This window comes from Pangasianodon hypophthalmus, chromosome 18 (genome assembly GCF_027358585.1).
Source record: "Pangasianodon hypophthalmus isolate fPanHyp1 chromosome 18, fPanHyp1.pri, whole genome shotgun sequence".
NCBI classification, from domain to species: domain Eukaryota; kingdom Metazoa; phylum Chordata; class Actinopteri; order Siluriformes; family Pangasiidae; genus Pangasianodon; species Pangasianodon hypophthalmus.
In genome coordinates, this window is record NC_069727.1 from 16,634,761 (window position 1) to 16,706,849 (window position 72,089).

The following is a 72,089-nucleotide window of genomic DNA, read 5'->3' on the forward strand; positions in this document are numbered from 1 at the left end:
TTCCCCCACAAAGGATGGGCAAATATGTCTATTATATATTTATCCATGGCTTGGGATTCAGATAGAGATTGTGGGCAGTCTTACCGAGGCATTGTGCCAGGCTGTAAATCCATGCTGCAATCCCAGGGTGAATGAAGGGTAGACAGGTGGCACTGGTTTTATTAAACACCTTCGTGACATTTTGGGTTTCTGTGGGAATTATTCCTGCAAGCCAGCTCTAAAGCTTTTGCAAGAGAGACTCTTACATTTCGTTACTAAACACCATCAAGAGCAACCTACGTTCACAGGAAGACATCATTTGACTGGCACTGCAACTGACCAGTGAAGATATCATTTGGGTGCGCAGTAACTTCTTCAAACAAAACTCTTGAATAAATTTCAAAGATGTGATGCCGTAAGTTTTTTTTTTTTTTTTAATTCAGTGACTTTGAATAGTGGCTCTGAAAAAGTTGGTCATTAATGGATATTATTGTGAGGTTGTACAAAATTGTAGACTGAAATTTGCAGATAGTTGATCAGACCTTTATATATGAAATTTCCTGCCAAGCTGGAGGAGTCTTTTAGAGAAGTACATGTGAAAACCGCATGACAATTTCACCATAAAATTAGGCGTTGAGCAAAAAAATATGAAGGGCAGAGCACTAAAGCAATATTACTGTTATTTGCTCAGGGGGGTCACACTGGGAAGGTTATTCTGAAGTGCCTGCACTTTCTTTCCTACAGACAGAGCCGAAGTTCTACACCTTCATATATCTGTAGATTATAGCCTAGTGTGCCTCAATTTCATGGGTATACAATATCAGATGGAACTGTTTACTTGTGTTCTGTAGTCACACAGCTCTTGAAGGGATTGAAAGTTGTCTGGATTGTGCATCTTCAAGACCTGAGGGGGTTATCTATGTGAACAGGAAGACTAATTATTATTCCGTACATGCTAGTTTGGATTAGAGTAAAAAGGTGAGCACTTGATGAAACACTTTAACAAGGGGATAGTTGGCTCCAGAAAGTGTAAGTATACTGCTGATTTATATCCTTGTGTTAAATTTCTCCTTAATGCTTTTACCATCACAAAGATGACTAAACAAGCCTGAGAAATGTTCCGTGAATTGGTCTAACAATCAAGTAATCAGATCTTGTTGGTTCTAAATTGCTGAGGCCAATTTTGAGTTAAGTTTATTTGTCAGGAACCTTGTACAAAAACATCAATCTCAAATGTTTATCTGGTCAGAAAGGATATTAGGATGGTGATTTTTGAGGTGTTATTAACAAATGTAACCAGGTGGCCAACAAAACAGCTTTTGGAAAGAAAGCCTTACCAGTTTTCAGGTGGTCCATTAATCTTAACTTTTCAGGCCATTTTAATGATTTCCTTGCTTGTCTTCACTTCCTCTTAGGTTGGCACTTGGGGAAAGACAGGCAGATTCAACTGAGCTAGAATGGAGTCATCAGGAAAATGAATGAAAGCGTGAATAAAAATGATGCCAAACCTGCTTCTAGATGGACCAACCCCAAATTCACACCACTCCAACTATCCGTTAGGTCCACAAACACATTAGCAGCATGACAGCATACTTTATTTTTTATTGAGACACCCAAATATACAATAATGTCACTGTAAGTCAGGGGATAGGGTCAGCAGTAGTTACAACACAGCTCAATAAAATGTGACATGTAACAGTGGGGCAGTGGATAAACAGCGTATATATCTTTTTTCTGGTTATCCATGAGTGTCAGTGTATTATACAAACACTTTTCTGTGAAACTACAGGCTGTGCAATCATGGCATGTTTCTAGATTATGGTTTAATTAAAGTTAGTGAGCAGAAAGTGTGATTGTGTGATTTCAGTGGATTTTTATGGAGTTTACACTTCACATAGATGTGCAGGTGAAAAAAATAGAGATTGTGCATAAAACAAAGTTAGCACAACATGCGAGCTCAAGTTTTACACGCATGTAACATGCTTCGGATGCAACTGGTACGAATCAAAGCGCTTGCTCAGATGGAAACGTAATTGCCGCATGTATTGTTGCCTGTCACCTGCATCTAAATAAAATCTTTATCTGGTATGAACTGCCCTTACTCTGCTGGCTCTTCTTGTATCATGGTGAAGTTTCCTACAATGCATGAACACACAGAGTACAACCCACATCAGAGTTTACAGGGAAGACACAAAAACACAAGACAAAGGTCAAAAACAATGTAATCCAAAGATTATGATACTGAGTAATATGATGTCAAAACACCAGGCAAGCATATAAAAGGAAAAGCAAGGCAATAGCAAGAATTCCCAAATTGTGATTTTAATTATACTTACGAGCAACAGGTGTGTGTGTGTGTGTGTGTGTGTGTGTGTGCGGTATTGAAAGCCAAGATGGTCAAAAAGAAGAATCAGGGGAGTTGGAAACAAGCAGAGTTTTTTGTTGTTGTTGTTGTTGTCCATTTGTTGAATTAGCACAGGCTTAACTGAGGTCACAGAAAAAAAAAAGCTTTTCCAGAACATGAAAGGGTCCTTGGTAAAAATTATTACTCAGAACAATGGTAAAACAAATCACAATTCTTTTCAGACAATAATATCACAATAGTGCAATGATAAAGGGTTTTGTAATTCTCCTGCTAAACATTGTAGGATGCTTTAATGACATTCTCAACACTCACAGCAGTTATTCGGTCATCACGGTAGCTTCACTGTAGGGGAATTTAGCCATTTGATCCCACTTATATTGATGGTAGGAGGTGATGAACAAATTGTGATCATTTAGTTTGATATTATCAGCAGGATGAGATCTGTAATAGAGTAGGTGTTGTTTGTGTGTCATCATCAGAGCGGTGAGTGCTGACTGACCAGAACGTCAGTGGAAGTTCATTATCAGGCCAGTATGCTCTGACTAAATTATATCAATTAAAAATATATCATTCTTCAATTTTAAGTCAGTGTTTCAGTGTAAAATAATAACAGCGTAACTTCGTCATATATACATATATATATATATATATATATATATATATATATATATATATATATATATATATATATATATATATATATATGTATATACGGATGCAACAGTCTTTATGTGTTGTGAAACATAATATTATTGTAAAAAAAAGCATCTTGCAACAAGATTCTAGATAATATGAAGATACACAGCATCATCTGTAAAGTAAAGCCGCATTAATAAGACTATCAGAATATATATTAGGGTAAATCTGTTGACTAGCCACACGGGAAGTAGAGCCCTGTTTATATTATATTTGATTTGGAGGTGTGTAAGTGAAAATTGTCTGAGCCACTGCCGGCCAAAACCTTTCCAAATTGCTATGACCTTAAATGCCTCATTACACTGGCTCATCAGTTACTCCCACCAGTAAACATGGCTTGCGTAGTTGTGGCGCAAACAGCAAATGCTGTATTAATGCTTTTGTTCAAATACACATCAACATGTTTGCCTAAATTACAGCTCACAGGGATCTGGAGGGATCAGACAATGCTTTTACTTTGCATTTATTTACTCTCCCACAGCTGAACACTGCATGCAGCTTTTTTTTGCCATTAGCACTGGTACAAGGGCCTGCCCATGGGGTGCAATTGCAGGTGCATCATTTAGTTAAAATGTTTTCATTTCTCATTGGAAAATATTACAACGCCAGCAGTGCTTCGTTAGTGACAGTGATAGAACTTTAACAGAGCTTATATTTTTATGGATCATATCTTTATTTGTGGAAGGACAGTTCTGTATTAAACCTGCTTGTCCTCCTGTTTTCTTTAAGAACATATAGGCTTAACTGTCTTTATGCCCTGTTAGCTATCAATAAATCGATTATCTATTTTATATTCTAGAATCTCCAAGAAGTAGATAAGCCTATGAATATACTGATATAAGACTGACTGTCTTTCTCCTATGATGAAACAATTCTATCCTGATGGGAGTGGTCTCTTCCAGGATGACCCCGCCCTATCCACAGAGCAAAGGGCTCAGTGAATGTTTTGATGAGAATGAAATGAATGTAAACCATATGTTAAATCATATGTCCTTCATGGTTTATACTTCCGTGTATTTGTGAACACGTGACTGCATTGTTGTTGCAAACTGAGTCGGATGCAGTAGCAAGTATAATCCTTTTCAATAACAAGTATAATGGCATCCCATAATGGCAGCGGTGCAGCTGGACATGGCAGTGCCCCTCCATGATGATCAGCTCTGGGGTGTTGGAACCTGAGGGCAAGGCAAAAGGAGGTCCTGGACCCATTGGCAGAATGTCCCTCGATGTCCTCTGCCAAGCTAAGAGGTGAAGCGATGTCCACTGCAGAGCCAGGAGGCGGAGCAACATCCTCCGCATGGACAAAGGGTGGAGCGATGTCCTCAGCGGAGTCAGGAGGCAGAACGTCATCCTCAGCGGAGCCAGGAGACTAAGCAAAGTCCTCAAAGGGTCAACAGCACATCTGCACTTTCCAGAGGCTTTGTGCTCATTATAGCACTGCATTATAGAGCAGTGTCTGGTTTGCAGTCATATTAAAGAATTAAATTGTCACTGGCGGTGGCCTATCTTTCCAATGTGGTGCCTTCTGTCTACTGTCATAATGTAAATCCTGCATTAATTCTGGTTTATACTTGTCTGTTGAAGCCTTTTTGCATATTTGCATCATAACACGGAGAAGAGGTTAATGGGTAAGAATAGCAAGCAGAGACACACACTGACGTTCATAACTCTACATGGTGCATTAACGAGCCTTCAGGGGAATGCTGATCGCTTGATGCAAGGAGGTGTGTCCAGTTGCATACTCCAGAAACATTGCAATGAGACGTTGTGCCTTGCCTTCTGTCAGTTTTATGTTTCATCAAGGGTTTCACAGTAATATTGACAATGGCAGTGTACCACAACAGAACATCTCATCATGAGTTCAGTTTTCTCAAAATATGCCATAAAGTGATGGAATAACACAAATATTTCGGACTGTGACACACAGGTGATTTTTCTACAGTAAAAAATGAAAACAACGTCTATTGAAATAAGGTGAAATAACATCAAATTACATTGAACATGAAGAGGACTACAGTATCTTCTTTTACGGTAGCCTACTCCGTAAGAGCATTACTCCATAGCCATCATTAACAGTGAGTACCTGAGGAAGCGAAGGCTTTGGGATACAGAGTGTTATTTCATCAGCCTGGCGTGATCAGTTCGAACACCCACTTCACACCCACTGCCTCTCATTCATATAGACTCAGCTCTCTCATGCACTCAGCTACCTGCTTCTTGCACAGATTAAAGCAGATCCATGCATTCATACAGGGCAAGAGAGGCAAGTCTTGCTGTTTAATACATGCTGATACATGCTAATGAAGCAGGGCTCAGAAATCTGAACTCACAGTGGCTCTGGTCTTTTGGATACTTGTATATAAGAAATGTTTTTTTTTTTTGTAATTTCAGTTTTAAAAAAAAAAAACAGAAAAATCTCTCAAGAATGTATTATGCGTCAGTATGAAGGCACTCTTTCAAGAATACATTGCGTAAAGCTGCTGAATACAGGATATGTCGATGCCAGGGTTTGAAGCCCTCTCTTATAGCAAGCTACTTGTGGAAGAACATTTAGTAATTTGAGTTGTGCTGTCCAAAATGCACTAAGGCCTTTATTTACTAAAGGTTTGTGTGTGCAAAAAACCTGAAAATGTGATGACACTAGCAAAAAAAAAAAAAAGAAGAAAAAAAAAAGCTGATTTACTGACTGGGTCTTTGGAAGATTTTGTGAGCAAAATGAACAATATAGCACTTTTTGTACGTTTGCCTTAATAAATATGCAGTTTAGGGCATTTCTATCTAAATGTGTGAAATGATGAGATGATTGCACTCAATAAGATTTACCACCACTTGAAAATCACTTCAGGAACAACGTTTGTGTGTGCAAATTAGTATGGATTCATTAATCAGAGATATACTTGAGTTTAAATTTTAGTTTACTCTCCTGTGATTGCCACTGAAATCCAAATTTGCCACAACTATCGAAAATCAGCACACTCGAAAGCCTCATTTTAAATATTGTTTCTTCCCCTCTGCTTTAAACGTGTTTTCATTTGCGCAATTCTTCTTTGTCACCCGTAACACCCCTACCAGCCCTTGCGTGCGAAAAATTAGCCTCTTTATTTGGCATCTTAGTAAATCAAAGCCTAAGTAAAACATAACCATTTGCTATAATAACTACCAGTCGCTTCTCTAGGAGAGTAAATATGTAGCTGTCCTTTTCAGGGAGCCAAATACAGAGAACACTGTCAAATACTTGGTTTTTGTGAATGCATAATAGCAGTCATGATGATGAGAAGCAGTGCATAAAAAGTAGTGCTGTAGTGAAGTCTAAGGTAATCTACTCTCGAGCAGAGGAGACTTGTAAATGCACTACTCTCCCCACATTAGCCCTGAGGCACTGGACAGAGGAGTGTCAAATTCTCTCTCCCTGCTGCTATCTTCTGTCTTTTTCTCCTGGCTATCTCCTCCACATGACTGCATCCTTCACTTGCAATAAGTATAATGGCTGCTCCTGGCTATGTATATTTTTTTCCTCTGCATAAGAAAAACAATTGCTGTTCTTATCCACAACAATGTTAGCATAAATGTCTGCAGTGTACTCTAGTCACTCTATCCACGCCTTCATTGTGTTGCTTCATTCATTCTATATTTTTTTATACAGGGACAAAAAGCTTTTATCATTTATATTGCAGCCCTATAATAAAAAATAATCAAACATACACTCACTGGCAAGTTTAATAGGAAATTCTTCCTCTTCACCTGCTCATTCATGCAATTATCCAATCTGCCAATCATGTGGAAGCATCCAGGTTTGATGTGCTGTGCATTTTGAGATGCTTTTCTGCTCATCACGGTTGTAAAAAGTGTTTATTTGAGTTACCTTAGGCCTCCTGTTGTTTTAAACCAGTCTGGCCATTCTCCTGTGACCTGTCTAATCAATATTGTGCTTCTGCCCACAGAACTGCTGCTCACTGGATGGTTTTTGTTTTCTCGCACCATCTGTGTAATCTCCAGTGACTGTTGTGCATGAAAATCCTCAGAGATCAGCACTTTCTCAAATACTCAAACCAACCTATCTGGCGCAAACAACCATGCCACAGTCAACTGTGAAAAAAAGTGGACTGAGATCACATTTTTCCCCAGTTTGAAGCTCTTGACTTGTATCTGCGTGATTTTACGCATTGTGCTGCTGCCACGTGATTGGCCGATTGAATAATTGCTTGAAGATGTAGGTGTACAGGTGTTCCTAATAAAGTGGACTGTGAGTGTATGTCCTAAGAACTGACCTATAAAATCTTTAAATATTTCCAAAGTGCAAATTGATTAAAAGCCATTTAAAAACTTGGGCAGATGAAAGCAATGCTCTGAAGGGACCAAGCCATATATCTAAATTCCTAGAAACATTCAATGCTTCAAAGCTATTGAAGTGAAAATAAAAGAAACTGACAACACCCAGGCGTGCAGAAGCCTTTAGCAGGGCACAACAGCAAGGATTCAAACACAATAAGAACATGATTTTTTCTTTTTCCAGGAATGCCTGTAATGTCTCTAAGATTTTCAATGCCAAACCCTATAAGTAATATGATGAAGCTAAATCACCATGTTCTGCTTAACTCTAAAGGGCATCATTAATATCACGTGTATGAACTGCAGTTTCAGGGGCTTGTTCTCAAACAGCATCATTTGCATACACAGTCTTTGACCAAACCTGGCCATGAGGCAGAGATTAACCTCAGCAGGGAGCAAACAGTTCCCATGAAAATGGCAGTTTAGCTCTGATTTCACTGCATTCAGCATGCAGACTGATAGTGCTGCATAAACTATGCCTGTAATTATGTGCTTACATAAGACACTGCAATGTTTTTCTCCCAGCTACAGTAGGAGCAGGTCAGCAGCAGAGATAAAGCGTGACTGCATGCGTGTTATCACGTTCATATGCTTCTCTATTAGCAGGGCTCATGAGAGATGCCAGCTACCACGTTTCCTAAAGAATGAATGGTCACGATTAGTCAAAAATGGCCTCTCCAGAAGAGAGAGTGTGTGAGTGATGGATGCAGTGAGACTCTCTCTGGCTGAAGGTAGCTGCTGGTGAACACAGCACACATATGGATACTGTGCTATTTACAGCGTACTGGGACAAGCCAAAGGAAGCTCTGTGCCACTGTATGTAGGTTAAACTGTGATTAAGTGAGCTTGAAAACAGAGAGGCCTCACACTGTGGACATATGTGTTTATATCATACAGAAATATATAGCATATGTCTAAGTGAGAGCAGGAATTGTGTTGCTTTGCTCTAAAGGGAAGAATATTTTACTGTAGTCCATGCAGCGTCCAACAGCAGCATTTCAAACAGCTTTAAGAAGAGCTTTTAGGAGACAGGAAGTGATGTAATTGTGAACTTTATTTGCTATTTTGTATGGCTTTAACAGGCATAAATGTTCTAGCAGTGTATAGAATATAGTTAGTTCAGAGAATGGAGTACACACAAATGTATTTTTATTTAATTTTGTTCTAAAAATGTTCAACTTTGTCAGAGATATTTTACATCAACTACAGACCAGTGCCGAACAACAAACATAAATCCTTTCAGAAATGGACAGGGTGTACCAAAAGTCTCCATACATGGGGGAAATTAACACATTTTAGCAAAATATCGTCCAAACATTTTCATAGTTAATTTATATTGTATATATTTTTTTCAGACAGCCTTTAAGAATGCCTTTGACAAAAGAAGAACGTATTGAAATCATTCTCACGGCTGGATCGGGAAGCTGTCACAAGGTTGCGATGGACTTTAACAGGAAACATGGCAAGCACATCACACACAACACTGTTGCCAAACTTATTAACATTATTATTATACCATTATTATCAATTCAAAAAGACTGAAAGTGTTATGGACCAACCTGAGAAGTGGACGTCCACAAACATCCACTGACGAAGACACAACCGACGTGATGCTGGCGAACACAATCCCCTATGTATGGAGAGTTTTGGGACACCCTGTAGTTTATTATCTTCATTTATTCTGCAGTCTAGTCTTCCATATCAGGTTAAACTCAGTCATGCAGAAGAAAGCATGGAGCATTTATTTCTGTGCTTTCTCGCCATGCGTAACTATATCATGTGAATAATATAAATAAAATAAACTTGCCTTGCTGCTGTATACTACCATATTTTGTAATGTTTGTGGCTAAAGACTGCTAATGCATGAAAAACATTCGGATATGTTAATGTGACTGTACTGCAAGAAGCAGTCATTTTTTTGCACCTGGTGTAAAATGGCCTTAATTCTACTACTAGAACAGCAAGCCATCACCTGTCATTTAAACACGTTGAAAACAAAGACGCAGTAGACTCATAATGTCTTTTCCTCATATAGTATCTGCTGAAATGATCAAAATGCACATCCCGTATACTGTATATAGCCATTTCTTTTGACTGTATTTCAGTAAGGTTTAAAATAGTCCAGTGACTGTCAACTGCATGGAAAATAAGAGCACATCGCTGACACTGTGTATTTGCACACATCAGGGTACCTGTGTTGCCAGCCTCTCATACTTCTCATAGGGCCTCATGGGGCCTCTTCTTAAAATATTTTTCAGTACTCACAACTTGGAATTCTTTCTAAATAAGAGAAAACAAATTCTAGTCAGGACACGTTTGCTAGTTACGTGTAGTATCTAGCTAACATTATGCAAGCCTGGTATTACTCCAAGTACAGCACCTAACAAAGATAACCTTTAACTTTTACTTATAGGGTATAGGGTCCTTTTTTGTCTTACCATTTTTTAAATATGTACTGTACATGATAAAATAATGAGGAAGGGAAGAGGAAAAGTAATAATAGTAATAGTTGCCTAATTATGTCACGTGATCTGAATGCTAATATCAGTGTGGAGTGATTTGGGCCACAGTCCTTCATCAATATAGCAGCCATGTAAACTTGCATGTGGTCTCTCCAAAACTATATTCATCTCCATCACTTTCCCTCAGTCAGTCATCGTATGGAGGGATATATCACATTTGGCACAGAGTCAAAAGTAAGCCTGTGAAAGCTCCTGCTAAGCATTCAGTGTTGCATGGCAGTTGATTAGATGGAATAGTAAAAATTTTCATTTTATATGGTGAAAAATAAAGCATAATAGGCAGCATGTAACCTTTTGTTTTAAGTGCTATTGTACAGTGCATGGTCTTGGTAAGTAACCATGTTACCAATGTTGCAGATCACATTTCCTGCACAAAGCGAGCAGTACAGGACTATCTCCTCATGCACCATCAGACTGAGAAACAGCATTTTCATTAAAAGCCATCACCTTAATCAATCAGACCGACCCAGTGGAACTGCATCTGCTGTAACTGGCTCAAACCTTTAATTACACCGACTCACTGCACTGATAAACACCAGCAACTGTAAACATGATGGTACTCTGTCATGATAAGCTGCTCTTGTCATATGATATTCACAACTGTTGTTATTATTAGTACTAGTATATTATTAGTACTAGTATATTACTACTGTATTGGTACCAAGACATTTATTTATTTTGGAATATAATTACTTTGACCATTAATACCCCTCCACTGAATTCTGTTTCCTCCCTGTAATAGTACCACATACAACAGTCTTAATTTGTGCATCTATTTACAGCTGTGACTTTGCACATTGACATACCCTGCTACTTTAAATGGCAGCAACAGTCTATTGCACTATTATACCATTAACTATAATGTCACTACAGTATTTACAACATCACTACAGTGTTTCAAATGGCACAGCAGTGTTTGAAATGTCATTACAGTGTTTGAAACATCCCTACAGTATTTGTAAAGTTGCTACAAATTTGTGGTGTTGCTACAGTATTTGAAATCACTACAATAACATTACTGTCACTACAAATGTCACTACGATAACATTACAATAACATTACTGTAACATTACTATAATACTTGTAATGTCACTGCACTGTTTGTAAAGTCGCTACAGATTGTCTACTGTATTTGTCTACTGTATTTGTAATGACAAAACAACATTTGTAACATCATTACAATATTTGAAACAGTATTTGTAATGCCACTACAGTGTTTCTAATGCCGCTGCAGTGTTTGTACCTCCACTACACTATTTGTAACGCCACTTCAGTATTTGTACCTCCACTACAGTATTTTTAACGCCACTACAGTGGTTGTAAGGTCACAACAGTATTTGTAAGATCACTACATTATTTATAATGTCAACACTATTTATAATGTCATTACAGAGTTTGTAATGACACTAGAGTATTTGTAACATCACTACAGTAGTACACAGTGCAGTCATTATAGTAATATATTACTTATTATGTACAGTATTCTATTATTTTATTCATATAACAACAGAAGATGCAACCCTAATTTCACTGTGCTCTTACAGTGACAAAATTATTCTATTCTATTCTGTTCTTATGGATTTGAGCATAGGCATGACCTGTTTTAACTACAGTAAAGTTTTAAGAAACAGTTCACCTAGTTTTGACAATCTGTCCTTTGTGCTGTGCCTCTTAGCTTGTGCCAAAAAAGCAGCTTGTTTCAATAAAACTCTAAACTAAAGTCAGAAGCTCAGTCCCATTGCTTTAAAAGCATAAAGCATCATTACCAGGTAAGAGCATGTTCAGCAGCAGGGGGTCACAAGAGACTTGAAAAAGAGCTGTGTACTGCTCTAAGCTTTAATGCTCAGTGTGCTGTGCATTAAGCAGATGGATCAGAGCCCTGTGAGGTACCATTAAGACCCCTCTGCTGAATGCCGGGGCTTGTCTACATCATCTAATTCACTGAGACACAGGCGTATGGATTATGCCTGCGCACCAGCCTTTTCCCTGAATACAGCTTAACTGAGTTCAGCTTGTGGTGCTCAAAAACAGGTAAGTGATCATTGATGTGACGAGGGACCACTGTGTGGATGCATGTGGTGGGGGTGTTAAAGTGCCACTGTGGGCACGCAGAAAACCACATAAGGGTGAGAATAACTATTGGTCTGATCCTTGAGCCACAGGGTCAATAGGAAAATCAATTTAATCTCCAGAGGGTTTGAATAAAAGTAAGACATTTTCTTATCCAAACCATGGGTGTCATGGTCGCCTAAGCAGCAAAGCCTCTATCATGGCTGCAGCTTGACATTTATATATCCATTAGTGCTTGGTCTTTCCCTTCCCCCCCCCCCTTGTGTCCGGCTGAAGCCAGGGACACATCAAGTCTATTTTTAGCTATATCTTGAAGTGAGGCCCAACACAAATGAGGTCCTTGAGGGCTTGCTACTGCAGATAAGAGAAACACAGCTGCAGTAACCCATGTGTACGGACAGGGTGGGAGTGACATTGACTCATTCTTTGTCCAGTCTGTTCTTCTTGCTCCAGTCAGCTCATAGCCTTATGTTGGCCAAGTCCACATGCTTTTTGCTGGTGGAACAAGTCCATCCAAACATCCATCCATCTATCCTACACAGGGTCACAGGGAGCCTGGGACCTATCCCAGGGGACTCGGGGCACAAGACGGGGGGACACCCTGGGCGGGGTACCAACCCATCACAGGGCACAATCGCACACACTCACACACCCCTTCACACATTAAGGACAATTTAGAGATGCCAATCAGCCTACAACACACGTCTTTGGACTGGGGGAGGAAACCGGAGTACCCGGAGAATTAATGTGATAAAGTAGTGAATTATCAAAATAGCTGTTTCGAGGAGCATGACAGCTGAACTGTAACAAGAATAATGCAGTGAGCCCTTTTAGTATCTTGCTCTTTTTGCTCTTGTGCCTGATTGCCTCACAGCTTCAGTGTCCCTGGTCTGGTCCTGAGCTCAGGTTCCTGTCTGTACAGAGTTTCATGTGTTCCACTCAAGTCTGCATGGGTTTCCTCTGGGTTCTCTGGTTTCCTCCAAAAAACAGTGAGGTTGGTGCTTTAGCTACACTAAATTGGCCCTACATGTAAATGAGTGTGTGTAAGTGTGTGCATGGTGCCCTGCAATGGACCGGTGTCTGATCCAGGGTACATTCCTGTCTCAAACCCAGTGTTCCCAGGATAGGGTACGGATCCACCACAACCCTGACAAGGTTAAAGTGGTTCTGTAGAAGAATGAATAATCTTTTGCTTCTTATTAAGAGTGGTTTGCAATAATAATAATAAAGAAAAATCTATTTCTTATGATATACCCTGTACAAAGCATGCAAATTTTTTATTTTGTGCAATAAAGTAGCTGCCCAAGAAGCTTCAATGTAGTTAGCTTATTTCTTAGCTTATTTTTTATTTCTTAGCAGCTTGTAGCTTGGCTGTAGCTAAGCTATTTTAAATCATGAGTAGCTTGTAGTTACAACTGCAAAGTAGCTTCCCCAGCACTGAATATTAGATATGAACAACAAAGAGAACAGATTTATGATGTGCTTTTGAGGAACTACAAAGAAATTCAAGCATGAGTATCCCTGAGGCTAGTAAAACAAAAAGAAATGTAAATTTAAAGGCCACCTCACATGAATATCAGTAAAAGACAGATAACAGTGATGCACAAGCCAAGCTCTTACCTTTTCTTCATATTAAGCATAAATTCCAGACAATGTAAACAGCAGTCAATTCCCATTCAGGTGCAGCCGCTTTATGACTGAGCCATTTCCAATTTCCAGGCAGCTGTGAATTACGAAGTGAACTAGCGCAGCAAGGCATATCACTGCAACCTCCCAGGAAAAACCTGGATGAGAAATTCTCTGGGCTAGAGAGATGCGCCAAGTGTTTGTTTGTCACCTTGGTGTTTTTATGTTGTCCTCCTGTGAAATGATGTATTATACAGTAGTCTAATGCATCACCACCATCCAACACTTTATTTGTCTCTCTCGTGTTCTCCTCCATGCACTGACAGCACATTGTGGCTGCATCCGAATCTCTCTGTACTTCCCCTAAACACAAATCATGAAAGATGGGGTATTCTGCCTCAGCTAGGTTGGTCCATGATTAAACTAGACATCATCATGGCAGATATTTTGAATGTCAGAGTGGCTTTGATTGGAGAAGACATACCTAGAGCATTGTAGCAGGTGGGGGTGTGCTTTAGCAGGAGTCTGAAGTGGAAGGGTGTGTTTTTGGGGTGATGGTTGTTATCGCACATGTGTATTTGAACTCAGATGCCCTATTTATGTTTTCTCTCTCTCTTTCTGTCTGTGTGTAGCCATGAGCTGAGCAAAGCAGAACCCGAGAAGCATAACCAGTAAGCAAGCTGCAAAGTTGCACCTTTGTTTGTTTTAAGTTTTATATTACTGTCTGTTGACAGTGCCAAGGGGCATGAGAACCAATAAATAAAGGGTAAGAACATGTGTGTTCTTACCCTTGGTCTGCTGTATACTCTGAGCAACATGCTATTGAAATTGTTACAGCCATATTGACTAGACAACCTTGGGGAGATGAAATATGCATTCATGCAATAAAGTAAAGATTTTGTTGACTCTGACATATTGTACACACCATACAGTATAATAAGCTTCTCACTGAGGCCTAGTGTTAGATTAGTGTTAGAGCTAGTGCCTGTTTTTGTTCTGTAGTCAAAGGTGTGTGTCTGTATTTTCGAGCATGTGATACAATTGAAGACTCATTATTACAGAATGCAGCCCATGGTATTAAGTAGAGATGCACTAATCCAGTACTGGCCTGAAACTCTGTATTGATATCAGATCCAAATTGAAATTTTTTTAAATCCAATCCACTGATGTATTTCATGCCACAAATGTGTGATGGGCAGAATATTGGTGTAGCAGGTAACACTGTCATCTCGCATCTCCAGGATCGCTGGTTCAATCTTGACTTTGTATTCCTGTCTGTGTGGAGTTTCACATGTCTTCCCGATGTCTGCGTAGGCTTCCTCCAGGTTTTCCAGTTTCCTCCCACCTCTTAAAAACCTGTTAAAGTGAATTGACTATGCTAAATTGCCCCTAGGTGTGATTGATTGTGTGAATGTATCCATTGCAGGTCCATCACCCAGGACAGGGTCTGGGTCTACAGCAACCCTGACCAGAATAAAGCAGTTACTGACTGAATAAATGACAGAATAAATGAACGTGTGTTGTGACTTTGACGGGACACCAATCCTGCACGTGATTATAGGATGCAACTTGTGTTAAACCATTCTGCCATTATGCCTATGATGTTTTTTCACAGCTTGTATTATTAAAGGTGCAGCAAGTAAGGCGTAGAAAAGCTCATCATGTCATTGTTTGAAGGTTTACACTGGCATGCAATATTTTGAAGCTTATGACTAATCAAGTGCATAAAAGGATGTCAGTATTGGATCAGCAACAAGCAACTAACTTGAATCAGAGCATACGTAAAAAAAAAAATAGAAAAAGGGATCCAGTGTATCTATACTATTAATAACAAATGAAATGGCCAGATATGTTCTGAACCTTGTCCAAGCCCTTCACCTCAGGCATAGTGATCTGTGTAGGAGTGTAATGCACTTTATTACGTTATTTACATAAATTGATGAGGGAGGCTAAAAACAACCCTCTAGACAGGTTTTACTGCAATAATTGTAGGATAGTTGTTATCTCTTGGACTGTGGGTAGCTGTGGAGCAGAACAATGTGATTTCAGGGCCTATTAAGTTTAAGAGCTGGCAGGGTTTGTGAGTAAGAGAATGCAACAGCAGTGTGAAGCAGCTATCTGTCCAGAAGCCTGCAACATGGTAATAAACACTGACAGAATGACAGCTCCAAAACTACAAGCAGGAATACAGTGTACCTGCACAGACCCGCATTTGTTTTGCATGGCCAGGATGAGTTAAAACCCAAGGGCTTCATGTAGAAGGCAACACCACAACAAAGAAGGGCTATTTAGTTAATCTCATTCTCTTACCCTCCTACTTCTTGGTATGTGTCGCCACTGATTATGTAAACCACCTCCACTGCATGAGACAGAGTTTATTTAGGTATAGAACTTTAAGCATGGCGCTCACTCAAAAGAACTATTTATCAGCGATAGTGTATGTGACTACAAAGGCACAATGAGGTCTAAATCTAAGTCGGTACAAGATTTAAGAAAATATATCCACATGCTCATTATGTGTAAGCTATTTAATGCACTGATGTGTTGCTGATATATTTGACCCACATTTGCATGCAAGGCCTGATGGGCTGCATATGGTCACAGCTCTGCATTTATTTAGAGTAGGTCTGGTTGCTTCTTCTTCTTTAAAAACATAAATAAAGCATCACATACAAGTACTTTGTTAATCTTAAGAACGTTCTTTATTTACCAAACCTGTCCATAAACCATCCTTCTATAAGACGTGCATTAATGAACTAATTCATAATGAGTAACCTGGCCCATTTTATTCAATAAACACTTTTTTTATATTGCATGTTTTACATAATGTTAGCATAGGCTGCTAATTTCTGTACAAAAGTCCTCACTGATGCATTTATCCAAACTTATGTATGTGTGTATATATGTATGTATGTATGTTTTTAATGTATATTTTTATCTATCTATCTATCTATCTATCTATCTATCTATCTATGTGTGTTAAGTGTTTGTACATTGTTATGTTTTTTAATTCACTCTTGTCCTAACCAAAGTTTTGCCTAAAAATTTCTAACTATTAGGGCAGTCTAGTCAGCCAATTAAGCATATTCAAATAAATAAATAAATAAATAAATATGTGATGACATATAATTATGATTATGCACCAGCAAACCTTACAGACATATATTAAGAAGTACTTTACATTAATAAGAGTTCATTCATTAAATCTCTGTTAATGAAGGCTTTCAGGAAACACTCGCAAACTAGACTGATATCTAACGTTTTACGTATGTCCTTCGTTAAGCTTTTCATTCACTAAAATTTATTGTTTTTGGGAAACACACTCAGAACAAGTAATTTTCATTCTATTCAGATAATAATAATAATAATAATAATAATAATAATAATAATAGAAAATAATCTAGACCTTTTGTTTCCAACTTGAAACTTGAAGTTACTATGCCCAATTGCAAACTTGCTAACTTCTGCTAGACTTAGCCACTAGGTATGGGCAGATTGATTCTAAAGTTTCTTTAAAAAAAAAAAATAAATCGATCCTAATATAAAAAATATAGATACTGTGCACTTGTTTCTTTACTTTTTTTTTATCAAACAGAATGTGACCCTGAAAAAATAACATTTTATACAATGTAATATTGATGTGCAGGATAGAAACTACTGCTCAATCCGTCATCTCCCTCATATCCATATATATACACACACACACACACACACACACATACACAGGCACAGGCAGGCAGGCACACAGAAATGAGAGAAAGAGAGAGAGAGAGAGAGAGAATGCAGCATATTTCTGCAATGAACAGCCCAGGATTATTTATATCACATATAATTCTTTTCTTTTTTTTTTTTTTTTTTTTAATTTACCATTTTCACATACTTAGAAAGTATTATATTTAGGATACTGGTCCTGCTATTACTTGAAGTCCCACGCCTTCCATCTGTCATCCAAACCTCTTTCCAAAGTTATACATGCACACACATTATACACGTAATCCTATCAGCTTCATGATCCAGAAAGTGCCAGTGTGGGTGCAGGCACTTTTTTCTACACAGGCAGTTACACATTCCAGATACAGAAACTTAGCAATGCTCAACAATGATTGCACTGACACTCCTAGTTAATCACCCACAGCTTAATGTCACTTGTTATTTAACTTACTAAGCTCACCATGTCATGTCATGTAGTTTACCTTAAAATCTAACAGTTCTGGAGGATACATATTCATCTATATTCTCTCATATCATTCTGTTTCCCTCTCGGTCCTGTTCCTATCTGGAGGTTTTATGTTTTTTGGTTTCGCTGAATTTTTCATTTTCTTAAAAAAATAAATAATTGTTTTGAGTGGAACTGGAACTAACATTGGCCTACTTTGCCATTGCTTCCTGAAATAATCCTAGACTTATCTCTTATCATCAAGCAAATAGTTTATTTTGTCCTTTGGAAAGAGGTTTATAACCTGTGTATGGGCTGCCTATACATGAGTGAAATAACTGATAGGTGCCTTCATGCTGAGAAATTTCCTGGTTATTATAGCCAAACTGCTGTGCGCCCAGTACAGAGTAAAAAAAAAAAATATATATATATATCAAATCAAATAAAGTGTGTTCATGCATTATGTTTCTGTTTTATTTATTTCCTCTGCATTATGTAACATAACAACACATTACTGATCATTTCCAGCATTAAATTGACCATTTCAGACATAAAAATTCTCCCTGGCTCTGAATTGGCTTGAGCTAAGGGCAGATAGCAGCTTGTGCAAAATAAACACAATCAAATATGTACATATCTAAAAACATGTAAATATTTACAGTATTACAGTACATTATTAGTCATTGATTTCCACAACAAGAATGCAACACAAAAGCATAAAATACAGCTCCATTTATTTTTATTTTCTCGGTCATTGAAAATAGTAAAAAAGTCATTTTAAAAAATCTCTTCTATGAGCAGATGCATCCAGACTGGTGCTGTCACTTTTAGTCTATTAAAACTTACACTCTTTCTGATCTTTTAAGTCCTGTAAGTTGCGAGGTGGGGCCTCCAAGGATCTGACTTGTTTACTCAGCACATCCTACAGATGCTTGATCAGATTGAGATCTGGAGACGTTGGAGGACATGTCAATGCCTTGAACTCTTTGTCATGTTCCTCAAACTATTCCTGAACAATTTTTGTAGTGTGGCAGGGCGCATTATCCTGCTGAAAGACGCCACTGCGTTTAGGGAATACCGTTGCCATGAAGGGGTGTACTTGGTCTGCAACAATGTTTAGGTAGGTGGTACATGTCAAAGTAACATCCACATGAAAGCCAGGACCCAAGGTTTCCCAGCAGAACATTGCCCAAAGAATCACACTGCCTCTGTCAGCTTGCCTTCTTCCCATAGTGCATCCTGGTGCCATCTCTTCCCCAGGTAAGTGACACACACGCACCCGGCCTTCCACATGATGTAAAAGAAAATGTGATTCATCAGACCAGGCCACCTTCCTCCATTGCTCCATGGTCCAGTTCTGATGCTCATGTGCCCATTGTAGGTGCGGCGGTGTACAGAGGTCAGCATGGGCTCTCTGACCAGTCTCCAGCTACGCAGCCCCATATGCAGCAAGCTGTGATGCACTGTGTGTTCTGACACCTTTTTATCATAGCAAGCATTAACATTTTCAGCAGTTTGTGCTAGAGTAGTTCTTCTGGGGGATTGGACCAGATGGGCCTTCACTCCCCACGCACATCAGTGAGTCTTGGGTCCCCATGACCCTGTCGCTGGTTCACCGGTTGTCCTTCCTTAGACCACTTTTATTAGGTACTAACCAGTGCATACCGGGAACACCCCACAAGACCTGCCGTTTTGGAAATGCTCTGACCCAGTCGTCTAACCATCACAATTTGGCCCTTGACAAAGTCACTCAGATCCTCACGCTTGCCCATTTTTTCTGCTTCCAACACATCAACTTCGAGAACTGACTGTTCACTTTCTGCCTAATATATCTCACCCCTTGACAGGTGCCTTTTTAACCTGATAATTGATGTTATTCACTTCATCTGTCAGTGGTTTTAATGTTATGGGTGTGTGTGTGTGTGTATATATAGAGTTATATATATAAACTCTTATGCCACAGTGCTCCTGAATTCTCTAATCTGATTGGTTAGCAGGTTTTCAGCTCTGACAGTAGTCCTGGCTATAACTCAAATCACAGGTTTATTTTAATGTGCTCGTTCTAATATGTTATTTTTTCTGTACTAATAACTCATTCGTAGGGACTTGTATGATGGACGCGCCACATAATCTAAGGCTAATAATAAATGGTTTTTTAAAAGGTGATGCTATTTGATATATAAAAAAACATATATTCTTTTCTTATGGTGAAGTTTTCTGTAAGGAGGCATTTATTTCTGGACATTTATGAAAGCAGTCTCGGGTGTCAGCTCATTATAAAGGTCAATAATTTTTCCGCCACGGGCGAGTCTACTGGTTTCCTGGTGACCTGACAAGGTGGGTTTATTTTCTGTCTTATTAACTTCAAGAAAGAGAAAGAAGAGAGGTTGGTAAGGGATTGTCTCATGGATGTTCCACAGCATTAAACATAGTTATAAACAGTTAAAAGTACATTGTGTTATTAGAAATAGTAATCATTGTCAAATAAGAGGAACAAAACACTTCAGGCTGTTATTCAATAATAGGCAGCTTCGGGATCACATCATGCCAACATTGATTATTTTCTTATAACAGCATGCCATGTCATTTTTAATTCCGTACATCCTCATCATCCCCATCACTAAGAATTAGTTATTTGAAGGTATAGTGTAAAAGGCAGTAAAACATGTTCTTTTGAATAATATCTGCACTCTCTTTTAGGTATTTATACCTGCTGATGGAGCACCCATGGGGTGAACACATTACAAACTAAGGGAGTATTGCTGATGTCTCCAAAGGGACGGTGGAAAACAATGTTCCCCAAACCAAAGCTACTACCACTATCACTATTACTACTACTATTTACTGCTACTGCTAATAATAATAACAACAGGAAGAAGAAAAATGAACAGAATATTCAATGATCAGAAACAGTGTTAAGTGTTACAGTGTTTCAACTGAATTTTAAAATCACATAAAGGCCAAGTACTTTGATTTTAGTCCAAATCTGTTCTGTGGCCTTTGGCACTTTGTCTTATCAAATTACAAACATCCTCATTAAGCATGTCAGCGCTGTACAGGAGATGATTAATTTGTTATGGCAGTTTATTTGTCTTATAAGGCTGAGGACACATTTATGCACTTTAATAAAACAGAAACAATCAAGTATTTCATGTTCAAATTAATCTTGCCTGTACTGGCAATATACATGCATATATATATATATTGCCTTGCAAAAGTATTCATACCCACTGAACTTTTCCACATTTTGTCACGTTACAACCACAAACAAGAATGTATTTTATTGGGATTTTATGTAATAGACCAACACAAAGTGGCACATAATTGTGAAGTGGAAGGAAAATGATAAATGGTGTCCAAAATCTTTTGCAAATAAATATTTGAAAAGTGTGGCGTGCATTTGTGTTCAGCCCCCTGAGTCAATACTTTGTAGAACCACCTTTCACTGCAATTACAGCTGCAAGTCTTTTGGGGTATGTCTCTACCAGCTTTGCACATCTAGAGAGTGGAATGTTTGCCCATTCTTCTTTGCAAAATAGCTCAAGCTCAGTCAGATTGGATGGAGAGCGTCTGTGAACAGCAATTTTCAAGTCTCGCCACAGATTCTCAATTGGTTTTAGGTCTGGACTTTGACTGGGCCATTCTAACACATGAATATGCTTTGATCTAAACCATTCCATTGTAGCTCTGGCTGCATGTTTAGGGTCGTTGTCCTGCTGGAAGGTGAACCTCCACCCCAGTCTCAAGTCTTTTGCAGACTCTAACAGGTTTTCATCTAAGATTGCCCTGTATTTGGCTCCATCCATCTTCCCATCAACTCTGACCAGCTTCCCTGTCCCTGCTGAAGAAAAGCATCCCCACAACATGATGCTTCCACCACCATGTTTCATGGTGGGGATGGTGTGTTCAGGGTGATGTGCAGTGTTAGGTTTCCGCCACACATAGCGTTTTGCATTTAGGCCAAAAAGTTCAATTTTGGTCTCATCTGACCAGAGCACCTTCTTCCACATGTTTGCTGTGTCCCCCACATGGCTTGTCGCAAACTGCACACAGGACTTCTTATGGCTTTCTTTCAACAATGGCTTTCTTCTTGCCACTCTTCCATAAAGGCCAGATTTGTGGAGTGTATGACTAATAGTTGTCCTGTGGACAGATTCTTCCACCTGAACCAGCTCCTCCAGAGTTACCATGGGCCTCTTGGCTGCTTTATTAATTGCTGATTAATGCTCTCCTTGCCCGGCCTGTCAGTTTAGGTGGACAGCTATGTCTTGGTACGTTTGCAGTTGTGCCATACTCTTTCCATTTTTGGATGATGGATTGTACAGTGCTCCGTGAAATGTTCAAGGCTTGGGATATTGTTTTATAACCTAACCCTGCTTTAAACTTCACCACAACTTCATCCCTGACCTGTCTGGTGTGTTCCTTGGTCTTCATGATGCTGTTTGTTCACTAATGTTCTCTAACAAACCTCCGAGGGCTTCACAGAACAGCTGTATTTATACTGAGATTAAATTACACACAGGTGGACTCTAGTTACTAATTAGGTGACTTCTGAAGGCAATTGGTTCCACTGGATTTTAGTTAGGGGTATCGGAGTAAAGGGGACTGAATACAAATGCACGCCACACTTTTCAAATATTTATTTGTAAAAAATTTGGACACCATTTATCATTTTCCTTCCACTTCACAATTAAGTGCCACTTTGTGTTGGTCTATCACATCAAATCCCAATAAAATACATTTTTGTTTGTGGTTGTAACGTGACAAAATGTGGAAAAGTTCAGTGGGAATGAATACTTTTGCAAGGCAAAATATATATATTTAATATATATAAAACACGTCAGGCCTAGGCACTTTACACTAAACACTGCGTGACTTTGTGAGAATGCCTGACTTGTAATAATGAAATCATAACTATCAAAAGAATGGAAACATCTTATAATCGTCATGGGTACAATTTGATCAAAAACACAAAAGCAGATAATGAGTGTCATCTGTACAAGATGCCAGCCCTCCGTTTAGTGTTAAAATGGTGCACAATATAAACTGCTCTGTGGTAGCCTAGGAAACTGGTGACAAATCAAGCACAGGCAGCATGGCTCAGTCCCAAATGGCTCACTGCTCCCTATAGGCTATAAATGCTGTCCATTGGGTATAAAATAATGGCTTCTGCACCCTGTGCAGTGCACTATACCTCCAACATGGAGCTATTTGGGATTCAGTGAATGGTGCAGGATGAGTCTAGCCAGGCTGATGTTAAATAGGCAGTAATGGCTAAGCAAATTCCTAAACACAAGGGAATGAAAAAAAAGGGTAGTGCTCTAATTACAATAGGTTTATTAGGGGATAAGGTGATAATGGCTTAATCTGCATTTGCTGAGCTATACCGCTGCCACTGATCTACAGTGGTGTGGAAAATATTAGCATTGTCATGCTCAACTGAGCAATTTTTTTTTTTTTTTTTACATATTTAGTTAATTGGTTTTCAGTAAATATCAATGTGTGCTAGGTAGTAGTGTGTCCAAACCAGTTTTAGAGAAGAATGGGGGGCACATATTTAGGCATGAGGGGGCCATTAATGAATATTAAAATTTGATATCACATTTATAATATGACAAGGTTACATAACATTTCACTACTTATCATGATCTGCATTATAAATTGTTAGAATGTGTATGCTTGTATGGTCATGCGTTTGTATTATAATTGATTGAGATTGGACGTAAATTATTCACACATAGTTTGAACATCCAGAATCATGACTTTACTTTGGAAAGAATACAATATACATTGTTTTCTGATGTGGTGGCAATGAGGTTAGTCTAGCTGAGTATCTCGTTAGTGAAGAAATTTAATTTAATAAATAAGTTGGTTACAAATAGCGTAAATGACCATAAATATCAAGATGTATGTCAACAAAATGAAACTGAATATGCTAAAAACGCAACACAGTAAAGTACTAATGCAATATTTAACATTAGTAGAATGAATTTAGATGAAAGCAGATCATGGAACAATTGAATATTTAGGCTTGGCAAGTATTTTAGCGAGGTGTATTAATAACAGTAAATTAATCCAGCCTATTCTATTTTAACGTTATATTTCATGCATTTTCTCGTGAATAAAAATGAAACCGCTTAAAGATTACACATTAGTCACATCAGTGGCTTACCAGTTTTCATCTCTACACTCATCAAGTAGTTCAGATTTTCTCTATACTTCAATTTCACTCCCTAGTTTTATTGTTGTTGTTCTTCTTCTTCTTTCATCTGCTCCTGTTAGGGCTCGCCCCAGCGGATCATTGGTCCGCATATTTGATTTGGCACAGTTTTTACAACAGATGCCCTTCCTGATGCAACACTCCCCAATTTTATCCGGGCTTGGAACTGGCACTGCGAGTGCACGGTACTCCCTAGTTTTATTAACAGATCTTAAATATTTTATAACCAGGACATCTCCATATAAACATTTTATAACCAGGAATGTTAGTCACTCACACCACGACCCACAACAAAAGCCAGGGCCATTTCTAAACATCTGGAGGCCTGAAACGACAACTTACTCCAGGGCCTCCCACTCACAACAATCATATTATTATGTAGTAAATTATATAAACAAATAAATCAATCAATAAATCAATCAATTTGAAATAAAATGTGTTACAATTAAGTAAAAAACAGTTTTACAAACAAATTTTAAACAACTAAATTGCACCTATAGTAGTAATGCGCAACTTAACTTGTGATAGCTTAACACTTACTCTGGATACTAGCTAGCTAATTTCAATTACTTCAACAAGCAGAAACAAGAAGGTGGACAAATTGACTAAATCCAATTAATTAGCATTCATTTCTTACCTTTGTAGATACCTAATATAGTTATGTACAGTGCAGTTACTCTTAATCTCACGGTTATGCGTTTGAGCCCCATGCTGGGGTTGCAAAAGCTAGGGTTCTCTCAGTGTTGGTCCCAAGCCTGGATAAAATGGGAGGGTTGTATCAGGAAAGGCATCTGGCATAAAACCTGCGCCAAATCAAATATGCGGATCATAAACCAGATTTCCATTAATGGAGACAGGTCATCTGCAGTGGCGATCCCTAATGGGAGCAGCTGAAAGAAGAAATTGCAGTTTCTATTCTTTTCACAACAAAAGGGAGCTCTTTGTGACTGCCTGATACATAAACCTTTGTGCCAAATAGTACAGTGATAGTAAAGTGTACTTTTTGTATATCCATTTAAAAAAATCATGGGGCCTCCTGGTGATCTGGAGGCTCTAAGCGAAAGCTTATACTGCTTTTAGCAAAAAACGATCCTGACAAATACATTAGAGTCTCACAATGATTGATACTGTGGATTAATGGATACATTTATGGGGCTATTTGTTGCATAATTTGCAAATAAATTTCACAAATTCAACAAAAATAAAACAAGATCCACAAATGAATTATAAGTGCTTCACAAAATAAAATGAGATCAACAAATAAATTAAACAAGATGCACAAATATTTTGCAAGTAAAATTAGGCTACTTTTTGCACTATTGTAGCAGGCGTTTTTGATTGTCTAATTTTGATTGTCTAATTTTCTATTGTTTATGCTGTATGTTAAGAATTAAAGGTCAAAATACAACATTGCTAGCAGTGTTTAATGGACTAGTTGTTTGTTTCAATAATCCTTGTTTTAGTATCTGTATGAATATAGTGATGTTGAATGAGGCTGCTTTTTTATTATTATACAACTGATGCATATGACCAACTTTTTTTAGAAAAGGTGGAAGATTTGTTGAACCCAAGAGACCTTTTCTTAAATTAAGAACATGGAGAGACATACAGTAGATGAAAAGGCTTTCATTAATCCCTGAATTTTGTTGAATGGCAGTGATAGCAGTGGAGGTAGACTATACAGAAGATGGTAATCACAGAGAAGAGAGCGGCTTGTCAAAAAGCCTCCCACGTGAACAGGTAAGCACAGAAGAAAGTCTGCTGAAGGCATAAATATCACAGGATGACTGCAACATGAGCCGAACCTGATCTGTAGTTGGCTCAATTTCATTTCATATGCACATCGAAGGACCACCTTAAGCTTAGTTACTCAGAATAGGATACTGTTGCTGTAAGGTTCTTACCACATGTTTATAACCATTTGCACAATATAAATTTAGAACCCTTGAGGGAGCTTCGATTCGATCGTCCCTCATTGAGAGAACCTTTAACAAGGTCAACCTAAGAACCCTTTGATTTTTTTTTAAGAGTTTATTCACATGTACTTCATTCACTCTTAGAAAATGTAGAACCTAAAGGGTTCTTCAGTAGTCCCTCCATGAAGGTTCTATGTAGTACCCTACAACAGTGTTTCCCTGTCCAAAAGGGTTTTATGTGGAACCTTTAAGGAAGGACAACTGAAGAGTGTTAACTTAAAACTTATAACTTTAAGAGGGTTCTTTGGTTATCCCTCCTTAAAGGTTCTATATAGAACCTTACAACAAAGTGTTTCACTAACAGAAAGGGTTTTAAGTAGAACTTTTAAGGAAGGGTAGCCAAAAAACCCTTAAATTTTAAATTAAGTGTTTAAAAAGTATTCACAATTACTTCATACACGTCTAGAAAAGTAGAACCCTTAATGGTCCTCCTTAACAGTTCTACGTAGAGACCTACAACAGCATGTTTACCTATCTGAAAAGGTTCTAAGTAGAACTTTTAAGTAAGAAGACTGAAGAACCCTTACATTTTTGAGAGTGTATGAAGTATTAACATTTTTCTTCATACACTCTTGTAAAATTTAAAACTCTTAAAGGTTCTTCAGTTGTCCTTCCTTGAAGCTTCTCTGTACAACCCTACAACAGCCATAAATTTAAGCAGTATTTCCTATCAGAAAGAGTTCTAAGTAGAACCTTTAAGGAGGGACACCTTAAAGTTTCTATGTAGAGAACTGAAGAACCTTTAAATTTTTAAGATAATATTTATCAGAAAATGGTCTAAGTAAAACCCTTAAGGAAGAACAACCAAAGAACCCTTAGGGGTTCCAAATTTTCTAAGAGTGTATATAACCCATAATTATCCAATGAACCCTTAAAGAACCCTTGAAGAACCTTGCAACCTAACACATTCATTAATACATGTATTGTTCTTCTGTGGGACAACATCAAGGTAATATGTAGAACCTTACAACAGATTATAGGGTTACAAATTGCACTGCATTAAAAAGTTAAGAACCCTGAACTATCCAAGGAACCCTTGAGGAACCGTAACATTTATTTGAAGAGTCTACACAGTCATAGCATCACCTCCTTCAGCTAGCGCTGTATTTTTATTTATCATTAAGCTATTATTTATGTCTTAGTTCCATACCCTTCTCTGTTAGTGGAACACGTAATAGATTTGACCAAGTGCTGTTGTATCATATACCATCTTGTAAAAACCAGTCTTTACTCTGAGGCACAAGTTCCCAACCTGGGTCCTGGAGTACCCCCTGTCCTACACATATTAGTGTTGCCCTGGCTCCCAACACACCTGATCCAATTAATCAGCTAATTAACAGAGTTGAACTGGATGTGTTAGGGCAAGGAAAACACTAAAATATGAGATCTCCAGGACCAGGTATCTAAATGTCTTGTCTCAATCTTAGAGTTTCTTACGCACAGCTCTGATTTTTTTGCTAAAGAAGGAACAACCCAAATGTGTGCTCTGCCTAGCTAAATATTTCAGGCAGGGAAATGTTTGCAGTGCGTCCCATGGGCTAGTCTTCTCATGCCAGCTCCTCTAGCACTCTAGCACATTAGCTGCAAAATGAGGGCTGCCGCTTATGAGTTACAGTGCAGCTTGCAATTTGCAGCAACCTACAATCCCTGCTTCTCCATTCAATTTTCATGTGACCTGAATATTCCTTTTCATTTCTGCTAACTGCCTGACTTCCACTTGCCTCCATTTCTATCGCAGTTTGTAGACAGGGTTTCACAGTACAATCTGCATACAATATATATGTGTATATATATATATATATATATATATATATATATATATATATATATATATATAATTCTTCAACTAGGGGAAAATTGAGATGGTGTATATGGAGCGATAGCTGGTGTTAAGGGTGTGTGAAGAGATGATGTCAAGTACAGTGCGAACATTTCTTCTCCAGCATCAGAGAGATACAGTATCACCATATCACAAGACTCCCATTCATTACACATGAAATGAGTAATCCATGCTGTTAATTAAGTCATCAGCCCCACATCCTGAAATATGGCCAGAGACAATGCATACTGAAATTCTACAATGTCATTCAAAATAAAGTAGATGAAAATCATAATGTAAATTACTTACAAAACAATCACAATTACATGATACATTACCAGAGTTCAAAAGCGGTAGACAATACAGTAATAATCCCCCTTAAACATGCAGAATTTATATTACAAATCCACAGTCTTATTGGCTTAGAGATCTTTTTTAATGAAGGATTATTAGGGAAAAGAGTTCCCCATAGTTGTTTTGTCTGTATTAATTCCCTCCATATTCTGCTAGGGAGGTAAACAAAAAGAAAAAACATACAATCTCAGTTCACACACTATGACTATTACCCTTCACTATCAAATGTTTTTAAAAAAAGTGAACTGACTACAATAGTATACATGTTGCACAGTTTGACAAATTGATTATAAATAAATTTTAAAAAAATGCAAGAAATTCACTTTAATAATATTAATGAAAACACCAGACTTCTGTCACATTAGGTGATCTTTGCTCAATGATGTTTTTTTTATTCTTGGAGCTGGCATGGCTGAGGGTTTTCCTTCTAACCAATCAGGACCCACTCCTAACAGTAGTTGGAAAACTAAGATCAACTGATTAACCAGTAACCAGAACAATAAGTCTATGGGGTGGAGTCGGACCTGACCCAGCTCCTCCTACCTGGGCATCCAACAGTCCATGGGGTGAACACAACTCAGTGTGTTTCAGGCTGGATTAGTGTATTATGTGTATTGTTTTATGCTGTATAGTATTGTGTGAGTTAGTGTTAAGGGTTAGGTTTAGGGTTAGGCTTATAGGAGGAGTTAGATCAGGTCCAGCTCCACCCCCTGGACTTTTGGTTCTGCAGCAAGGAATTTCTCGATTAAACAAGTGGAATCAGGTTTAACAGGAACAAAAACACAACAGCGAATTCAGAAACACAACTCAGAAAGGGCAAGTCCTTGTTGAACACGTTCATTGCTGATTGGACACAGTGTCTGACAATCACAAGGAAACATCACAAGCACTTTATAAGCCAGTTAGCACAATAAAAGTATCAATTAATTCATTTAGGCCCATGTTTTCTCTTACTGTAAACAAAGGATGTTCAATAAGGACCTGCCCTTTCTGTTATGAGTTAATATTGATGTGTTTCTGAATTCGCTATTGTGTTTTTGGTTCTGTTGTTGTGTTTTCTGATTGGCTGTTGAGTTTTTAGTTTGTATGCGTGTTTTGCACTTATGGGCCACCATAGTGGCTTGTCATTGGTTGGAATGAAAACCCTGCTGCTACAGATAAGACTGGACACACCTGTTATGGCGGCTTTCTCTGAGCTAGTGCTGACATTTAGGACAGCTCATGCAAAATATGCAGACAGGGAAAGAACATGATGTGTATTCATGTGATGACTAGTCCCCTTGAAGCAGTGAAGGAGGCAAAAAATGGACAGAGTTGGTAGCCCTGTCTGTCTAACCAGGGGGCTGCATGTCTAATTCAGTGTGGAAGTGGACATTGGGGCAGAGAGCTGGAGTGCAGTGCAGTGATTTTTTAGCAAATGTGCACTTAAACAAGGCATTTTACCCCAGGCTGCTCAACGGGCGCAAATGCTGTCATTTAATTCCCTTCTCTTCATGGTAAGATTGAAAAAGAGAATATATACTAACTTGGTATTCCACAAAGCCAGACAAAAATTACAGGATTCTGGCATCCTACAGCATGTCTTGTACTTATCTTGTCAACAAGCATCAGCACTCAGCATGGATACTATCTGTGGTATATCCAACAGACTGTTTTTATAGTGTCTAAAAGTTAGTTTCATTGAAACAGAAAACCTTCAAGCCAACATACAAAACAAAACATTATTAAATATGCAAGAGTTAAAAGAAAAGTCCACCCTATGAAACATTAAATGTGTTTATACTGAAATATTTGTGATGTGCTTAGTGATTCTGGTTCTAATTCGTCGGTTCGTGATGTATTTTCATTATTCCCCTGAGAAGTCAGTAGCTGTGTGCCGACATCACAGGAGGACATTGCTAGTGGTGTTTAATAGGAAAAAAAAACAAAACAGCCGTCATCTCCAAAAAATAATGGATAATGGTCAGGTTTCAGTGTTAGCTCCAAAAGACCAAAATACATTGAATGTATTAATGAGAAATAAAGTGTAGAAGTAGTGAAAACAACAAACTTTGGACTCAAAGTTCCAGAATGCAATGCAGCTATACAACACGGCTGCACTGAGTTACAGTATGAGTTACACATGACTCGGTTAGTTAGCGATCTATGAGATGAAAAGTATGATGGCATTGACAGCATTATTAGCATGAAAGCATGATGCCTTTGAAGCTGATCTGTTAGAGCAGAGTGTAAGATGAGGAGGTGAGAGAGCTGGACAGACTAAAAGCCTAAAGCACTGCTGCATCAGTCTCTTCACCAGAGAGGAAGCAAGAGTTAAATCTCACTGGCACCTCTATCAGCAGGTAGTCAAAGTAGGTAGGCATTGTGGGTAATGAAACCATTAACAATAGTGATAATAAACCAAGATATAGATGAAAAGTCAGAAAAAAAATGCAGAATTTCATTACAAAATAAATTGATAAAACGATTTAAAATAAATAATCCGATCACAAGTTAATTATAAAGATTATGCGTATTAGATTTGATATGCATATGTTGTTGAGGGTGGATTTTTCCTTTTTACCCCCACCAGTTCCTAATAACCAGTAACCAATAAGTTTTAATAACTAATAGCTAATTACCTTTTAACCAGTTCCTAAAAAGCATAGAATAACACACAGAACTGCAGTAATGTGCCAGAGACAAAAATCTTCCGTCCAAATCTAAATAGTTGAAAGCGTCTGCCTGATCATTTGTATTCCAAGACCAGCTAATGAGAAATACAGCAACATTTTGTTGAGGAAGACCTCAAGGGACTACCGATCATCATCTTGCTTTTTATTGGGCTTTAACTCAAGCATCCCTGTCTTCCTTCCTCCACACTCTGGCGTGCATATCATACAGATAAAGCATATTCAAGCATAATCACACTTTTTTTTTTTAGAGAGAGGAACGGAGAGCGACAGATTGTCAACAAACACATTGGAAAGCTGTTTATGCACTGCAGGCGCAGCAACACAGCTGGACACGTGTTTTACCTTCCCCTTATTTCCTCCTCCCACTGCCTCTCATCACAACATCACAACATAATCACTAATATTTCATCACCATTAAAGCATCTGACTGTGGATTGATTACAGCTATAGCACATATTGGATCCTGCTGGTGTAGTTAGCATTGATTCTGGTTTTATATAACTGTTTTTACTGTGCATATATAAACAATGGTTAGAAAAGATTTCTGCATTACGGTTCACTTTAGGTATCGATCTGCAGCTGTGCTTCAGCGATGGCAAGGTACCCCCCTGGCTACCCACAATAACCCCCTGCTGTTCCAGTCCTGCCTTGACAACACTGTCCTGCTCCAGGAACATCGATAACTGTTAGCTGCCTCTGTGATATTTCACCTGGGAATGCTGAGGGAAGCATGGACCTTGTGGCCCCAATCCTGCTTTACTGCCCAGGCTAACATAGTAGTAATGAACACCCCCCACCATACACACAAACACACACACACACACACACACACACACACACACACCACCACCACCACCTCCATCACCACCACCTGCCTGAAGCTCGTTCTAATGCACAGACAGAGCAATAACCTGCAACATGCTGCTATATTGCATTCGCATACCAGAGACCAGACTATAAAAGGACGCCTGCCCTCTGAACAAAAGAGAAAGGCCTGCCTGTTCAAGCATTTTTTTAGCTGAGGACACTGCCATTATCAACCGGGAATCCGGACAGGAAACTTTCAATAAGAAAACTGAATTTAAGGCAACTTTGGCATGACTATAACACATGGGCGCAAACATGAAAATCCTTTTCATCTACATCTACTATACTAATATTCAGATATACTGTCAGATGTCATTTTGAGGTAAGAGTAACAAGGTAAATTGCATATTTTTGTAAACTGAAACAAAAAAAATTCCCTTCACACATGCATGCCATCAGGAGCATTGCTGAGCATGTGAGTCTCTACAAATATCTCTATGCCTGGAGTTTATATACTGTATTGCTTTGTATTTCTATGCATCAAGGCTTTACAATGGATTATATTTCTATGCATTAAGGCTATACATTGGTTTATATATCTATGTACTGAGTCTATGCATCCGTTCATATAACTATGAATAAAGTCTATGCTATTAAGTCTATGGTTTATATATGTCTATGCATTGAGTCTATGCATTGCTTTGTATCTTTATGCACTGAGTCTATACATTGGCTTATATCTCTATGCACTGAGATAATGATAACATATATTGCATTTTTAAAAAAACATTTTATAGTTGCATTTCCATAGAGAATGATCTATGTCAATAAAGCATCCAGTGCTAAACAGTGAACAGGAAATGAGAGTTAAGACGATGTACGTGCCACGTCTTTAGCAGAAGATGAAGGAAGGATCTCTGTTTCATGTTTCCACTCAAGGGACATTGGGCAAACTTATGTCTCACTTTAGAGTCTGCCATGTTATATAAAAATGGACACAAAATCAATATACTCATTTCCATTGGGAGAGAACACAGGCTGTTGAAACCAGATGTATAAGCACAAAGCAAATACCATAACCTTGAAGCAAGTAGAACACTACAACCGGCTAACTTCTTTCTATCCATTTCCCCTTGTAATATAATTGAGAAATTCGTGACCAGGTACAAATTTCACACAAAACAGCCTTCAGGCAAATGGTTCCATCACAACAGTGAAAAACAGAAATAATCAAATCATCAATAAACTGAATGTTTGCTTGTCATCGACCAACATTTTACAACTTGTGCATTATTAAAACAAAAATGAACAGTTGATTGTTAAGCTGGAAGTCTGAGGACCAGAAGGTGAACTGTTAAAAAGGTGTTTTTTCGATGGTGAAGAGTTTTATCTTTCTAAAAGAGCTCCTTTTCTGAAAAGAAAATCTTCTTTTGTTAAAGCTTTAACCCTAAAACTCCCAAATAACTGTTCAGTTATTCATCTCAATGAATATTATTCAGTGACTACAACAACCTTCTAAGTGAATATTGTATATATACAGTACTAGGCAAAAGTCTTAGTCACATGTAAAGAAATTCTGTAATGCAACAATGCTTTCAGCAATAATTAAAGGAAATGGTTCTACTTATAAAAATGGACAAGTAAGAGCAGAAAACTATATCAAGTCAATATTTGGCATTTGTTCTCTTGGGTACACTGTTTAATAAGAAATTTGGCTGGTAGATTTTTCAGGCTTTTGGAGAATTTGGCTGTTGCACTTGCTTGTCTTTCTGCCCATAATCTCTGAAAGCCCTTGCTTTTAATCTAAAAAAAAAAGTGGTCTATTAATTAATATGATACTTTATTTAATAGCATTATATTTCTCTGTAATATTTAATTTTTTTTGGACAATGACTGTTTGGAAACCGAAAATTGGCTATTTTCTGTTCATTGAGAAGACGGAAAGGTATAAAATAAACATCAAACACAAAAAATTTATAAAACAATATAGAGTGTCTAAGAGTTTTGCCAAGAACCTGGCCAAACACAGGATCATTCCATACAAAGAACTCCAGTCTTTCTCTTTATCTAGAGCTATTCTTCACGGTTTTTCCTTACTAAGGAGTAGTAGGCTTACTGATAGAATGCACACAGCAGAGTGGGCCACACTTCAGTCACATGGGAGCCTTTTAGAAAATGATATTGCATGGCATTTGTCATGTACATTAGGCAGGAATAGGAACACATACAGGATGTACAGGATGTACAACAATGCAAACCAGGATATAGGCAACGTGTAGAATAATCATACCAAAAAAAACCCAAAAAAACAGAAAGGATAGATGGACATGTGTTCAGAAAACTGCAAACATTTTCGGCAATGTTTCACTCAAAAGAAATTCAGTAGATTCGAAAATGTAACGATTATTAAAAAGATCTGCTTGTGTAAAAAACAAAGTTCAGGTCACTTTAGCTTTCGTGGAAAGAACGTGAACAAATAGGGAACTCAGTTGAACTGGCTGATTTTCAATCAGAAGAACGTTCGCATTTTGCAAAATGTAAAATTTTATTTTCAAAAATGTAAGCAACAGATTACACAGTTAACTTTCAGCAAATGCAATCCTAACTTAAACAGTACTCACATCCGGGACTCTAAAATGAAAGACTCACAAACTTACACACTATTTATCTATAATATACAAAAAAATACATAATAAATATTAAAATGGCCACAAGAGAAAAAAGTTAATCAAAACAATCAGTAAAGAGCAAATGTTGGGTATAAACAAGACGCTGTGCCTTAAATACAATGTTTTTTTGTTGTTTTCCAGTACATTTTTTACAAATTGTGCAAGATTTTATACTAAGGCTCTGGTCTTGATGTGACAGCTGTCCAGCTTACACACATACACACACGCAAGCGCTTCTCTGCTTCTTGCACTCTGTGCACTCAGTGGAGTGTAGGTGTACAGCAAAACCGCTTCAGGAGAAGAAATGGGGCGTCTGGTGCATTTCCAGTGGCGACGCTTATGAAAGTGGATATGCTTTTAAAATGAACATGCACTTTAGTTCAATGTGAAAATGCTCCTTGGAAGCCTGGAGGCATTTCAGAGGAGCACATTTGAAAATCGGACCCAAAATAACAAATATCAGAACAATTAAGGCAAGAACATCTGGAGTGGTATCAGCAATACTGTAACAATGTCAGTGGCTGGGTAACATGGATATGAAACATTGAACTGGTTCTCCATGTTCATTTTAGCACAAGGTTCTCAAAAGCAACTTTTAAAAACCAAAAATTGTTTTAAGACCGTTAGAAACCGAGATAAGAAAAAGAATACTGCCAGACGAGGACATACTGCATGGATCATAAAACTACAGGAAATAATTTAAAGTTGCAATTGGAAAACCACACATCAGTAACCCTTTTGTCCCAAAATCCTCCCCACCCATCCCCCAAAAACTGAAAAAAGATATCACTTACATTTAAACCAATTTAATCCTCCTGTGAAGGTGTATTCCAATAGAGTTTGTCACCTCACATGTTTTGTTTACTTACAGTAAATGAGTAGTCTGTTGCAAAAGAAAGCATTCGTATGTCAGTTTGGGGAAAAAATGAGACATCCTTGCAATGCAAATCAGGAAAAAAGCAACTTTATCTTTTTTTTTTTTTTTTTTAGCTTAGTGCAACTTTTAAACAAAAAAACCATTCCAGTGATTCTGTCATGTACAACGTTAGTCTTCAACTTATCCAAAGCGAAGGCATGAGTCCATTATTAAAATCGCATTTTGATTCCATCTTTCCTTTTTTTCTTTCTTTCTTTTTTATTTCCCTTTCTTTTTTTATTCTTTTTTTTTTTTGCTTATCTGCTTTAAAACGGCCTTCCGCAGCAGTTGTTTACTAGAACATAAACACAGGAGGGGTTCCTCCACTCCCTGATTATTTTATTCCCTTCAAGCTTTGCATCCGACGCTGATTCACATCGAGAGGTGTGTTTGATTGACAGTTTGACACCAGGCCTACAGGGTGAGGGCAGGGCTGTGTACAGGGGTTATACTGAAGAAGATGAAGAAAAGGAGAACTATACAACAAGGATGTACCCCTGACCACCCAGGGGGAGCCAAAAAATTTACCCAAGATCCAAAAAAATGTAGCCTTCATATAACACAGTAGGGTTCCCTGGGTAACCTGGACTTTCTGCAGTAGAGGAGCGTGGTGCTGAAGCAACGTCTGAGCTCACGGTTGGAGAAGATGCAGATGAAGGGATTGACGGCAGCCTGAGCGAAGCTCATCCATACAGCTGCTGTGAGATAGCCTCCTGGCACGGCAGGGCCACGGGCGAACACTCTCCAGTAGCACGCCACTAGGTAGGGCCCCCACAGACTAAGGAAGAAGAAAGTCATGACGTAGAACATTCTGCTTATCCTCTTCTCAGTCTTAAACTCATCCAACACCAGGAGGCGCCGTCTGCCTGCCGCATTGCCGTTCTGCCGGATGCCCAGCAAGGTTGGAGGCGTCGGGCCTCGGCCGAAACCAGCCAGCCAGTTAGCCGCTGCTTGCCCGCTGGCCCCTGGTCCGTGGAAGGTCCAGTTTTGGCTGACAGCAGGCACGAACTGGACAGGTTTCATCTTGCGCCGGTCGTGAACGAAGAATATGAGCTTGAGGTAGACAAGCTGGGTGGCCAGGAGGATCAGGGCGAGCAGCAGCATGAAGCCCAGCGAGTCATTGGCGCGGAATGAGCGGTGCTGAAACGTGCACTGGTCCTCCTCGCGGATGAACGAGTACGTGCCCACGTCCAGCACAGGCGGAAAGGCCATGGCCACTGACAGCGTCCACACCATGCACACCACAGCCAAGCACGTCCACAGGGTCAGCCGCTTGGTATAGAAGCGGTGATGTGCGATAGCTAGGTAGCGTGTCACACTGACACAGAACAGCATGAAGGCTGTGTGGAAGCAGGAGAGCACACCCAGGAAGGCGATCACTTTGCACGTGAGGGTGCCGTACGTCCACGCCGAGCCGTTCTTCACCGAGGTGAATACAAAGGGGAAGCAGATGGCTGAGCGCAGGATGTCTGAGGCGCACAGGTCCAACAAGAAGTAGTAGGGCGCACGGTGCAGGCTCTTGTCTTTGACTAGCAGGATAGAGATCAGGAGGTTTCCCACAACACCGACGCCGATGATGAAGCCCAGGGAGGTTAGTTTGAGGAATGTGGCGAGGGGAGAGACATTCTGCAAGATGTTGTGGTCCCCTGCATGGCTATAGTTCGCCATAGATGGAGGAGGGATCATAAAGATGATTAAAGCTTTAAGCCAAGTATCATGATCTGGATGCAAGGAGAAGAGATAGATCCATTTGGTGTGCTTTGAAGCAGATTCCAGCCTTGCTCTCTGCCTCTCTTCTAAGGCATCCTTTGTTCCTTTGTCTCATCACACCTAAAAAAAAAATCCCAGAGAAATACGATCCACCCATCAGGATTTGCTAACATAAAACAAACATGCTGCTTTTTATGCCATTGCTCCCTCTATGTCAGGTTTGGAGAGGTACTTAATGTCTTTTTCTTACATTTTTTCTGTCCCATATTTTTTTTCTGTCCATCACATTTCAGCTGTAATGGTATGCAGCTAGTGCAGAGCCACAGTTAGGTTGTTCAACTCGACATGATAGAGTCATTATTACTGCTAACGATAAGATTCCTTTTAAAAGGAGATGTCATATCAACAGAAAACCATCATTACGATAAGATCCCTCATTAGTCTGAAGAATATGAATATCACTGTTAGTACTGCTATGGGTTAGGAAACACGCAGAAGAGACAAAAGGCATTAAGTGCAGGTTTGGTCGCCGTTCTGGCGCAGATGGAGTGAAACATTTATAGAAATGCAGCAGAAAGCTGTTGCTCCCACCCAGGGATCCTGCAGAATAGGTGTCTGGTCTCTATTTAACAGGAACAATCCCTGCCAGCCTTCAAGTGTCGGGCAAAATTAGAGAAGGGCTGACGGAGCTAACCCAGTGCTACCATCACTGACAGTCACCTGGCACTGAAAACAAATAATAATAATAATAATAATAGTAATAATAATAATAATAACTGTGGTAATAACAATAACGCTTCTTAGGAAAGCAGTCACTGGAAAAGGATAATGGTGCACTACAGCCTCTTGTCACACAGCCTACATATGGGTTTGTGGAAAAAAAATCGAGACGATTCTGTCTTTTTGGTTGAACATGTATATAAAAAACCGTTAATAAATTGCAGGATTATTTTTTATTTATTTATTTTTTTGTCCATTGTACATTATTTTTTAATTTTAGAAGATAATTTACTTTTTTTTCAAGCCTCTATTTAGGTTAGTAATCTGGGATTATTTCATGCTGTCACATTTGGATGAATATAAACGAATGATGAAAACACCCCTAGACCAAATGATAATGTGTTTTCATTATGGAAGAAGCAGCAAGACCCATTCGACATCATCCCCCCTTTTTTCCTCTTTAGAATAAGCATTTCTCGCCATGTTCTAGGTTTTCTAGACATCCAGTGGGTTAAATGTGGGTTTTATCTCCCGAGTGTTATATTGCATGCTTGTATTATTTCTCAGTCTCAGTCACAAGCGCATCGTCCATGAAGATGAAGCAGTTTGTAACTAGAGCCGCTATATGAATCGATGCCATTCCCAGCTGCATGTGAACCGCGACTGGCACACAAACAACAACAATGATATTCATTAAAACATACCTGTTGCTATTCCGCCTTGCCTCCTGGATGTTATTTACATGTTAGATTCCACTTCGCTGTATTAAAAAAAAACAGGGCTTGGTTTTGTCGTCTGCCCCTATTCCCCCCACTGTGAATATACAGTAAACGGTGCAGACGGCGCATGCGCACTGAGGCTCTTCGTGATCCGGAGCCGCGTCTGGTCTCCGGTTGCAGCAGCAGCAGCAGCAGCAGAAGCGCCGTCTCCATTGGCAACATCTGCACAATGGGGGGCAGCATCACTGTTCCTTTCCTCCCATTCTCATATACACACAGGCGGACAAAGGATGTGCTCAGTTATAGGCCAGTTTGAGATGATGAGTGGTCTGTAAATTTCCATTTCAAGTCTAAATAGACAGTTTAGAAAATTAACTCAGACATAATTACACACACACACACACACACACACACACATATATATATATATATATATATATATATATATATATATATATATATATATATATATATCCATTGCATACCCACTGCCTCTCTCTCTATACATATATGTGTTTATATATATATGTGTGTGTGTGTATTTATACATACTTATATATATATATATATATATATATATATATATATATATATATACACATAGACCCAGCACTGCCAAGCTGTTGGGCCCTTGAGCAAGGCCCTTAACCCTCTCTTCACCAGGGGTGCCGTATCATGGCTGCTGAGTTTTACTGGCTCTGAATTTTAACTGAAAAACTGAATTTTACTGGATCTGTATCCATACGCTGCACAATGACTATATATATATATATATATATATATATATATATATATATATATATATATATATTGAAGACGAATTATATATATATATATATATATATATATATATATATATATATATATATATATATATATATATATATATATATATATACATACATACACACACACAAATATATATAAATATATATATATATATATATAAAATTCATCTTCAATAACCGATTTATCCTGGTCAGGTTGGCAATGGATCCAGAGCGAATCCCACTATATATATCAGTCCATTGCAGGGTACCATACACTCACATTCACACACTCACATTCAGACACTCACACCTCAGGACAAATTAATGTAGTAAATCCACCATGTGTTTTTGGGAGGTAGGAAGAAACCAGAGGAACTCAGAGGAAACCTACATGGACACAAGGAGAACATGCGAAACTCCACACAGACTCCACACGGCTGTGCCACTGTGCTGCCCCATTTAAAATAATGTATATTTTAAATATATATAATATATAAACTATTTAAACTGCATAAATAATATAATTAATTAAAAATAATATAATGGAATTCCTATGCTGCGTCCCAATTCGCCTACTATCTGTCCTAAATAGTATCCGAGATTAGAATTGGTGTGTCCCAAATTGTAGTGCATTGAAATGAGTTTCCCAAAGGTACCCGGATGTTCTACTATTTCTGGTAGATTTTCGAAGTGTGGATCCGTGGACACTTTTTCAGCTAATATTACCCACAACTCCTTGCACGAGGGAGGGAGAAGAAGTTTTGTGACAGTTTGCTTCGGCGAATTCAACCTACAAACATGGTACATTTTAGACAGGTGTAAATGAAATGTATAAAAATAAATCAAGGGACTGGTAAATTAAATTATATAGTATAAATTATATAAGGAATAATGAATGAAGAAAAGCTGAAAGGAAATGAGGATTTGTTTATGGTGATAGTATGCGTAACTAGGCAACAACGTTCCCATGCGTTACATGATGTGTTAGTACGTCCCGGTACTTGCACACTGTTTTGCTACACACTCAAAAGTACGTACTTTTTCTTCACAGAAGGAGTGTATAGTATACAAGAGTAGTGAATAGTATAAGTAGGTGAATTGGGACACAGCACTAATCTTCCTGCAAAGGTAAGCTACACCTCACTGCATGTGTACAAATATTAATGAATCAGTAAATTTACTCATGCCTGCTTTTGCTCTGTTAACATGTCAGGGGCTACATGTTGCCAATAGGCAATGACTCAACCATCACTAATACACCTTGAAAGAGTGGTTAAGAGTGGTGGTTAAGCAACAAAAAGCACACCAAGTTACCTCTCTGGATCATAATCTTATCTAAACATGCAGCGTTAAGAAAAGTGATAACGATATATATTTATGATTAACTTTAAAAAGGGTGGCACGGTGAATTAGGGGGGTGGCATTGCCAGGGTCACTAGTTCAATCCTGAGCTCAGGTTAATATCTGTGAGGAATTTTGCATATTCTCTCAATGTATGTTCTGAGTGTTTTCTTCCCATCTCCCAAAAATGTAGTGGATTGGTGACTCTAAACCACCCCTTGGTAGGAATGAGTCTGTGACTACACTCCTGGGAAAAAAATAAATTAATTAAAAAAATAATTTAAAAAATTGGTCCAAGCCCAAAATGGCAAATATTAATCTTTTATTGGTCGTAACAACAAATAAATGCACTCCTGAGAGCTCCTGTGCCACCATTTGCTCTGCTGCAGTGAACTGTTTGGGGAAAAGCTGGGATTTTTTTTTCTTAAAAGATTAGTGATTACTTGGTTATCTGCCACACCTGATGCAGCCCATCGAGGGCCTCAAGGCTTAAACATGTAAAGAAATCAAACAGAAAAACTTCCCATACTAACTTCCTTCATCTATTGTTTTCATTCTTGCTAATTTCCTGACCAATGATTTGTTGTTAAGACCATTAAAAGCTTAATCTTTTGCCTTTTTTTGTGTGCATGTACTCTGACAACTCTGGGAAGTGCAGGATGTATTCCTGCCTCACAAGCCGTGTTCCCAGGATTGGCTCCAAATCCATCGCCACCATGACCAGTACAAAGCAATTACTGAAGATGAAGGAACAAATCTCTCTCTCTCGCTCGCTCTGCAGATGTAAGCTATACATTACTGTATGTATTCAAGCATTAATAATTCAAAACAAATCTGAAGGTTTATCTACAGCAGGTTGTTACTGTGCTTCCACATAATTATCTATGAATCTAGTGGAAATGATAGACCACTCTGCAGCATTCATGGAGTTTATTACAGAAAATAAGCATATGCAAGAAGCAGTGACCTTTCAAGTATAGTTCACTATATTAAGAGCACAAAGTTTAAGTGCAAAACAGCAGGGGCAACATGACTTTCAGTGCATAAAAATCTGAAGAATGCCCTCAGGGCACATGTTTCAGGGAACAGTGGAATGACAGAGCTGTGTGTATAGCAAGAAGAAAAGAAGAGAGTGGAGTCGTGTAATGATGGACGTCATCGTATAACAAAGTATAGGGAAGTCCAGATGTTGTACAGAGGTGCTTGAATGCCATGATCCAGATGTGTATGTGTGTGTGTGTGTGTGTGTGTGTGTGTGTGTGTGTCCACTGGAAGTGCATGTTGGCTTTTAAACAGCATACTGTCTCTCCCTCTTTGTAACTCGGACCCTGGAGTCGAGTCTCCTTCTCCTTCTCCTTCCACTATAGTGTCAAGAGTCTGTTAGCCGCCACACGTTCAGGAAAGAGCGACCAGCTGGCGCGGCGTTTCGGGGTTTCAGGAGGCGAGAAGCGACATTTCCGGACCACAGGCCTGCATGTCGTGTCAGAACTGCCCGCTGCGTCTCCGGGAGTACCAGCCCAGGCACGCGCATAAGCCGACCACCGTGATGGCCATCCCCAAGAGCAGAGCCACGGCGTCCCCGCTGTCATAAGCCTCCACGGGCTGCAGGACACTCAGGAAGAAGAAACCCAGCACCGCCAACACGCTTGCGGGAGTCAATGAAGACGCCATGTTGTTCGTTGTTTGTTCCTGTGATCACTGTGGGTCATATGATCTTCCTGCATTTCCTCCTTCCGCTTTTTTCCGACAAACCCCGCCTCTCGTGTCCGGATTGGCTAGTTACCCCCTATCTGTGCTCCTATTGGTTAGAACTCAGCCCACGCATGAATGACCGAATACTAGTAGGAAAGAACTCCTTTCCAGTTTCCGCCATGTTTGTGAAGGAAACCTGAGTTTATTGAGAAAGTTTTATGCAACATTTAATTGCAGTACTCTGTGGAAACACTTAATGGTTCTATATAGAGCCATAAAAGCCTCCTGGAAAAGCTCCATGTAGTCTTTCAGCAAGCAAAGAAGCATTAACTGGAAAAAACTTCATTAACTGGAAAAATCCATCCATCTTCTCTAACACTTATCCTACACAGGGTCACGGGGAGCCTGGAGCTGACCCCAGGGGACACACTGGATGGGGTGCCAACCCATTGCAAGGCACAATCACACACACACACACTACAGACAATTTGGAAATGCCAATCAGCCTACAATGCATCTCTTCGGACTGTGGGAGGAAACCGGATTACACAGAGGAAACCCCTGAAGCAAGGGGGAGAACTTGCAAACTCCGCACACACAGGGTAGAGGCAGGATTCAAACCCCCAACAGTGCTAACCACTAAGACAACGTGCCCCCCAGCTTTTTTTTTTTTTAAAAAAAAAGACTTTACAGGAGGGGCAAAACAAGCATGGCCTTACAACCTTAATTCTGTTGATTTTAACGGTTTAATTAAAACTGGCTGAATATTAATAGAAAAAGGAAAGCCTTTACTGTCACATGTACAGTACAGTGAAATTCTGTTCAAACATATTCCAACTTGGTAGGAAGTTAGGGTGTTTGCCATTCATTCATTCATTCATTCATTCGTTCCTTCATTTTCCTTCTGCTTTTCCTGGTGGAGGTTACAGTGGAAACAGACTGTGAGCTCAGACTTCTCTATCCCCAGCCACTGATTCAGGCTCATCCTCGGGGATCCCCAGACGTCCCCAAGCCAACTGTGAGATATCATCTCTTCATCAGGTCCTGGGTCTGGCCCGGGGTCTCTGTCCAGTGGGATAAATTTATAAATTTAAAATATATATCTTCAATTTATATATTTCTGTAAAGCTGCTTTGAGACAATGTCCATTGTTAAAAGCGCTATACAAATAAATTGAATGGATGGACGTGCCTCACAGGAGCTGGCCATCCTAAACCACCTCAGCTGACTCCTCCCGATTCAGAGATATATAGAAAGGCTGCTTTTTTTTTTTTTTAGCTACTTAAGTTTCTAATGCATGGGGTGGAAATCCAGAGCCCTGTCAACACTATGGCACAATAAACATTATGATTACTGTATAAAATTAGAGATTTTGTTGTGTTATGATGTTCTAGAGTTAATGAAAGAACTGGAACCATAAAAAAACTTTTTGAATTTGAAGATCAGGGTAAATTTAACTTATTCTTCTGTAGCCTCTGAAGGGCAGTACTAAATGAAAAAATGTACACATCTCCATTCTGTTCAAAAGTTTTCACCCCCCAGCTCTTAATGCATGGTTTTTCCTTCTGGAGCATCAGTGAGCGTTTGAACCTTCTGTAATAGTTGCATATGAGTCCCTCAGTTGTCCTCAGTGTGAAAAGATGGATCTCAAAATCATAAAGTCATTGTTGGAAAGGGTTCAAATACACAAAAATGCTGGAAAACCAAAGAATTTGTGGGAGCTGAAGGATTTTTCTGAAGAACAGCAGGCAGTTTAACTGTTCAGGACAAACAAGGGACTCATGAACAACTATCAGTAAACAAAAAAACACAGCTGTGGATCATTCAGGTAACAACACAGTATTAAGAATCAAGTGGATGTAAACTTTTGAACGGGGTCATTTTTATAAATTCAACTATTATTTTCTCTTGTGGACTATATGTAAACATCTTTTATGTGAAATATCTTATTCAGGTCAGCACTGAATAAACAATAACATGCATTTTGTATGATCCTCTTATTTTGGTAAAATAATTAACATTTTGCAGATTCTGAAAGGGGGATGTAAACTTTTGACCTCAACTGTATATTATAATATAATATAATATAATATAATATAATATAATATATTATATTTTGAAGAAAACCACAATGTCTTATTCTGGAGTCCAGATTGCTGAAAGATTTTGGGTTCTTATTAAATATATTACCATATTAATATAAGTGCTAAGTAGAAAGCATAATGTACCACTAAGATTGCAATATAAGCTGACCAAGCCTTTTTTTTCAGCCAACACTAAAATTATATATAAATATTTAAAAGACTCACTTGTCACGTTGGTTAGTTTCATGACTTGCGGGACACTATAGATTGGTTTTGGATCTAGTAATATTTATCTCATTTTTTGGACGATAGACATATAAATGTGAGACAGTCCAAGAGTTGTTTCTCAGGAGCATTATTTAAGTATGATAATAAAAAAAAATTGTACATCACATAATGTATTCAAATGAGAATGAGATATAGAAGGGATCTTATTTAGATAATTCACTTCTCTGGGCAACTAACTCTTCTGCTCAGTGAAGTTAAATAGAGCATAGTGAACGTGCTCCAGACGGGCCATGTTTCACTGTCTGATGTGCAGAGCTACATTTCACCTTGTGCCACAAATTTAATTGGCTTATGGCAGAATAGGGGTCTCTCTGTTGGTGTTCAATGCAGGATTTCGTGATTTAATTAGAGCATACCAGCTAAACTAAAACACTGACCTTGGTATCTGCCCTGTCCGCTGCTGTCCTGCTCATTTACAGCACTCTTTGCACAGCATGCTGGTGCAGGGATTATCAGCGTGTCTAAAATGTGAGCCCACTACTAAAGAGCTGATTCTAATGCAGAACACACACCGGAGGAGATTAATGCCACTGTCCTGACCTGCTGGACAGAGGTTCTCATTTCTTTATATTCTTTGTTCAGATCGATGACCAGGGCCTTAGCAGGTAGGTCACAGAGAAATGGGTGGCACATGAGGGCTATGGAAATACTCTTTAATAATGCTTGATATCTTCATATTTGTGCGTAATGTTGCACATTTGCTCTTTATATATGAACTGAAATACCATGCAGACATATAGTGGTTCACATTAATATTGAAATTTTCCACATTTTGTAATGTCACAACCTGAAAATGAAATGGGCTTATTTGGGATTATATGACATGAAACTACTGAAAACAGCCCGTAATATTGAACCAGGAGGAAATATCTTCCTGGGAGTATCTCCAGACATTCCCAAGCCAACTTTGAGATGTGCTCTCTCTCCTGGGTTTGCTCCAGGGTCTCCATCCAGTCAGACATGCTCGATATAGCTCTACTGGGAGCTGAACAGGAGTCATCATTGAATGGTGCCTAAAACACCTCAGCTTGCTCCTCTCAATTCAGAGGAGCAGTGGCTCTACTCCTAAGCTGTACATGTACAGGATACCCATGCAGTAAAGAGCTTGCACTTCAAATAATAGTTTTCTTTATTGTTAATTGCTGGCTCTAGTGTGTTTGAAAAGGATAAATACACCATTTTCTTAAGAATAATTATGCACTGAAACATTTTTTCAGATAAGAGCAATTAAAGTGAGTTTCAGAAGCTGTTGCTGCCTTTGTACCAAACCTTTAGTACATTCATAAATTCCTGTGAATGTTTTGTAGCTTTTGTACTAATGTCCTGGATGTTATATACCTAACAGAGTGAAGTTGAAGAAGGACGCCCACAGAGTCATAAATGCTGTCTAGGGATATGAGGACTCTGAGTGTGTTTAGACATTGGCTTCAAGTTGAACCTGCATAGGCTTCATAGGCTTCAAGTTGGACCTGCAAAGAGTTTTGTGCATCTTTGTTGGCCTGCTGCTACACATAATAATTATCTGCTCAGACTCTCTGACGCCACTTGTAGCAAACAGCTATCGTTTGCTATCACGGCATAACAGTTTCATGCCAGTGAAAGAGAAATCTGTTCACTGTGAAATAGTGTGATTGCATCATTATTCAATTCATTTTCTTCTTCTTCTTCTTCTTCTTCTTCTTCTTCTTCTTCTTCTTCTTCTTTCTCCCCTCTCTCACCGTCCTTGTTGTAGGTCTCCACCTGGTATAAGACACACCACTGTCCCACTACCAATCTGGTGCAGTGTCAAAGCTTAATGGAATTTATGATCAATGGTTACGAGCCCAAACCACTTTATTTTCTTGTTTTGTTTGTGTTCTGTCTTGTGCTCTTTTTTTTTCTAACAAAGATAAATTGCACAGTAACGGCTGTGCTACTTTTCTTTGACTGCTTCCCCCCTGAGAAAGGAAGAGAGAGCAAGCCAGAGAGACGGAGAGAGAGAGAAACCCTTTGAGCAATATCTGTGTAGTAAAGAACAAAACTATTTCATGGGCCAGTGCCTGCATGGTTATTGCCGGACTTTTTCTCCACCTTGAAATAAAGTAATAAAAACAAGTGTCCGTTATTGACAACAGTATCACAGTGCATCAGCGATGTAGATGCAGATTGAGAGCAGAGCTCCAGGCACTGAGAGTATGAGATGTACTAAGCGAAAGCGTAAAAGTGCATTGGAAAAATTCACGCAGATTAAGTGCACAGCTTAAGGCCCAGATGCCTGAGTGAAGAACAGATTCTAGTGCTGACACTGCATCATATCTCCCTTTACTATTTTAAATGTCATCATGGAGTGTGAAAAGCACAATCATACACCTCATCTGTATCTCTCCTGGCCGGCATGGTTCTCTAAGACAGCCACATTCCATGCTCCCCTCTTTAGCTGGACTTATAGAAAAGCAAAAATAGTCAGCAGGAGATGTAAAGACACATCCGTGGCTCACACTGCAAAAAAAAAGTCAAACAAAATATCTTGAATATAGGGAAATCTATTATGACAAAAACAAATTATTAACATTATTAAGTCTATAGATGTCCTGAAATCAGCTTCTTGGCAGATAATTTCACCAGTTTCAATCATTTATTTGTAGAAAGAAGCAAAATTAGCTGTTAATAGAACAAATCTGGGCAGCATGGTGGTGCAGTGGGTGGTGTTGCTGCCTCACAGATCCAGGTTCCACAGAAATCCTGAGCTTGGCTTACTGTCTGTATGAAGTTTTGCATGTTCTCTCTGTGTATGTGGATTTTCCGTTTTTCTCATACCTCACAAACATGGAGGATTCCCCAGAACGGTGGATTGGCTATGCAAAACTGTCCCTAGATGCGAATGAGTGTGTAAAAGTCTGTGCGCATGGTGCCCTGCGATGAACTGGTGTATTCTCGCCTCAAGCCTCTTAACAAGCCTCTTGTTAACTGTTTCATTTAAAAGCAAGCCACTCTCCTCAGTACTCAGTTCTCAACCCTAGCGGTCTGTAAGAGGAAACAGAAAGCCTACATAAAATGCCATGCACAGATGTTTGTATCGTGTAATCATTTATAAAACAGAGTGGTCATATAGGGCATATTTCCATAAACCATTTAAAAATAGCCATTATGTTTTACATAGCCCTCCCTTTAAGGTTAATTCTCGTGTTAAATTGAGTCAAGGAGCAATATGCCATTATACTGTGACAGAGCTAATGATTGTATCATGGCTTCTGCCTGAATGCTTGGCTAGAATATTATTTGTGCTTAGAGGAATGGTGCGGGTTAGAGTGAGGGTAACATTTCAGTGGTTTCACTGTTTCCATGGCGACTCTGACTTCAGCCTCGCTTCCTATGCTTGCCCTCACTTTGAGTTCACAGCCAAGATGGAAACACGAAGGGAAGAGTCTGTTTGAGCCCTATGTCGCATGACCAGTAATCAACCTAGATCGCTGTTACTTTACTCCAAAGCCCCTTTTCTGTTATTCAGACACAGTGGGCACACTTTGGTGGCTTTCAAAGAGCACCTTATATTCCACATTCTTTTTGGCATACGGATATATCCTAATTCAAGTAAATAAATAAATGTCTGACTAAATAGAAATCACCGCCTTTGGCAGTTCTTAGGCACTGAAGGTCGATGGATGCTTGGTCATTTTAAATGAGTTCAGCCCTACAAATTGCACAGAGTACAAATGCATTTTCTGCTAGACATTATCACTCTCTGTCGGTACTGCTTTGGAGTTGAGATAGATGCCTCCACAGTATGTTCCCAGCATTCCATTTTGCTCGAGTCGGCAGGACTTTCTCTGCTCTCTCTCCCTCTCTCATGTATCATGTCCGACTGCGCAGTAAACAGCCTATTAAATGACCTATTTATCCACGGCCAATTCTGCTGGCTCACTTGCAGCAATTACTTTGGCTGGATGTCTGACGTGGAGCGGCTCAGAATGCTTTGCTCTCAAATTGATGATTCTGCAGCTTCGCCGAGCCTCAGCGCACCCCTCCTCCAGATGAGAATGGACACTCCATTGTGATAATAAGGTTGCTGAAAGGTTAGAGAGAAGGGACACTGATTGCTGTTTAGAACATCTTGAAAATTCTGTCTTTGACTCAAACATGTTACACCTTTGACCTGAATCTGCACAAAGCTTTGGCTGATGGATTCCTCCAGGAGGTCAGTTAAGAACATTAGTCCTTAAATGTCCAGTTTTGGTGGACCTGTGCCCAGTGTACCTTCAGATTCCTGTTCTTGGCTGACAGGCGTAGAACCCGATGTGGTCTACTGCTGTTGTCCACGTTATAAAGTGGATGGTGAGTGTATATTTCAATAGATGATACAAAGTTAGACCTAGTGGTTATAGTTCAGATTCAAATGCTGGATGTGATACACAAAACATTTTAAAGTAGTTTTATATATATAATTATCTAACCATTTAGCGCTGGCTTCATGTTCTCAGTGCTGAGGACTTTTTCGTGATTTCTGCTCACACTTGGAAAATGTAATATCACTGTATTTCGGACAGGTGAATAAAAATTTTACAAGGACGTTTTCAGTCATTTAAAGAAAAAAATTATAAAAACCCTTAGCTTTTTTTTTTTTGCTATTTGATTTGATTAATTATGTGCAGACCAAACTAAATAGCTAAACCAGACCAAACTAAATAGCAGACAAACCAAAAATATCAGTTTTGCTCTGATTTGGACTCCGACATTTTACAGACATATGTCTGAGCTACATTTGTGCTAATTACAAAACAGAGACATTAGCTGAGTAGAAACGTCTTAGCCAGTTGCACTAGCACTGAATAGTAATAACTGGTCAGCTGCTATCGTTCACAGTGAATGTGCATATCAGTGGGCACTATTTTTTTATATACAATACATATTTTTTTTATACAAATACTGTTCTCTGTGGCACAATCTCCTGTGTCAGCCATACTCAAAATGCCAAATGAAGTGAGCACAGGCAGTTAGTGAGATAACTGTTGCCTCATGGGTTGCTCGGTAAGTTGTGCAGAGAAATGACTCTTAAGTGTGAAATACAGAGATATTGTCAGATAATTTTTGTACACTTTTCTGGCCACAACCTTCAAACTGGTGAAGGCTGCAATCTGATTAGCTTTTCATGCATACTTCTGTGTATGTGAAATTGAAAGAAATCGAATCACATCTATCGCAAGTTATGATCTTTGAGATTTGTAAAAAGTAGTTGAAATTCTAAACGAAAATGAAAAAGTTTTGTTTTTAAGGAAGTGCTTATGTAAGAATATAAGCCAAGAATTTAATTATAACTAACCTGTGTAAAAGGACAAATTATAATAAGGAAGTACACTTACTTAAGTACTTTAGAGCTAGGCAGCACTGTTCTGGCTGAGTAGAGCTAATATCAGGGCCATAATATGCAAAAATAAGCCTAAAATTAAAAATGTCCAAAGTAATACTATGTATCAGTTGTTCTATAATGAATACGAAATTGAATTATTTTTATAGGTATAGAAGCACTATTAAAACTACAAACTGCTCCTTTAGGATGTAGCCATGCATTCCCTGCAGCCAAGCCATCTTTACTTGCCAGTCAAGGGAATTAACGGTGCTGTTGATCGCACTGTTGGTAATTGCAGAGTTTAGTTTAAATCAATGCTATGTTCAAGACATGAGCTATTTTTAGGGCTTCTGTCTTCCACCAGCGGTCCTGCCAGCTAACGCATTATAAAAAGTGGCTAGAGCTCCAAGTGGTAATTATTGTCCTGTGGAAAACCAGTGATGTCTGTGACCAGGTTTATCCACTTTAATGAGATGATAAAAGTTACTAAACTGTGGTCATAGCCTTCCCAGGCTGATTTTGTGAAAGCAGAACATTTTGCATTTGTATTTGCTTTATTTTCTTTCAAACTGCTTTTACAACCAGAGGATTCACTCAGTGTATAAACATGTATGCAAGCCGCATGCTCCAGCAGTCAGCCTGGTGGAGCATGAAAGGGCCATTTGGATTCTGCTAGTGGCTGTCCAACGTTAGCAACAAAGATCTACAGGATAAATATCAGAGGATGAAAAAGGGAAAGCAAAATTTTAAAAATCTTAATCAATCTATCAGATAACAATTTGTCATGGTTTGGAAAAAAAAAATGGCTAAGGATGAAAACTATAAAGCTATGAAGCTATGTCTTTATCAGGACACATTATGAGCAAATTAAAAAAAAAAAAAAAAAAAGCTCTCTGCAGTACTGAAAACCAGTCAATGTCTCCAACTGAAAGAGTTACTGAAAATGAATAAAGTGATGAGTCATGGGTTTAGCACCAAGGGTTTTGGGTTCTCTGATGAGTCAGCCTTCCAACTGCCTCCTTCTTTCCACTGAAATTATTCACTTCGTTGTGTGCTCTGTCTTTTATATGACAGCCCTGGCTTTATCCCTGTCACTCCTGCACTCTTTTAGCATGATAAGTGCATGTGATTGTGGAGTGAATCATCCCAAAATTGCAATGCAAAGCAGCTTTTGGTAAAACAGTGATGATCTAGGTAAGGAACACAGGAGAGGTGTTTGCTTTAAGACAGGTAAGTAAGTCACCAGTGCAGCAAAAACCAGAAATGATGAGAGATGTGTCTTGAGATGTAGAATCTTCTAAACTCTTATTTCAGTAAAATGTAGATTTGCTTGAATATTTGGCTGACATTTGTCAATGTGTCAAAACAAAAACATGACTATCAGATTATCACAGCTTGTCGCTGCCAAGAGCTGATGATATCCATGGGGCTCCGAGTTCAAAACAGAAATGAGAGATTAAACATCCAATTCCACTGGCACTCATCCTATGACTGGTTTTCTTTTAAAAATCTTATTATAATTCTGCAGAATTTCATATTAACTTCATACATTAATTTACAGTATTCATTCATTGATTGATTCATTCATTCATCTTCAGTAACCACTTTATCCTGGTCAGGGTGACAGTGAATCCGGAGCTTATCCCAGGATCACTGGACGCAATGTGGGAGAATTCACCCCGGATGGGACACCAGTCCATCTCAAGGTACCATGCACACATACCTAGGGGCAATTTAGCATAGCCAATCCTCATACTAGCGTGTTTTTGGACAGAGGTAGGAAACTGGAGAACCTGGAGGAAGCCTCCATGGACAATATGAGAACATGGTGTAATTCTGCACAGACAATAACCTGAGCTCAGGACTGAACCAGGGACCTGGAGCTGTGTGGTGTGTACTTTGACCTGTTAAGGTCAGATTAATATTGTATTTTTGTATTTTTGGAGTCATGTTGTGATTTAATGCTGTGCAAAACAGTCAGTCCAGAACAATCTTTGACCTTATGTTGCTATCAACTCAGCTATGAGGTGGCTCCTCATGTGACAAGTCTCTTAAAGTTCAGCAAACACTAAACAACTTATAAAATCCAGATTTAAACAGTAGAGCGTCTCTAACTTAACTGAGAGATTTTTACTGATATATTCCGTTTATGTTATATGAGCTTGCACACTAGACTTGCTATGCCTAGACTCTAGATACACACTTATGGACCACTTATGGACTTATGGACCATAAAATCAGTGGGGAAGAAGCACAATGCATGCAAAAAATGCAGATATAGTTTTTTGTTTGTTTGTTTGTTTGTTTTTCACACCAATCTGTGCAAAGATGCAAAGAAACCCATGGAGATCAGCCATTAGTGAAATACACAAACCAGCCCATCTGACACCAACAGCCACGCCAGAGTCAAATTCACTGAGATCACATTTTTTTTCCCCCATTCTGATGTTTGATGTGAACGATAACTAAAGCTCTTGACCTGTATCTGCAGGATTTTATACATTGTGCCGCTACTTGGATAGTTGCATGAATGTACAGGTGTACCTAATAAAGTGGTTGGTGAGTTTATAAGCAAGGAAGAAAATTAAATTCAAAGTAGGAATCAGTGCACAAATAAATAGAGTGGAGTTGGACATACACATCCTGATGGACTTGCTTGTACTTACATACACATAGACAAGAAGCATAATCATCTCTTTGTCTGTCAGATTGTGGTCATTTTCAAATGATGCATTAGAAAGGCACTCATGCTCAACCTTGTCCTCCATTTCTATGATCCATTGTGCACATGGAGAGCTTATACATCTCTTCACCAATTCGTGAGATCAAGATCAGGTGAAATATATGACATTATCTGGTGTGAGATCAGACAATTAAGATTAACTTGTTTACACCACTAGGCAGACTGCGCTGAAAATCAGTTGTGATCAAGCTCTCAACCTGGATTTTTTTTTTTATTCTGAAAAGTTGTCTGAATAAATTTACAGGTAAAATCAATATAAAAATACTGTAGTGTATACCCATTCACATCATATTCATGGGATTGCTTGAGTACCTTTAATTGTGGACACTGTTTACCTTTCTCTTCAGTATATGTTAGATGAGCTACTTGCACTCTTAATTGAGTTAAAAAGCTTTTGGCACATTCCCCATACTTTCTATAAAGATCATTTTTCTGCACTTGTCTCACCACAGCCTAATCGGCTACCCACAAGGGAGCAGTAAGTCTAACTTCTTTTTCTTCTTTTATTTGGTGTTTTGAATATGATTGACAGAGAAGATTGACAGAGAAGTACCAGAGAGAACGCAAGGCTGAAGAAAATCCAGTGTTTATGCAAGAATCTGTACGCTTTAGCAAGAAACAGAACTACAGGGTGTCCCAAAAGTCTATATGCCTAAAAGTCTCCACTTTTTAGCAAAATGTCTTCCGGAATTTATTTATTTATTTATTTATTTATTTATTCAGATAGCCTTTAAGAATGGATTTGACAAAAGAAGAATGTATTGAAATCATTCTCGTGGCTGGATCGGGAAGCTGTCACAAGGTTGCGATTGACTTTAATAGGAAACATGGCAAGCACATCACACATGACACTGTTTCCAAACTTATTAACAAATTCAAAAAGAGTGGAAGTGTTGCTGACAAACCGAGATGTGGACATCCACGAGCATCCACTGACGAAGGCACAAGCAACGTGGTGCTGGTGAACACAGTCCTCTATGTATGGAGACTGTTAAATTAACTGTAACTGTAAAGCTGTTAAATTTGTGTGATGGAGACAGCTTTGAAAATAGCAAAAATCCTGAAAATGCACACAAAGGTCAGCCCACATAAAAGAAATAAAATTCATAATCAAGTTCTCAACATGAGTTTTGAGTCTGAAAATTTGTCAGAAATAAATTTACATGTAAAATTGGGCTGTAAATACTGTAGTACATGGATTCTCAAGCTTATTGAGCCACTAACCCCTTCCAGAATAAAAAAAATTCCCAAGGACCCCTTTAATCTTAAGAACAATAGGGCAAATATTTACATATTCATTTATTAAATATCATATTATTTATTCAAGTCACTAGATTTTATTCCTGGATTTTGCACTCATCCACACTGTGTATCCTAATAACATCACTTCCTAACATACCTTAAGAGTTATGATACTAGTTTATAGTCTCCACCACCATCACGAATTAAAAAAGCAACACTCAGGGACCCCTTGGATCTACACAGACCCCTGGGGGTCCCTGGACCCCACTTTGATAACCATTGCTGTACATTAAATGCATTAACATGCTAGTTCAAAGAACCTCACCAATACATAACAGCCTTCTAATTCAAGCAACAAATGACCAGCTGTCTATGTTTGTGTGTGACTTCAATGGGGTTGTGTCACACTGGACCACACTTGCAGAAAAAGTAATCCCTGGATTTAATAAAGTAATCCTGACCACCTCATGAGGACAGGTGATGTCTTCAGCCATTAATTTAGTCATACAGTTTGGGTGAATATGATGCACTGTTTTCCGTCTTTTATTCTTCCTGACTCACTCATTGTGTAATTGATTTTAGTTATAGCGGGCTCTGTTTTTAATGGACAGAGAGTTGCCAGCTGCCAGACAGATTCGGGATGGAAAGAATTATGCAAACAGCTCTGGTGAATTATAAGTGTGACTTTGCTTCATTTGTTTGTCAGCTCTCAACTTAATCTATACATGATTTTGTACACAAGGCTTACATAGATTTTCCCAACATGGATATTGATTCTGTCTCTACTGAACAGCTTGTTGGCTATATTGTATGGTAAATGCTGTAACCATTATAGGAAGTTACAAGAAAAACGCCTTAGAACAGCAAATTTGAAATGGCTCTCCTCCCAAGCTCAGCTGCTGCAGTGCATTCAGACTGTGCTGGAAAAATACGAGAAACATTAAGTGATACACGGTATGTGATTACACCTTGAGGAGCAACTATTGTTTGTGCTTTTCTTATGTAAATCTAGACCATTATTATTATGCCATTAACAAAAGAATCATTATTTTTTAAAAACATGAATATACAGTATAAATAGATAAATATCAATAACAGTATGTTTCTCTCCCTGCAACAATTAAGCAATATCACATGAGCAAGGATGCTGTTGCACTGAATATTCAGTACAACAGCACGGTTGTGAGTGTGATATAGATTTTATACAACACTTTTATAAACAAGAAATATTGATTAACTGACATTTCAGGCACAATATGGCCAAATGTTTTTGCTTTTTTTTTTTTTTTTTTTTTTTTTTTTTTTGGTCTGTCAGTGAAAATAGTTCCCAAAGACGCCACAGCTGGATTGAGCATTGTGTGTTGCAGTGCAATGCGCAGTCTGACTGACAGCCCGTAGTAAGGGTAGTAATGGCTTTAGTGTAACTCAATATTGCTAGAATTGGAGTTTTATGTTGTGAAACAGTGAAATGTACAAGTGATGTTATACTAAATATCATTGCTCTTGGAAAGCTGCTTGTCCAAACAAGTTAGTGGACCAGAACCAACTGCTGTATAAGAGCAGTTATTGCACAAAGCATTTTATGTTGCAAATTATACAAATCTCATGGTTCATGATTGGCACTTGTAATAATCTTTGGCAAAGATACGTGATACAGGAAAGCCTTTAAATTATTGCAAAAACTTTTTTTTTAAATTATCAGCCACTATGCAGTTTCTCTGGCATCACTATTAAACTTTAATTATTGGTCTGATTAACAAGTTTATCTACAGGGTGACCCAAAAGTCTCCATACATAGGGGACTATGTTTGCCAGCACCATGTGGGTTGTGTCTCCATCAGTTGACGCTCGTGGATGTCCACTTCTCAGTTGGTCCGCAACACTTCTAGTCTTTTTGAATTTGTTAATAAGTTTGGCGACAGTGTCGTGTGTGATGTGCTTGCCATGCTTCCTGTTAAAGTCCATCGCAACCTTGTGACAGCTTCCCGATCCAGCCATGAGAATGATTTCAATACGTTTTTCTTTTGTCAAAGGCATTCTTAAAGGCTATCTGAAAAAAAACAAACATATAATATAAATTAAGTATGAAAAATTTTAGAAGACATTTTGCTAAAAAGTGTTAATTTCCCCTATGTATGGAGACTTTTTTGGGACATCCTGTAGTTAAGGATGGTGCAATGGTGCAGTGATTACCATTGGAACCTCACAGCTCCAGGGTCCTGGGTTCGATCCTCAGTTTGTGTTACTGACTGTGTGGAGTTTTGCATGTTCTCCCGGTATCTGTGTAGGTCTCCAAGTAGTCTAGAAGGTGGTGTGAGACACACTGTCTAAGCTGGTCAGTGTACTGGTGTGAGATGCACTGGGATGGACTGGCATACAAGAGGCCCAGGGGGTTAAAGTAGCTAGTAGCTGCCTAGGGATTGTTTATCAAAATGATTTCCTTAAATAGGTAAATGTTTACATTTTTCTAAACTTTTGCACAATAGAAATAAGTATTCACATTGATGTTAATCATAATCATAATATCATATAATCAAAATATTCCTGTATACATGGTTGTTGTAAGTATGCCTGAGTTGCCATTCCTAAATACCTAGCTTACAGCTAAGCTACTGTTAGCACCCACAATTCCTTGCGGACTGAGTATGCACATATATCTACTTTCAGTGGATTTTCTGAATAAGGTGTTTACATGCAACACATTTCCGATTAAAACAGGCATATTCCAGGGGTGGGAATCAGAATTTGGGGAATCAGAATATTGTATATAATTGAATAAAATGGCGTTTACATGACTCAGTACTAATTAGGATATTGCCCAATTCTAGATGAAAACAGATGTGCATGTAAACGCAGCCTGTGAGTTTTGTTCTGTTGACTAAATTTCCAATTTTTATTAGCATTTAAATATTACAACTTTGCCAGTTTGTCACTACAGTATAAGTGACTGCACATATGCATCACTGATAATTTAACAGCTGGCATTTAAACAGTTTACAACCTGAATCTATTAGGCTTATATCCATTTCATTACAGTATGTAACCAAGAGCATAATGTTCCCTGAGTAAGGAAAGCACATTTTGCTAGCAAGCTAGCAGTTAAAACACTTTTAAGCAGATTGGCCATTTTTGCAGCAGTGTTTGTTAAACTCCCTCCTTATTTACCTAACATGATCTTTGCAGAAAGCCTAATAAAAGAAAAAAATCTAAATCATTTTGGTGACATATATTTATGTTTTCTTAAGGTGTCAAAGTCTGTTACAGTCCAAAAAACCATATACATATTGTTCAAAACCCATCTTTGGGCTGTTTTCCAGATTTCAGCCACAGCGACATCTGACAAGATTTCCCAGACCAACTCACATTTATATTTCCATCACCAAGCTCAGCTCCACTTGCCGTTCACAAAAGCCAGAGATGCAGGAGCTTTGGTCCAGTGCGTGAAGCTGTTTCTTGAACCATTAAAAACTTTTTACAAAGGAAAATGTATTTGAAAACAGATCTATTCCATACCAATGCAGCTGATTGTCAGAAAGGTTTTGCATGGCAGTAAGGTATTGCATATGGTTTAATTTTCAGTTTTTGGCAAGTCTGGCACGTATTTTGATCCGTGCTTGTCAAAGCCCAACCTTCAGCCTCTGTTTGGGTGACAGTGATAGTAGCAATTAGAGGGCAAACACAGAGAGATGTATCCTAATTAGAACATAATTAGATATGTTGATGGGGAAGCAAGTTTGATATGGAAAAAAAAAACAAGGGAATTGCTGGGAGTTTCTTCTTCCCATTGTGAGGGTCAAAGCGTTCCTTCATCTCTCTCCTTTCCTCTCTCCATGGTACAGCAAAGTGTTGCTTTTATTTACTTGTTACAAATATAGAAGACACTGAACAAGAACAGCTATTTTCTTCTCTTCAGAGCTTATCTCAGCCGTATCTTAACCTTTCCTCTAATTTCAGTCCCAGTCACAGCAATATGCTCAGTGACCAATTACAGTTACAAATCAGTTGAAATCGATTCTCACATTGAATAAATAAGAAGATAGCTGAGGCGGTACTTGGTTTCTCGTCGTGTAGAGAATAAGAACATTTGCATGCATTATTGCTCCTCCAGACTGGCACCCTGCTGGGCTGAATAGTGTGATTAATGAAAAGAACTTGAAGCAATCCACAGCTAAGGCACGCTCACATAGAGCAGTGTGTGTCACATATGACTACACAGCTCTGTCTCCAGCAAAAAAAAAAAAAAATCCTGCTTAAGATCAAGAACAGGGTTTTCATTATCTCTAGAGAATGATATATGTTGTATTAATCAGGGATTTCTTACATCGGGGCTCTTTCTATCAAACACCTTTTGAAGATCAATCATTTAATTTTGAAAATTCTGGAGACTAATAGCAATATTAAAACTAATAAGATTTGTTATATTGCACTCTATACTGACAGATATATGCTAAAATATTTCTGATCTTTCATCTCAGTGGCACATATACAATTTGGTGGAAAATGTGTTCCTATTCATATGTACACAATAAAAAATGTCTGGAAAACATAATACACATGCTGGGGCAGTGAGATCTCAATATATTCTGGGCAAGACTTGAATTAACAATAAGATGAACCATCTGTTTAGATGAAACCTATCAAAATAATGATACACTTTTTGTATTGAAACATTATTCAGCTTAGACTTGAGAGAAGTAAGACACATAATCATCTCTGAAAGAGCATAGTTTGGGATTGGATATAGTAATATTTATCTTACTTATTATTATGATAGACATACATAAATACATGAGCAGAAATAACCTAGAGAAGATAGGTTCGAGAAGATAGAGAAGAATAGTGATTAGACAATTCAAGAGTTGTTTCTCAAAAGAAGCATGTCAGAAAAATGAGAAGATTGATAGAATCTCTTTGACATATGAAGCATAATTAAATGGGATTAGTAAGAGCTCTAATTTAGATCTTTATTAAAATATGAATTTCTCCTTGGTTCTCTTTCTTCATCAAATGTGATGTGTGGAAGAGGATTTCATCTCTCAGGTATACATATAATTCCTATCTTCCTAACATGGAGGTTTATGGCCCAGCACCAGAGGCACAAGTGATAACTTTGCATCCAGTGGTCAATTTTTTATATTTTTAAATATTCTCCATTATTAATGTCATATTTCTATAATATATAAATGTGCAATTCTTGATATAAATACTAGATTTGCCTCATTCACATGTTGACCTCATGTACACCTTGGCGCTATCTCTGTAACAGCTTGGGACTGCGGTCAGAGCTATAGGTATCCTGTACTCCAAAGCTGGCAATAGATTCCTATCACTTTCTATCAACTGCTTTCATTTGGCACCCTCAGCCAGGTTACCTATGCCTGTGGGTTTGGCCCCTTAGAGTGAAGTGCAGGTTGAGGACTGTGACCCAGCACTGACCCAGAAAACAAAAGTACACTCCTAGTACACAGGCCTTGTATGCTCTCAGGAAACTGTACCACTTGCTGTGCAACCCATCATCTGGATCTGGTGCAATGCAAGATGCTGAACTAAAATATGTCTTTCTAAAGACTGCCTTTGTGCTAGTGACCACTGCAGCAAAAAGAGGGGGAGACCTACATTCATTGGTGAAAAGCTTGCCTTGAATGCATTGGTGGCCATGTGACTCCGAAGTGACAGTGGTTGAGCTCAAAGTCTCTATTACCTACTTTTGTTATCCAATCTATTGATATCACAGCATTCCATAGCATGCTGAGCATTCCTTGTTATGCCCAGTATGCATCCTATGGTAGTATTTGGACCTGACAGCAGAGAGTCGATCATCAGGTCAACTGTGAAGGAAGAAAGATACAAGGACTTCCCTAGCCTAAGCAGAGACTGACCTACTATGTGATGGATGCCACACTGACATACAGACAGGCTGGACACTTAACCTCTACTGTGACATGCTATCAAAAACTATGTCATACTTCATGATTTTGTTGAAGTTTGTCATAACTAGCATTATGACACAATGCTTCGGTCAAAAGGTACAGGCTCTTTGTTGGTACCTCGAATAGTGAAAGGTACAGCAGGGAGCAGAAATTTCTCTTGCAAAGCCCTACAGTTATGGAAAAGCTTTCCAATTAGTGTTTGGGACTCAGATACAGTCTCAGTGTTTAAGTCTAGGCTGAAAACCTATTTGTTTTGTCAAGCCTTTTGTTAACAGATTTTTTTCTTAGGTAAAGGTGCAGATCTGGAGGTTTGCTTGGAGGCTCAGGTTTGTTGATGGTGGAGTAGCTGGCTGCTTTATGTCCCAGGGCGCCCTCTTGTCCATGTTACCTTCTGGCTGTCCCTTTTAATTATGCTGTCATACCTAGTCATGCTGGAGTGTCCCTGCTTGTACTCTGCACACAGTGTACATACATGAGATTACTATGTATGGTACCACATAGAAACCATAAGGATGGCTGTGAATGTTCTTCCTTGGATAGCCTTAGGACTGCAATTGCTAAGAATAGTTTGCACTTCAGTATCCATCATTGAATGATTAATAACTTCAGTTTGATATAATAGACTTAAAGTTAAAACTATAGTGATGTTCATGCAAGTTCCTGTTAACACAGTTAGCACTTTTTGACTATAGTATACAGTTATAGAAGAGAAATTATTTATAATCGCATTATCCAGTGTCACCCAGATAAGGATGAGTTCCCTTTTGAGTCTGGTTCCTCTCAAGGTTTTTCCTTGCCACCATCACCTCTGGCTTGCTCATTAGGGACAAATTTATAAATTTCAAATTTATTGATTCTGTTTAATACTAGGGATTGGGATTGTGCTTATTAGCCATTTTCTCAAAATGCTTTTCACGTGCCAAGATATTTTTCATTCATTATTCACATGAGATACATGCCCTTCACATGAGGTACACAACTTCACACTCTGGTTCATAGGTCTCAAATCCATACTTTAATGTAGGTTTTTAGTAATATCTTGAATGGAGCACATACATCATGTACAGTAGATGGTGCATTCCAGCCATTATGCTCTAATAAACATTTTTGCCTGACAGAATGTCAGATTCTTCTGTTCTATGGATGGATGGATAACAATATATACCCTTTTAGGGACAGAGAGTTTGTTGCTCTTAGATAAATTACACTATTCGCTCTGGCACAGCTGTGAGTGAAATGCTGTATATTGTATATAATAGACATTTTATGCATGTAGGTTTTAGGAGTGGTTTGAGGAGTTGGTGGTGGTGGTGGGTTTGATGTTAAAGGAAGGCACTGCACACAGAAATGCTGCTGTTGCCTTTATTAGCTGTGTGACATTCAAGCAGCACAGGCAATGGTGTGGGGGGAGTAGCCTTGGAAACCCTCAGCGTATCAGCATGTGTGTGCTGCCATTGGTGGAACGATGATGTGTCGAGGCATATCTCAGGCTCTGATAAGGATTCCTCCCATCTGGAGGAGGACATCCCTTCTCTCTCTCTCTCTCTCTCTCTCTCTCTCTCTCTGTGAATCTATCCCAGAAAACAACAAGAGCCTGGTTAAATGGGAATCTCCTTTCTTCCTCTGTAAAAATGAGGTCATGATAATTTCTGATTTCACACAATTGGAGCTGAAAGAAATTGAAGGCTAAAGGTGAAACCAGCCTTGATTTTGCCAATTCTTCCAGTGGAACATTGGACTGATGTTATCTTTTTCAAGGTCTCTTCTGGGGCACTCAGTTTTCACAGTTAAACATGTCCACTTAGACATTAATCTTATCCTTATTGTCTTGCTTTGTGAAACAGCCTGGGTATGCATTAGCAAAATCTCTGAATAACACCAACATATGTGTGGGCATATATTTCTGTATTTTCTGCTGGGTTTTTTTTAGTGGGTGAAAGACTTCATTTTGCTCTCCATTGGACAAGTGGACATCGTGCTCTGCCAATCCCCAAATATGGCAACTAGCCAACCACTCAGCAGAATCTATCTCATACACATCAGGGTTTTGTGTATCTATAGTGTGCCCTTTTCATCTTAATGAGATTACACAGTCTCCCTTCGTCGGGCATTACATGATCAAATGAGCTTACATGATTTTATAGTTTATTGTGTGAGTTTAATTCTATGAGTAAATGATGGCATTATTTGGACACTGCCTGCAAAAGGACAGGCTAGAAATGTTTCATTTATTTCTGTAGAGCAGCCAAGTTGCCTGCTACCTTTTTTTATAAATTAATTCAATGCAAAGACAGTCGCTATGGCAACCTATCAGTCCAGTAATAGAGCTCTTCCACCTCCGCATGCTTATATGGCAGGCATCAGGCACAGAAACGCAGCATGTGTTACCTCCTATAGCACTCTGACAGCTGCACAAAGTCCTGCCTTTGACAGTTCCCACCTCTGCCGTGGTTTCCCTGCTCCTTAGCCACACATCCCTCATCCAGGAGCTAAGTGAGGCATGAGATCAGTGCAGTTTTGGTTGTGCAAAAGAGCAAGAAGTCAAAAATGTGTTCATTTAAATAAGAACTGGAATGTAATTGCGTTGGTCAAATTAAACGTAACTAAATAAATAACAAACACACACACACACACACATTCAGAGGCAATTCCTTTCTGACAGCAGCAAGCAGAGGTTTGCCTGCCAGTCAAGATAAAATCAATTGCTGTAAACAACACAGAGGAGAAATTGACTTTTTAACTCACATATCCAAAGCAGAAAACCTCATGCAGCTCATACATATTCTCTAACAACCTGACCATTTTGGAAAGGTTGTGGACTAATTTGTGGAAACAGCTTTGTTGTGTGTGATGTGAGTGGCGTCAGAGGCATATGCCAGGAGCACGGAAGAGAAAGTCAGCCCTGTCCTCTTTGTTCCCCATCTGTTTGGAGACTTGTGACCTACTTACTCATCTGCCTCTAAATGCTTTACCTGATCTGGAAAAGGAACCTGTGTGTACTTGAGACTCATATCTCATCATAATAATTTCATTTCACTTCTGTTGTGCAGAAAAACAACCCATCAGCAATTCAATTTTTTGAGGTTGTCAGGATTGTTAGCGCTTTGAATATGTGCATGGAGTGTTGAGGTCATCATGCCTTCAAGATTTAATTTGCTGGAACCCAAATTACTACTGGGTAAGACGGTGTTGACCTTGTGCTTTATCTGTGCTCAGAGTTTGATATATCACTGAACCATTATTTTCCAAGGTCTGTGTTCCTCCCACTTTTAGTGTCCCATCTCCATAATAACTTGGTGTATTAGCAGCTGATTTCAAAGCACCTTGAACTGTTGTATGCAGCCTTAGGCATGAAGTAAATCATTTCCATAGATGTCTTCACAGTATAGAATGCATGATGGGTGTATGGGGTATGTTTAGGTATATCAAAGTGTGTGTGTTTCTGTACTCTGTGTGTGTGTGTGTGTGTGTGTGTGTTGATAGCCTCATTTCCTGATGTTTGGAGAGAATGACCTCATGCACTATGTATACTACACATCAATATCACACACCTAGGGCTGTACCTCGGTCTGAGAATATATTGAAGACTGTTGCACTTGGTTGAAGCTGGAATTTTACAAAGACCGAGTATAAAATTTATGCCTAGCTGGGAGCTGGCAAGACCATTTCTATGCTAATTACTTTAAACTTTAGCAAATTTGTTGCATCAGCACATCTGTACCACTTACACAGAGCAAGGTTTTAGAAAAGAGAGGATTATTAGGGATTAAAACATATTAGCAAAACTCTTTTTATAATATTATATTATCAAGAGTTTTGATAATGATAATGATTATATTACTATAAATAAAAATGCATTACGTGGGGGATTCCTGGTAGGTGGGATGTGTTTCTGTCCACTGACCTGACCATTCTGTCCTTTTTCACCATACTCAATAGTTATTCATATATTTGTCTTATGATTTCACTGTCAGAAAAACCTTCTTTCCCTGCTGGTAGTATAAATTAACATGCTAGCCAGAAGTAGCGTAGGGGTGTGCAGAGCCACTAGCCATTTAGCAAATTAAAATTTTAGCAAATTAGGAACACTTATTTCACAATGCTTCATTTATTTTATATATTTTTTTCACATGGCTGTTCACAGCTCTGACTGGTTTTATTTGCACCTAGGCATAATTTTTGGTTGGTGCAAAGTACTCTCTAAAAACTTGTCTTAGCTACATCTATTTAGCAGTTAAGACTGCCTTAAGCAGAGGATAACCCAGATTTTTGCAAGTACTCTTTGCTGCTGAACTTAAAGTCCAGGGAGTGGAGTCAGATATGACCCAGCTCCTCCAACCAAAAGTTCAGGGTATGGAGACAACCCCAAGTGTGTTTCAGCGTGTATTAAAGTGTGTTGTTCTGTGTTATAGAGTGTATGGTGGGTTGGGGGTTAGGGTTAGGGGTTAGGACACATTGGATCAGGTCCAGCGACTTTTGCTTCCGTAGCACGGTCTATCTCAATTTCTGCCATGCAAATTTCTTCCCCAGTGTGGAGCTAAGCTTTCATTCAGCTAAGCTTAGCCAGCTTGCTAGTTTGTATTTGTGAATGATAAGAGATACTATGTTGACTAAGGGCAGTAGGATGAAGGTAATAATTAGCAGTTCCTCCATGTTGATTCTTCCAGAAAGATGTGACCCCAGTCCAAGCTCGTTTCTTATTGCCTATGCTTCCAAGATTCATGGATTCGCTGGTTTATCTAGATGCTAATTTAACTGCTACCAGAAGTGAATCCTTTTTTGTGTGATCGCTGCTTTAGTTATTGCCTGTTGGTGTAAATGTCTTTTATCACATTAGTATACCTGTGTGTAGTTGTTTGAACATTTAACTACACTTTAATACTGCTATAGTATCATAGCTGTGTAGTGTCGGACTCATTAATAATACCAGCAGAACCTCATAGCAATTATCAATCTGAACAGACATGCTGCCTATTTCCATCAAGGCTAAAGGACAGGGCAGGGCAGGGTTGTGTGTGTGTGTGTGTGTGTGTGTGCGTGTGTGTGTGTGTCCTGCACTGTACAAAGTGTTCTGAGACCTTGCTAAATTATTCTTATTTGGATTAATAGAGCAGAACGAGTGTGTGTTTTTAAGAAAAGATATTATGTTTATTTAAAAATAAACAAGAATGGCAGTTTTTAGGCAACCTTTGTGAGAATTAATATTAGAAGCAGTTATTTGTTGAATGACATGAGTTAAGTGTTCAAATTGTGTTGGGATTAATATGATTCTAATAGTTATATAGTGAAGTACAATAGCATTTGAATGATTTGTTTACGCCTTGACTCCACCTCCATCCCGAATTTACAGTGGGCAGCACATGTGGGAGTATATCCACATCAGTTAGCTAGGAGTTAGCTAACTTAGCTAGCTTTCAAGCACCATTGGTTGCACTTATTACCTGCGAAAATGATTATTATATACAAAAAATACATTATTTAAAAAATTATTTCTAAACTATTTGTAATGTTGTTTGAGGGACCTGGTGGTATTCCACGGATATTATTTTCCTCAGTGCATTTAAAAAAGCTCTATTTAGGGAAATGTTAATCATTTTAGTTTTTAAACTGTAAACACAAACACAAAATTTTATACATACACATATATATATATATATATATATATATTGTATAATGATATTTTTGTAAATACAATACCATTTCACTGTGGTTCTCAACAGTGTGGTTTGAATAGAATCTCAAGATTCTATTATTATTATAGTAGTTATCATTCATTCATTCATGGATCTGGACAGCTGGATCCGGAGCCTATCCTGGGAACAGGATATAGTGGCATTACTCACACATATTCCCTTCCTCGTTCACCCCTGGGGGATTTTATAGTAGCAAAGCCATCTACCAACATGTTTTTGGGAGGTGGGAGCAAACTGGTGAATTAAATGACCACCTAATTAATTTAGGCTTACAACTATACGAACTAAATATTAACTGTATAAGTTCATATAGTTATGCCTATTTCTTACCATTTATTACTGCTTAAAGTACATCATAGCTTAAATCTTTCTGCCATTTTAAATAAAACTATAAGTGCTATTAGTATGGTTCAAAGCTATATATTGATGATACGTGAAATAATGTAACTGGTTTTGGTTTTGCGGGTGTTTAGGTGAGGAATAAAAAGGCCTCCAATAAATAAATATGATTGTATGTATTTGTATGTATATATTCTAATGTGCTTAATATTTAAATAGTTGGTTTATACTCATAAAATCAGAGTCTGAGAGGTCCTGCTACAAGGGTTCATTCACATGAGCACTTTTTGCAAATGTAGCTAAACCAAACAAACATCCAATCTCCCCAGAATATCTTGTCACCCATGATCACCCCCTCTACCTGCTCTATCTACTGTGGTAGACAGGAGAGTGGGTACGCCACACTAGACCTAATCATAGCGAAATGGGTTTGGCTTCTTTCCCTCTCAGTCAGAGCTTTTATCAGGCTGTCAAAAGTGCACTGGTGCTAGAGATGGATTTGGAGCTTATGTGTTGTGGGGAGGACGTTAATAAAGCACTGCTCACTGGCTCCTAGGCCGCACAGTGAAAGACTCTGGGAGCAGGTGATTTAAGGCTGAGAGGCTGCTCTGGAGAAAATCAATGGCATCCCGAGTCACCTCGTCTTCAAACAGAGGACAAGCCTCCCACATCCATCCCTCCTTTGGTCGCTCACTCAACCTCATCCTCCTTCTTCTCTCCTTGCTCAGTATTTATTGTGGGAGGCTTTAGTGGAAAGACCTGCATCTGAAGGACTGTTGCTGGGAAGAGGAAGGGTGGGCTTTCAGAACAGTCTAATGATGACTTTCAGTGCTTTCCTCCAATTCTGTGATCTTTTGTGTTATTGCAGAGAATTTTTAGTAGACTATACTGTACAGTCAGAAATGGAAGAGTTGAAAAGGATGAGCAAGAATAAAGTAATAACACATCATGGGATGAAATTATTTATTCATTAGCTCACTTCATAAATCTGACAGTGGCCTGGATAGCAGTGGAGACACAAAGACAAGGCCTGGTTCTTGCAAGAGCAGGGATGAATAATGTAGAAGCCTCAGATGAGCAGACCCCCATAAGCTCCTAACATAAGACTTGGGCATGTTAATGCTCTTGTTCTGTTGGTTATTTACAGTAAAATGACAGTCGTTGTTTAAGCACTTTTTTTAAATTAACTCTGTAGTTCACAGTTTTTTAATTTTTTTTTATTTCATGCATTCATCTTCAGTAACCATCTAGGCCAGGGTCAATGGGAATCGGGAACATTTCTCATAATTGAGCCAATTATATAGCTTTGTATTGGAAAAATGCTGTTCCACTTATTAACAGGTCAAAGGGAGTTCTCTAGCTTTTTTTTTTTTATAATAATATAAATTCATTACCACATACAATTAAGAGCAAAGGCAAGCCATACAAAGTGTGTTGAAAGGACCATTTGAACTTTTTGATCAAAGCAGGCATGGTGGGTTGTAATAGACCAAAAGTTCACTGTGGGGCGAGCCCATTTAGTGCCTTTCATGCAGTACATTTAGCCAGTGTACTGTAGATAAAATAGGGGTAATATTGTCAAAATTTCATGTTCTACTAAGGACACTTGTTGCTGCATTCTGGACTAAGTTTCACTTGTTTATGCACCTACTAGAACATGCTAGAACACCTACTAGAACACAGAACAACATTACAAACGTCCAGCCTAGAGGTAACAATGGCATAAACTTGGAGACTGACATAAATAATCACAAAAAGGTACTTCACATACCCTATATATAGGGGGAAAGCAGTGGGACTAAAACAGAGCCTTGTAAACATTTACAAACTGACAGCAGTCAGTCAGATAAGACGTAAACCAAGATACAGCTGTTCCCTTAACTCAAACAAAATTTTCTATTCTGACTGGAAAAAAAATTGTGATCCATAGTATCAAAAGCTGAACTCAGATCAAGTAATGAAACCAAGGAGTTACATCCCTAATCAAATCAGAAGTAGGTAATTTACTACTTTAACCAGCGCTGTTTCAGTATGGTAAAGAGGCCTACACCCTGTGTTTAGCTGCTGAGCTACAATATTTTCTAGGATGTTAGAGAAAAAGGGGAGGTTTGGTGAGCATGATCATTATACAAGGTACAATGTTTTTCCTCTATTTATTTTTCTTTTAAGGTTTGTTGATAATGTCCTGGGTTTGCAAAATAAAAATGACTGTAGACACAAAAGAGCCTCTGTTTTGGCCTGACTATGGATAAATATCACAAAAACAACATTTTTGTAGTTTTGAAAGTGCATCATTTAGTCATGTATTTTAAAGATTTATTGAGGAGATTCCTCAGCTGCCCTTTACATTAGACTATGGGTGGATTTTAAGTAAACAGGTTTTCGGAGAAATGTGTTGAAGATATTGTCTGTGGTTATCACTTATATTTTGCAGGTGAGGTTGACTGAGATTAGTTTGAGTATTTGGCCAGCTTCAAACAGTTCTATAGACTCCTGACAGATGTTATTCTTATGTAAAGAAAAGTACATGACACCCAGAAAAGTTCCCAGTGACAGTCATTTTCCCTTTTGGCCATGTCAAATAGAAACTATTGCTGTAGCCGCACTAGTTTTTCAAATGTTGAGATGACATTTTGTATAGCCTGATGTCTTAGGGTGTTTTCACACTTGGTCTGTTTCAGCGCTCCAAGTGGTCTCAGATCAATGACTTGATGGCATTTTCTGTGCATATGTGAACACATCAACTGAACTCAGACCACTCTAAAGTGACCCACAAGCTAACCGTACTCATAGGTAGTCTGAGTGTAGTTCATCTGTGGTTCATTTTGTGGTCTACTTGATTTGTGCATTGTCAAAACAAAGTGGTCTCAGTGCACTTCATGTTTTGCTTTATAGATAAAGAAGATGAGGGTTGCTGTACATACCTAGCTGCAGTTTTCTGTCACCTAACAGAAAAACAACTCAAATGGCTTTCAATGGGGTCATGTGGTCCCACAATAAGGTCAGCATGTTAGCTACCAACATGACAAATGACATTGTAGCTTTGTGCATTGTTAGGCAGCAGTAATAATAGTATTGTGTCAGTGACAGGAAGATTAGTTACTGTATGATACTATTCATATACAGTATGTGTGCAAATATGTAGTGTATGCATGTGTTTTATCTATACAGCTGTGAGTGGTTGGGGTAGATAAAATGCATACATACATACATAGGGTAGATGAGTTGATTTTGATGGTTCAACATCAAAAAAGCTTCTGGAATATAACTTTGTTTTGCCTGCTGTGTTTTTCAGCCAAATCATAGCATTTCAAGAAACTATAGCATCAGTTAAAGCCACCATTTTGTATGATGCTTCAGTGTTACACTATGGTAAAGGGTCAGGGTGTGAACAACAAGTGATCTGAGATCTAATCAGTGCTAAAATTTCCAGAAAGAGAACTGAGTCTTCTTTTGAGACAACTTGTACTGTGAACACCAAAAGCAGCCATTTGTAGCTAGTTCCTTTTTCAGTCCACTTTTACAGGACTGAGTATGGTTCATTTAAAGAGCTATATGTGAAAACACCCAGTGGCATGTTTGGTGGGTATATGAGAATATTCTTAAAACGTAAAATAACAAAGCATCTTTTAATGCTGTTAATGCTTCAAACATGATGAAAGTCTTCACCCTCTTCCATGTTGTTGCCAATAAACAGGCAATATTGAAATTAATCCTTTGAACATATTCTACAGTTTGAGGCCACAGATCATGCTGGCTCCACAAAAACAATTTTACTGGAAAAGATCCAAATGGTCATTTTAAAAAAATGACAGATTAACATGAAACTTAGTGTAGTGTAACAGAAATCAGAGCCCCTTATTGCAGCCCAAGAGGAGGCTGTATGCATGTGTCTGGGGTTTGTTCTGCTGACGGTAGTGCATTGCAGACTGTAATGCGTGTGCTGCACCGGAGCTCACAGATCACTAATTACTGTAAAAGCAGGCAGGAGTGATTGGCTCAGGCGGGGTGGCTGTCAAACTTGTGATGGTGACTAAAGGATGTGAGAGAGAGAGACAGAGAGGGAGAGAGAAAATTGTGTCATTCTGCCCCTGGTTCCTGTGGGATATTCTCTTAGGAGAGGCTTGTCTCCTTGCATTAGGAACCCAGGCTGCGGTGCAGAAAAACAACTCATCATGATTCACTCAGCAGAGCCGCTGCCATCGGGGGGCCTGATGAGGCCCTAGAAGCCTCGGGCCAACTTCCACACACCTCTCCATGCCTCACTCATTCTCTCTGTCTCATACCTTGGTCCATGTATGTGTATTTCTGCACTACTTCTGAGACATTTGATTGATTTGGCAAAAGTAACCCTGGTAGCTAATTATACTTATCTGCATGGTGACTGCTGGCAGTTATGGCAGTATGGTCACAGTGTCCACATGTGTCAAATGTTGAAGGAATTAAAGTATGGAAATTTAAATGTGCACAGGTGGCTGTAGTATTTACAGTACATGCTAAATTATACTGTATAGAAAACTATGGTGAGGTGCCAACAGCTAGAACTGACTACCAAAAGGTCAGATGTTCTGTCAGGTTTATATCCAGGCTAAAAACTTTCTTTTGATTAAATTCTATTAAAGACTGGTCTCCCAAGTAATGCAACAGAAAAGCATTTGCCTTATCATCAGGAGATGGGTTCGAATCCCAACGATGCCGCAATCATCTAAGGCTGGGAGCGAAGGGGAAAAAAATTAGCTGTGCTCTTTGAGATGGCATACTATTTCTCACCTCTCAATCACAGCAACGTTAGTTGTGGGCATCTGTAAGCTCGTGTATCCAGAAGAGGGTAGATAGCACTTTCTTTAGAGTGTTTTATGCTGCCCTGTGACACAGCATGAGTATTTATCCAAAAAGCTGTGGTTAGCTGGCTTCACATTTCTCAGAGGAAGCACGTTAGCCTTCCCCCTTGTTGGTTGGTAGATGTCGTTGTCGTTGTTGGCTGATGGGTGGGAATTTGCAGGTGACCAAATTGGGGAGAAAATGAAAAAAAAAGTTCTATTAAACGCTGCTACATTCCATTCTCATTCCCTTGTGCACATTAATTCCTATTTTATACCCTTTAAATGTATTTGTTTTATATGTTGTTATTTATTTATCCTCTCTGTCCTGTATGTTTTATCCATTTCCATATAAATTGCAATGTGGCTTGTATATAACAAGCACTATAAAAAGTGCTATAAATATAAACTTGCCTCGGCTATATGTACACTGTTATACTGTACCAGCCATTGTGAGCTGAGGTAAGATTGCATGCCCACACATGCACGAATAAGACCTGCTGGAGATTGTTGGAAGGTGCTAAAGTGAAACTCTGTGTGTGTGTGTGTGTGTGTGTGTGTGTGTGCGCGTGTGTGTGTGAGAGAGAGAGAGAGAGAGAGAGAGAGAGAGAGAGAGAAATGTGTCTTCACAAGCTCTGGACGTTCACTAATGATGCATGAGTGCTCAGCCTCCTGGGATGTCCAAGTTATGACCTAGTTTCTGTGTGTGGACATGCACAGAGACACGCATCTCTGTCCATGTGTGTGTGTGTGTGTGTGTGTGTGTGTGAGAGAGAGAGAGAGAGAGAGAGAGAGTGTGTGTGTGTGTGTGTGTGTGTGTGTGTGTGTGTGTGTGTGTGCGCACACATGTTTTTATATCTTAATGGGGACCAAATATCCCCATGAGTATTGGAATATCTGGCAGTTTTGACTTTTGGCTTTTTTTTTTTTTTTTTTACAAAAACTGCAGCTTTTATTTAAAAAAAAAAAAATAAAAAAAATGAAAGAGGAAAAAAGTTTCATTTTGTTACTAAGGTGAAGGTTGGAGTTAGATTTAGGTGTAGCACAGCATTAATTAGCTGCATTAATAATTATGTCAATGGAAGGTGCTCACAAGGATAGTAAGGTGTGTGTGTGTGTGTGTGTGTGTGTGTGTGTAAGTGTGTGTGCAATCTTACGGAAGCTCACAGTGAAATACACTGCCCTCATGTGTCAAATGTGTTTCTATAAAATCACAGCTCTGTGCATCATGAAACATAACTGTGTGTTGTATTCATTTGTATATTTGAGTAGGTTATCACTATATGTTGTGTAAAATCTGGACAGCAGCAATATCTATTTAATCAAAGTCACTCTGTCATCATATGTTTCAGCAGACACATTTTAGTACTCTTTACCATCCAGAACTGAGATAAAAGTACTGTTATACTCCCATCTGGTGGCAGCATATCAAATAATCTTCATGGCTTGTGAATACGTTTTTGCCAGTTAGTGAAACCTGACCCTTTTTATTTTTA

At 38.7% G+C, this 72,089-nt stretch overlaps 2 protein-coding genes across 2 annotated transcripts; both read right to left on the minus strand.

Moving 5' to 3' along the window:
- Positions 1-28,885: 28,885 nt before the first annotated feature.
- gpr85 (G protein-coupled receptor 85) lies at positions 28,886-38,533 on the minus strand. Its single transcript, XM_026922762.3, has 2 exons — positions 38,314-38,533; positions 28,886-37,009 (listed from the first exon to the last, which is right to left on the minus strand). The coding sequence occupies exon 2, from the start codon at positions 36,863-36,865 to the stop codon at positions 35,732-35,734; it is 1,134 nt and encodes a 377-aa protein (XP_026778563.1). The 5' UTR covers positions 36,866-37,009; positions 38,314-38,533; the 3' UTR covers positions 28,886-35,731.
- A 2,819-nt stretch (positions 38,534-41,352) lies between these two features.
- Positions 41,353-42,162, minus strand: LOC113532190 (small integral membrane protein 30). The gene has a single exon (XM_026923414.3). The coding sequence runs from the start codon at positions 42,108-42,110 to the stop codon at positions 41,922-41,924; it is 189 nt and encodes a 62-aa protein (XP_026779215.2). The 5' UTR covers positions 42,111-42,162; the 3' UTR covers positions 41,353-41,921.
- Positions 42,163-72,089: the final 29,927 nt, after the last annotated feature.

What these genes read in the sequence shown, in the direction of transcription:
- gpr85 (XM_026922762.3), bottom strand. Translation starts at nt 36,865, where the DNA reads ATGATCCCTCCTCCATCTATGGCGAACTATAGCCATGCAGGGGACCAC.
- LOC113532190 (XM_026923414.3), bottom strand. Translation starts at nt 42,110, where the DNA reads ATGGCGTCTTCATTGACTCCCGCAAGCGTGTTGGCGGTGCTGGGTTTC.